Here is a 71,851-nt window from a genome sequence, read left to right as displayed (position 1 = left end):
TTGGATAAAAGCGTCTGCAAAATGACTAAATGTAAATGTAAATGCCATCAACACAAACCTTGACAATAACTTTCCTTGTGGACTTGACTAATTAAATGGTTCTGTTGTGACAGGCAAAAAATGTCTTTTTGTAACTTTTGTGAAGCTGTTTAAGTGAGCGAAACACTCACGTTTTCTTGTTTCATCTTTGAGACACACATGCAGGAGTACACAGAGAAGCAGATGTGGAGCTCAGGCTTCTGAAGAAATTCATTAATTGTTTTTGTTCATTTACATGTTTATACATCTGTTTTCTTATGTCATCACAACAAAACTTTGGTCAACAGATTACTTTGCAGTTATAGAATTTGGTTAGCTGTGTAATTATTAATGTCTGAGATTCATTTCAGTGATCCAAAGAGTCATGAGACAGAATAACAACCATGATTTTAATTGAAAAACAAAAAATGTAATGTTTATGACACACCTGATGTTGTGCAATAGTTGAATAGACTTTCACATTGCTGAATATGTTGCCATTGTTTAAGATGTACTGCCGAATATTTCTGACTCAAACCATATTGACTACAGCCTGTTCTTGTTAGTTAGTCAGAATTTTGCTTCTGCCTCTCTTATTTGACCTACTCTCTATTTTGCAGGAAGAAATTCAAAGTAAGAAAAAAAATTTCCGAAATAACATCACACTCTGTGGTACACACTGGATGCTCCCTTCATCCTCTCCAGTGCAGTTGATTAGCCTTTAATTACCCCCGATTACTGGCTCCAAGGTGAAGGCCACCTCCACCTTCTGGAAGGCCTCCTCCACCTTCTGGAAGGCCTCCTCTGCTGTGAGCGTCCACTGAACCTTCTACAGTTGCCCTTTCTTGATCAGGTCTGTCAGGAGGCAGCTAAAGAGATGAAGCGGCGACATTACCTCACCAACCTTAAAAAGGCTCATACCTGAGTTTTGGTTATGGGTCTCGGGGTGGTCTGAACTGCCTCCACCTTCTTCTCGGCCGAATGAGACCCGTTCCCACCTGAAAACCCAGGTACCGGGGTTGGTGGTGAGTCCAGCCCCCTGGAGCTCTGAAAGCACCCAATGCAGCTGTTGGAGTTGTGTATTAGTTGTGTATCCACCGGTACCAGGCTTTACATCATGTCCGCCTGGTGGACACGGAATGTTGGAATTGTGTATTGACATATATGCACCTGCGGCCCTTCAGTCTCAGTTCGGTTCACATAACATGACCTCCATATAATATGTTAGACTGGTATGGGCACCAGAAGAATCTGAAGGAGTGAAGATTCTGACGCACAAAAGATATGTAGTTGATGATAATTTATGTGACGAACATGTTTGAAGTCCTTGTTTGTTCATTTCCTTTTACTTATCTCACCCTGTCCTTTCCTATATAAATAAAGCAACTTGTGATCTGAGCTTCGGAGGCAAAAGAGAGAAACCTGCTTTTCTCCCTCTTGCAACCGACAGCGCAATCCTTGTAAGCTAAAAATCCAAAGAACCTGTCTTGTGTTTTACTTCGCCTTGAGTTGATCCTTCCTGGTAAAGAGCCGTTTGAGTGAAATAGTCTCAACAGCAGCTGTTCAAGATGTTCTTCCCATGCCTCAGAGTGGATGACCACGTCATCCAGGTAGGCCAGAGAGTAATGCCTGTTGGGGCCACAACAAGATGTCCATCATGACTCATGGTTCCAATGGTTGGGCTGCCCAGTTGTAGTGCCATTGTTGGGCCTGCTGCGATTTGCTGAGGTGTTCCTGGACCTTGATGAGTTCAACCACGGTATGATGGGCTGCCACTCCCAAGCTTCCTTCACCATGTCCAGGAGGTTCTGGGGCTGCCAGCCAAAGAGGAGCTTGAATGGGGTGAAGCCAGTTTAGGCCTGAGGGATTTCACAAATTCCGAATAGTACATATGGCAGCATGAGGTTCCAGCTGCGTTTGTCCATTTTGTCTGTCTCAGCATCTGCTTCAAGGTTTGGTTGAAATGTTCAACCAGACCATCGGCCTAGGGATGGTAGACTGTGGTTCACAACTGTTTGTGGTTCACAATCTGCTTTTCAGCTAGGCTCGGCTACTGTATCCTCGTCTAGGTCAGCTAGGAACCTTGGAGTGATCATTGACGACCAGCTAACTTTCACTGAGCACATTTCAAAAACTGCTCGATCTTGTAGGTTTGTGCTGTACAACATCAGGAAAATCAGACCGTACTTATCAGAACACGCTACACAGATCCTCGTCCAGGCACTAGTCCTGAGTAGACTTGATTACTGCAACGCCCTCCTTGCTGGCCTCCCAGCCTCTACAACCAGACCTCTTCAGATGGTCCAGAATGCAGCGGCAAGGGTGGTCTTCAACAAACCAAGGAGGGCCCACGTCACACCCCTCTTCATTAGTTTACACTGGCTTCCTATAGATGCCCGCATCAAATTCAAATCCCTGATGCTGGCCTACAGGACAATCACAGGCTCCGCTCCCTCGTACTTACACTCACTAATTGAATCATATGTTCCCTCCAGGTGCCTACGCTCTGCAAACGAAAGGCGTCTTGCAGTGCCTTCACAAAAAGGTGCAAAATCACTCTTGCGCACCTTCACCTGGTCTGTTCCTCGCTGGTGGAACGATCTGCCCGTTGCCACTAGGGCAGCAGAGTCACTAGCAATCTTCAAAAACCAACTCAAAACTCATCTTTTTCGTTTGCACTTGACCCAACATTGATAGCACTCTCTTCTTCTTCTCCTGCTCCTTCCTATCCTTTTCTTGTTTAAAAAAAAAAAAAAAAAAAAGCCTTGTGTCTGCGTTAGGTAAGACAAGAACCCACTCAAGAGCACTTATGCACTACTGCCCTTTTGCTGATATTAATTTGCTTCTGTATGCCTACCTCATTTGTACGTCGCTTTGGATAAAGGCGTCTGCTAAATGACTAAATGTAAATGTAAACTGTTTCACCCATAGCAGCCAGCAGAGGTCGGCCATTAGCCAGGACATGAAGGGGGTACCCTGATCGGTTAGGATCTCCGCTGGGATGCAGACTTGGCTAGTGAGCAGGAAGAGCTCTTTTGTGATGGCTTTGGCAGTGACTTTTTTGGAGGGGACGTGCCTTTGGATACTGGTTGGCATAGTTGACAAAAAACACCTTAAAATTTAATCATTTTATGTTCTTAAAAAGTATGCATAAAAATACTTAGCAGGGTTGCAGAGGGGATCGAATATGGATCGGGACGAATGGAGACTTTGAGTCTTGGGGGGAAGTCTGTCTCCTGAACGCTCTAGGTGTTGCTGTATTGGGCACTCACTTGCATAGACTGGCCATTTAAAACAGTGAATCTAAGTAATGCATTTTGTCCACCTTATTTCAATAAGTCGTTGAAGTGGTGGATTTTGCGGATGCAGCCCAACATCAAAAGCCAGGGAAGAGAGCGTCGCTGTTTACACAGAAGGTGGTCCAAGAGCATCACATACCAGAGGGGACCTATTGACCAGTAAGCAGGCCCTCTGCCCGCGATGAGCCCATGCCCACTGAGGATCCAACGCTTCCGGCAAAGACTTTGCTGGCAGGCTGCATAGTACACCGTGCCCCGGAGGCCGACGAACAGATCAACAGCAAACCTTTCTGTCCCCTACTTGACTCTGGAAGTGCTGTGAGCCTGGTGTGGCCCAACATACTTGCACCCCGTAGAGAAATAAAGTTTCATCCCAATCACGTGTGTACATGGGACACACGACAAGTGCCTGCCCAGAGGTTGAACATCTCAGCGGTATCCCGGTCTCCAGTTCCAGGTTGCCGCTCTTGCTTCCACCGATCCTGTGGTTGTAAACGTAAACCCCCATCTCTCGGCTGCCCAGAAGGGGAAGCTCCAGCACCTGTGTTCATCCCTCTCCCCGGGTGGACCAACATCATCGAACATGACATCAAGACGGCACCTGGAATCATTGTGCGGCAGCCACCCTACCGGGTCCCAGAGGCTCGTTGGCAGGCTATCGAGGACGAGATCCAGCAGATGCTGAGGTTGGGAGTAATAGAGCCATCATGCAGCCCGTGGTCCAGCCTAATCGTGATGGTCCCCAAAACGAAGGGCACCCTCCGCTTCTGTAATTACTCTAGACGTCTCAATGAAGTCTCCGAATTCGATGGGTATCCCATGCCCTGAGTGGATGAGTTGCTGGGATCAGCTGGGAAGGGCCCGGTACATCTCAACTTTGGACCTCACAAAAGGGTATTGGGACCATTATCTGAATATGCAAAACCTAAAACCTGTGTTTTCTATCCAGTCAGGACACTAGCAGTACTGGACCCTTCCCTTTGGCCTACATGGGGCACCAGCTACGTTCCAGCTCATGACGGACATTATTCTCTGTCCCCACCATTCATATGCCGCAGCCTACTTGAATGATGTGGTGATTCACTCTGAGGCATGGGAAGACCATCTTGAGCATCTGCAGTGAGGCAGTGGGGGAGGCCTTCCAGAGGATCAAGCCCTCACATTGGAACCGGTATTTCTAGCCTCAGACTTTACATTTACATTTACATTACATTTAGTCATTTAGCAGACGCCTTTATCCAAAGCGACGTACAAATGAGGTAGGCATATAGAAGCAAATTAATATCAGCAAAAGGGCAGTAGTGCATAAGTGCTCTTGAGTGGGGTCTTGTCTTACCTAACGCAGACACAAGGCTTTTTTTTTTTTTTTTTTTTTTTTTTTTTTTTTATTAAACAAAAAAAAGGATAGGAAGGAACAGGAGAAGAAGAAGAGAGTGCTATCAATGTTGGGTCAAGTGCAAACGAAAAGATGAGTTTTGAGTTGGTTTTTGAAGATTGCTAGTGACTCTGCTGCCCTAGTGGTAACGGGCAGATCGTTCCACCAGCGAGGAACAGACCAGGTGAAGGTGCGCAAGAGTGATTTTGCACCTTTTTGTGAAGGCACTGCAAGACGCCTTTCGTTTGCAGAGCGTAGGCACCTGGAGGGAACATATGATTCAATTAGTGAGTGTAAGTACGAGGGAGCGGAGCCTGTGATTGTCCTGTAGGCCAGCATCAGGGATTTGAATTTGATGCTGGCATCTATAGGAAGCCAGTGTAAACTAATGAAGAGGGGTGTGACGTGGGCCCTCCTTGGTTCGTTGAAGACCACCCTTGCCGCTGCATTCTGGACCATCTGAAGAGGTCTGGTTGTAGAGGCTGGGAGGCCAGCAAGGAGGGCGTTGCAGTAGTCAGGAGGGCGTTGCAGTAGTCAGGAGGGCGTTGCAGTAGTCAGACTTTAACTGTAGACTTTAGTAGACTTTAACTGCCTCTTCCAGTTACAGACGGATGCCTCCAACACGGGGCTGTGAGCTGTCCTGTCCCAGGTCCAGGAGGGAGAGGAGCATCTGATCTTGTATATCAGCCGAAAGCTGACCCCGACCGAGAGAAATTATGCAGCGGTGGAGGAGGAGGACTTGGCCCTCAAGTCGGCAGTCCAATCGTCCCGGTGCCTAAGAAGTCTGTGGTTTCGTGCCTCAATGACTATCGTCCCGTCGCACTCACACCAATTGTGATGAAATGCTTCGAGAGGCTTGTCATGAGGCACATCAAGTCACAGCTACCACCTTCACTTGACCCATTACAGTTTGCGTATCGTCCAAATGGCTCTACAGACGATACTATCACCACAACCCTCCATCTCGCCCTCTCCCATCTGGACTCAAAGGGAAACTACGTCCGAATGCTGTTCATTGACTTAGCTCAGCTCAGCATTCAACACCATCATCCCTCAGCAACTGATAGAGAAGCTAAGCCTGCTGGGCCTGAACACCTCTCTCTGCAACTGGATCCTGGACTTTCTGACAGGCAGATCTCAGTCAGTCCGGATAGGGAACAGCATCTCCAGCACCACCACACTGAACATTGGAGCTCATTGGCGTCTCTCTGCCCTCTATCACGGACATCTACACCACGCGCTGCATCCGCAAAGCTCACAATATAGTACAGGACCCCACACATCCCTCACACACATTATTCACCCTCCTTCCATCTGGAAACAGGTACCGGAGCAGTCGGGCCCTCACAACCAGACTGCTGAACAGTTTCTTCCCACAAGCCATCAGACTCCTCAATAACCACACCTGAATGGCCTTCCTGTCCCATAAGCATTCTTGCACGTCATATTTATTGTTGTGCACCTCATATTTATTGTTGTTTGTATTTTGTGTACTTGCACTAATTATGTTTTTGCCTTTCACTAATTTTTGTCTTTGCACTGTTTGCACTAGTTTGCACACTGGGTTTGCACTCTACTCCCTTGTTGTTTGCACTAGTCCACACACTTTGCACTTTATGTGGCTAAGACACTGCCTTAGCTCAATATGTGAAGTTCTTTTGTATTGTGTTGTAAGTGTGACTCCATGTAGCACCAGGTCCTGGAGAAACGTTGTCTCATTTCACTATGTACTGCACAGCTATATGTAGTTGAAATGACAATAAAAGCCACTTGACTTGACTTGACTCGAACTGCGTTACTACCTCTTGGGCCAGAAATTCACCCTGGTCACCAATCATGCACCTTTATAGTGGAAGGCCAGGGCCAAAGACACCAAGGCCAGGGTGACCCGATGGTTCCTCGTGCTCCAGGACTTCCCCTTTGTTGTGCATCACTGAGCTAGAGCAGCGAACGCCAATGCCAACGGCCTCTCTCGGATCTGGGTGGCTTTCACAGGTCTGTCAGGGATCACTCCCCACCCACCCCCTATTTCTCCCCTACTCTCACATCTCGTAAGCAGCGTGTGACCGATTAGCTCGACTCACATTAGCACAGATTCACTGCACTGCACACAAGGACATCACAGAGACACTGCACAAGCACTGGGGTACTTATTTCAATAAATCCACCCTCCGGGGACTTTTCACTGAGCTCTCCTTGTCATGTGATTCTTCACCCCGTTACAGTACATTTTAGTGCAAAAAAACTGTACTTTTACTTTGTTACTGTGGGTGACAATCCTCTGAAGCAGTTCTTACTCAAATAATTGTAACAAGGACACTGAGGCAGAGTTGAAAAGTATGAGCATGTACAGCACTCAATACTTATTTGGGGTCTTGAATTACTGCAGCAATGCAGTAATGCATGAAGTCGATCAGTCTGTGGCGCTGCTCAGGTGTTATGATAGTGGCCCCAGGTTGCTCTGATAGAGGCCTTCAGCTCTTCTGCATTGTTGGGTCTGGCATATTGAATCTTCCTCTTCACAATACCCCATACATTTTCAGTGGGGTTAAGGTCAGGCGAGTTTGCTCTCTGTACCATTGATTCGTCTGCTTACCATCACTACAATGGGTGAAAGCCATATGGAATTAACAATGATCCCATTATTCACTCCTTTGATCAGTTTGTCAATCATTTCTCTGAGGTTTTCAGCACAGCTACAGGCTACAGCCCCTAAATCCCGCTCCTCAGCTCGCCTCGGTGGCAGCTAGGCCTCCAGTACCAGAACCAATGCAAGTGGATTCTAACCATCTCTCTCTCACTGAATGCAATCAACGACTCACTTCAGGCAATCCAGGTCATCTCATTCACAACTGTCCTATTTGACCTCCACACCCGGGGGGAGTACTATAAGATACTGCTGAACTCTCTCTATCTGTCTCTGCCCTGACCGATTCAGGTTCGTCAAGAAACTTCATCTCCTCAGACTGTTTAAAGCAATTACATCTCATTACAACATTTGCACTGAATATGCTGTGACCACCATCCATGCAAAGCCATTGGGGCGTGGAAAAATCATAATAAATCACCATCCATCACCCTACAGATTGGCCTATTTCATAAGGAGGAAATTAAGTGTCTTGTACTGGAGGATTTCACCGTCCGCATCATCCTGAGACACCTGTGGCTCCAACTAAATCACACGAAATTCCGCTGGGACCCCTGTGACATCAGTTGGAGTGAGTATTGTTGTCTAATCTCCTCAGGTTGAAAGTCCAGAACCAGAAATCAAGTGGAAGTCCCAGCAGAATATTTGGGGTTTTCAGCAAACAAGCTGCCACCCAACTTCCACCCTATTAGCCATTGGACTGTGCCATCAATCTGCTGCCCATTGCTCAACTTCCTAAGGGATGCGTTTACCCCTTGTCCATCCCAGAGTGCCAGATGATGGAGGAGTATGTAGTGGAATAACAAGGATTAATCCGTCCATCTACCTCACCGGCCAAACTCTCTGATAATCCAAGAACCTTATCCAATCCCCTTGGTCCCTGCCACCCTCAAAGACCTTTGTGGATTCCAGGTCTTCACGAAGCTGGACCTGCAGAGTGCATACAACCTTGTTAGTATTCATAAGGGAGACGAGAGGAAGACTGACTTTATTAACCAGCTGGGCACCTAAATGAATACTTAGTCATGCCATATGGGTTATCCATCAGTCCATCGGTCTTCTAAACATTTATGAACGAGGTGCTCTGGGAGTTTCTCCATAAATTTGGCATGGTCTATATCGATGAAATCTTCATCTACTCCCGAAATCAGGCCGAGCATCATCAGCACATCCAGCAGTTTCCTAGGCTTTGCAAACTTTTACCGTCGTTTCATCAAGAACTACAGTTCCATCACGGCTCCGTTGACTTCACTCCTGAGAGGCAAACCCAAACACCTGACCCAGTGTTCCTCTGCCCATGAAGCATTCTACTAGCTGAAGGAGATCTTTAACAGCGGCCCTTTACTGAACCACCCTGATCCTGAATGCCCTTTCTTTGTGTAAGTGGACGCCTCCACCATTGGAGTAGGGGCGGTGCTTGCTCAAGCTATCGGCGATTCCTCACTCCCTAAGCTGTCTCTGGCAAAGCAAAAATATGATCAATCAATCAATTAATCATTTTTATTTATATAGCGCTTTTAACAACACAGATTGCATCAAAGCACTGAACAGTATAAAATAGAAGAAAACAATGATAGGGATGTATAATTATGAGATTGAACTATTTGTTATTAAATGCAGAGACGATCTCTGTAATCAATTTGACAATGATCACTAGAAATTAAGTGTCCCCAACAAAGCAAGCCAGAGCCGTCAGCAGCAAGGAACCAAAACCCCACCCATACAGAATGGAGAAAAAAAAACCTTGGCAGAAACCAGGCTCAGTTGGGGCCAGTTCTTCTCTGGCCAGATGCCCAACACTTAAAGTCCAGTTAAATTTTAAACGCAGCTGTGTCAGATAGTGTAAATGACTTTTTGTGTGTATGTGTGTGTGTGTGTGTGTGTGTGTGTGTGTGTGTGTGTGTGTGTGTGTGTGTGCTTTAGGATCTGGTGATCTGTCCATGGGCGCATCTAGGTGTTCTGGTCTCTGATGAACATAATCTCTGGGTGCTGATCTACCATCTAATCTGGAAACAGAATAATATTAACTATTAAATAATATTAACTAATAATAATAGACTAATATTAGCGTAGATGCCATTCTTTTTACAATGTCAGGAATACATCATGTTTTATGAGGAGTGTTCCCGGTTCCAGCTGATCTAATTATTCAGCCTAGCAATTCTGTAATGGATTTGAATAATAAAAGTCTATTAGTGTGTTATGTATAGAGTAGGTTAAAAAGATGTGTCTTTAATCTAGATTTAAACTTACAGCATGTGTCTGCTTCCCGAACAGTGTTAGGGAGCTTGTTCCAGAGTTTTGGTGCCAGATAAGAAAAGGATTTACTGCCCGTTTCTCCTGGACCTGGTGCTACATGAAGTCACACTTACAACAAAAGACACAATACAAAAGAACTCACATACTGAGCTAAGACTTAGCCACATAAACCTCTTTCCAGATGGCAGAAGGGTGAATAATGTGTGCGAAGGGATGTGTGGGGTCTTGCTGATGAGACCCACCACGGTTGTGTCATCAGCGAACTTGATTATATGATTGGAGCTGTGCATCGCTGCACAGTCGTGAGTCAGCAAAGTATACAGCAGTGGACTGAGCACACAGCTTTAAGAAGCTCCAGTGTTCAATGTAGTGGTTCTGGAGATGCTGTTCCCGATCCAGAGTCACTGAGGTCTGCCTGTCAGTCCAGGATTCAGTTGCAGAGAGAAGTGTTCAGGCCCAGCAGGCTTAGCTTCTCTATAAGTTGCTGAGGGATGATGGTGTTGAATGCTGAGCTGAAGTCAATGACCAGCATTCGGACATAGTTTCCCTTTGAGTCCAGATGTAAAAGAGCGAGATGGAGGGTTGTGGTGATAGCATCGTCTATCGGTTTGGACAATATGCAAACTGTAATGAGTCAAGTGAAGGTAGTAGCTGTGACTTGATGTGCCTCGTGACAAGCCTCTCGAAGCATTTCATCACAATTGGTGTGAGTGCAACGGGACAATAGTCATTGAGGCACGAAACCACAGACTTCTTAGGCACTGGGACAATCGTTGCTTTGAGGCACGTCGGAATGACAGAGCTGCTCAGAGAGATATTGAAGATATCAGTGAGGATATCTTCCTCTGCCTGGAATGTTGTCCGGTCCAGCAGACTTCCGTGGGTTAACTTTATAAAGTGTTTTCCTCACATCAGCTGTGGTGACGCAGAGTTCCTTGTCGTTGGTATGAGGGGTGGACTGAGGTAGATAAAAGGGTCTGCATTTGACAATAACGAACTCCACTAACGATGAGCAATAATTAGATATAAGCACAGAGTCCTTACACCATTCCGTGTTCCAAGAGATCCAAGATCCAAGAGCTTGAACGATACCTTCGGTCATACTGCTCCGACGACCAACACAGCTGAAGCAGGTTCCTCCCATGGGCCGAGTACACACTCACTACACCAAGACACCACCAGACTAACACCTTTCCAGTGCATACTCGGGTTTCAGCCTCCATTGTTTTCCTGGACAGAGGAACCCTTGAATATTCCAGCTGTTGACCATTGGTTTTCGAGAAAGTGAGAAAGTGTGGGACTCAGCTCATTATCATCTCCAGCCTGCAGTCCGCCGTCACAAGAACTTTGCCGATGCTAGGACGATGCCCTTGTATCAACCAGAGGATAAGGTATGGCTTTGCACCTGTGACATACACCTACGACAGCCCAGCCTCAAGCTGAATCCCCGCTACATTGGTCCCTTCAAGATCCTGAGGCAGATCAACAATGTGACCTACCAGCTTTAGCTCCCACCCAGGTACCGCATTCATCCCATGTTCCACGTTTCCCGTCTTAAACCTTTCTCTCCCTCTGCAACAGACACAGCCAGAGCTGAAGCTTAACCCCCTCCTCCAGAAGTCAACCATACACAGTCCACGACTATGGGGCCACCTGGAATACCTCGTGGACTTGTGGGTACAAACCAGAAGATCGATCCTAGGATATTCTAGATCCCACGCTCATGCTGGAATTCCACCACAGCCATCCAGATGGTTTGGCCCCTCGTTGTCACTTGCCGCCGTAATAGGGTGTCAGGAGCTGCCCTTGGAGGAGGGGGTCAGGCATCCACCACAGCCACCTCCCTCTGTCAACTTTACCATGAGGGCACAGTAAATAATAATGGAAGAGTCTGTTCTAGCAAAATGGTTTGCAGTGGACAGTGTTACGTCTTTTATAAGTTAATGTCTCCATTATATTTTTTCCAGAGCTTCTCTTTTTACTTTTTATTTTCATATCCTTCACATTGGTCTACACTGCTCTCCAGGCCATTCCCATGAACCAGTGATGACACTGATCAGCCTTCCAATCTGTTCGATGCTCCTGTAGCATAAGTGGAGGGAAGACACCACTCAAGAGGCTATATACAGTACATTTAAAAACATGTTGTGTGTGTCATCCTTTGTTATTGTGAATCTGAGTAGCCTGTGTTTTGTATTTTACATATCTCGCCTGTCTTTTGTCATAACTCCAATCTCTTGTTTATGCACTCTTGTCATATCTCAAGGTTAGAGAAAGGGGCAGGTAAGAAGGTCGTGCAACATAAATTGAACACACATAGGTAATTCATTATTGTATTCGAAATTATGATAATGAAATTAAGAGTGTACCACTTTGTGGTTGTCATGAATATTACGAATTGATTACTTATCTGGGACATTCTTGGTTATATTGTTATGTAAGTAGGACGTACTAACGACGTTGTTAGTTGGTAACAGGATGGTAATGGAATTATGTGCATACTACGTTGTGGTTACATTGCTTATTGGTAAGTCATGAAATTGCCAAAAATGACCAATACTTTACGTAACTGTTACATTGTGTGTTAGCTGGGTACACACATACTGCATACTGTATTTGCCTGCTGTTCTTAAATATGGCACTCAGGTTTAAAATTACTTTTGGTTCCAGAGGGACACTATGAATTTTGAAAGTGTTAAACACAGAAAGTCGTGCCTTCAGTTGAAAGTGTAACTGAAAAAATATATATTTATTTTAGATTTTTATTATTCTTTTATATTATATTTATGTGGAAAGATTAGCTTTATTGGCTTTCAAGGTCAAACCATTAGCTTTACTGAAAGGTGGACTGCATCTAATCTGCAAACAGTAAATATTTTGGTTCAATTTACATTAACATACAAATAAATACATCATAAATTGTTTTTGCAGAGCAGATTCTTTTCAAAAATTTACTTTTTTAAAATTAAAATAATGACAAAAAAACCTCTTTCTGTGCAAAATGTAAATTACTGTGATGCTTAGTGGATGTTTTTGTAACGGTATGTTACATATTTGAAGGAAAACTGAATTTTGGTTTTATCTGTCAACATCAAAAGTCTAAATAGTCCTATAGTTTGCTTAAACACTGCATAGGTGTGACTTTACTCAAAGAATCTCATTTAAAATCAACTGATGTTCCTCATATGCGAAATACATTTTATAAATTTGCCATTTCAGTGCACAAAAACAAAGGTATCACTTATACACGCTAAACAGATTTTGCCTATTGTTAATTAAAAAAAAATATTGAAACATTAAATAGGCTAGATTGAGCTATTTCTGTACAAGTATTCAAGGTATGAAAATAGTATGTCTCTGTCTATGCCCCAGGAAATTTTGATGCAAATGTTTTTTTGTGGTTAACAAATCAGTTGTTGATCTTAAATGCACTTATTAAGCACTTTCAGATTTGATAAATCCACTACTCACTACTAATATCATAGAATTTTAGAATTCTTCAATTAGAGATAATACTTTTTTTTCTGCGAGGCATCAGACTCATGTTATAATTGATTATATTCTATGTTCTTATGAATTCAGGATGTGTTTTGAGAGCATTACAATCCTGCGTGCCTGTAATATCTGACCACAATCCACTGCTGACAAAACTTATTTATTGCTCACATGATAGATTTCCAAGATGGCAATTTAATATACATGTTCTGCAAGATTCTAGGTTTCTAATAGATTTTAGAAATAAGTTGAAAGACTTTTTGAACATTAATCTGAATAGTGTAGATAATCATGTAATATTATGGATGGTTACAAAATGCTTTATTAGAGTTTTGGTTGTTTTCCTTCCTTCTTGTTTAAATAAAGTGAGAAAAGCATAAATTGAAGAATTAGAACAAATTTGCATCTCCCAAGAAAAAGTTCCCAAGACAATTCTCAAAATCAGTTGAAAATGCATTAAAGAGTTCAAGTTAAATGATCTGCTTCAAAGAAAGGCTGAATTTATTATGCATAGTTCGACAGAGCTATTATTTCAATGAGCTAAGATCTAACAAGTTATTGGCTTTACAACTCAGACAATAAGACAAAAAAGGACACCTACAAAAGCAACCAATCCGAGAGAGATAACACTTTTGCTGAACATTTTAAAGATCTATACCAGCCTAAAGATATAAGAGATATGGTTGAGTGTTATACATTTCTACAGAAACACATTTCTTTTATTTTATCTACCACAATTAATGCAGCTCAACAAATGAGCCAACCTATAACACTTGAAGAGCTTCATGCAGCATTGGAAACAGCAAAGAAGGGTTAAATAACCTGGGCTAGATGGGATCCCTCTGGAAATAATTGTGGGATATTTGGGATATATTAGGACCAGGATGCATTCAATTTGGCTTTATTCCACATTGCTCAGCTACAGAATATATGCGTTGGTTACTACATTAATAAAATTAATGAAAGTAAAGATAAAAAGTCCCCCAAGCAGTTTTATCCTAAGACACGAATAAGGCATTTGATAGATTAAACTGTGATTATTTATGGAAGGTGCTAGATAAATTTGGGTTTGGCAAGAATTGTATTAATATGGTTCAAATAATTTTGTAATAATCCATCAGCAATTAAAACAACATTCCCAACCATTTGATATCTTGAGAGGAACAAAGCAAGGGTGCTCCTCTCACTAATGTTATTTGCATTATCCCTTGAGCCTTTAGCTCAAAAAATAATACAAGATCAAATATGTTCCATCTCAATTAAGGGTACCCAACATGCAATATCTCTTTCAGATTTTGGCACAATCCAGAACATACTGAAAACAGTTAATTGTGGATACAAGTTTAATTGGTCCAATATTTTTTTTTACCATTTAACAAAAAAGTTGAGAATATCCAGATAACAACATATATTCCAATCACAAACCAGATAACTTATCTAGAAATTCTTATTCAGTCTTGCTTAAAAGAAATTGCACATATAAATTATAAATCCTTCAAAAGCTTGAAACAGATGAAGAACACTCTCTGCATCACTGCAAACCAGTGTTTCAACTGTGAAGATGAATATATTACCTAAGGTTAACTTGATTAAACTGATTCCATTCACTCTACCTCTGAAAATAAATAAATTGTTAGATTTGAACACACTCTCCCCCCTTAGACTCTTTCTGTTTAATCTTTTTCCCTCCTCCTAGACGTGATTTTCTTTTTATCTCCTCCTAGTGTTCTGTAGTATATATGATCTATACATCGTTCTACATGTTAGAAGGGTTCAGTCGGTCATGTGTGCGCTACTCTGAGTCGTGGGGTGAAGAAGTTTGCTCACTTTTGATACTTGACAAGAAGAAGTGTTTTTCTGTGTACAAAAGTATTCCATATATGTTCATAATTTTCTTTATCTTATACAAGTACATATCTTTTGGCACAGATACAACATATGTCATCTTTTGTTTCATTGGCTAGAGAGGTAAAACTCCCCTCTGAAAACGCCTATATAAATCATTGTATTCTGGAATAAACTTTGGAGTAAGGAAATATATGTCTCTGTGTGTCTTCTTGCTCCTTGGTTGTTACACCCTATGAGATCGAGAATTCATCTAGAGTTATTCTACGAGAACAGCGGGACCTTAAACAAACAATGTTAATTATTTAACATAAATGAATTCATTTTACATACATACATACATATTTAATCAGAAGGTTTTTTGTATCTGAGATCTTAACATGTATTTCAGCATATCACTGAATTGCAGTTATGTAGTATCTGTACTTCATTATACTGATCTGCAGTTGCATATAATTGTACTGCACTTTTACTGCTGTTGAACTTTAAAGAACTGCAGTATATACTTCAGTATGCTGCATTTATACTGCTTTGTATTGCAGTTTTATTTCAATGTACTGCAGGTTTTTTTGTAAGAGGGAAAACAACTGCGCCCGACTGTTTAATCTGACACAGCCACCTCCCGTCGCGACTTTTTTTTTTTTTTTTTTTGGCACACGTAAGCATGACATAAGAGCAAGGCGGACGTAACAAGGACACTTTTTTAGGAGATTTGTCCTTTATTCACTTCCTCTCGAAACGTAAGACGTTATGCCCATAGACATATAAATGACTAGACGCTTCTTTTTTGTTTTTATTATTTCCAAAATATGGATACAGAATATAGGGGAAAACGATTTTTAAATAAAAACAGTGCCAGGAGTACAGGGATTACCAAGATTATTAACATAACAATTGATTTCAAAAACGTAACTCGGTCACGTTTGTGGCCTTAAGGTTGTGCTTGGTGACGCAATTTCACTGCGACGGTAGCGGAAGAGACGTGGCAAAAATGCTAACTATTAGACGCTATAATAATATTGAGGAAAGTACTGGGCAGTTGTGTACAGTTTCATGTTGATGTTTGCACCGGTTTGTTTTTGACTCGTATTTTCTTCTTCTTTTAAGGTAAATATAGTAGTGTATAACTAATAATATCTTATTTGCGCAGTTAAGTTAACCATTCGTGTACAATCACTGTCAGCTTACCTGCATTTACATTCTTTCAGGCTAAATAATGGCGCAGTGTTGTATATGTGTTAACTACCGGAGTTGGCAGACTATTATTAAGCTATACGTTAAATTTAAGTGGCAAGAACGGATACATTTGCTATAATGCATGTTTTAGGAGTACATTAGAATTCACCATCGCATGAAGGCGGATTTTGTGTACTTTTGGAGTTTATATATTATTGATTATAATTTTTTTTTGTACTTTACAGGAAGAACATGGGTTTGTGCAAGTGTCCTAAGAAGAAGGTAACGAACTTGTTCTGTTTTGAACATCGTGTCAACGTTTGTGAGCACTGTCTTGTATCCAATCACAATAAGGTTAGTGCTCTAATGTTTGTTTTAAATTCATTACTGAAAGGGACAGTTCACCCTGAAATGAAAATTCTTTACTCAGCCTTTTGTATTTCCATACCTTTATTTCTTTCTGGATTCATTTATTTGATACAATGTAAAAATAATATTTTTTGAACAATATAACTAATACCCACACAGTTTTGTTTCTCATTGACCTACATTGTATGGACAAAATACAATGGAAATCTATAGGATAATAAACTATTTTAAACTATCATCTTTTGTGTGTACAAAAATGCATCACAAATGATTTGTAATGACATGAAGGCGAGTAAACAATGACAGGATTTTCACTTCTGGATGGACTATCACTTTATGGAGAAAATATGTTTTGAGGATTTATAAACACTTTTGTTTTGTCATTTTTATTTGTACAGTGTATTGTACAGTCATACCTACAGTGGCTACAAGACAGCGATTACAACCCAAACTGCAGCCTGTGCAGTCAGCCCTTAGATTCCCAGGACACTGTTCGGCTAGTTTGTTATGGTGAGAACAACAGATATAATGTTTGAACTCATTCTGAGAATTTAAAAAAAAAGAAAAGGCAAATTTTACGTAGCGTATGAAGGCCTGCATTAGTGTGATTTTTAGGAGTGTAGCAGTGCACAAAATTAATACGTACGTAACATGTTTTTCAGTATATTTATTTGTTAGTGCTTTGATGCAACCTGTGTTGTTAAAAGCGCTATATAAATAAAAATGATTGATTGATTGACTTGTAATTCCAATATACTGTGTACTGAAGCTCCTATTCAAAACCATTAATTTCATTAACCATTAATAAAGTCATAACCACCTTTTTCCTACGCCCCATGACACTTTGGAAATTATTAGTTTACCCTGTGTTAGTTTCACTATATGAGTGCAATAATATTTATTTTCCAATCTATGTACAGTGAGGTGACATTATTTTACTCACCCTTCAATCCTCAACCATTAAAAGTCTAAAAATAATTAAAGGAATAATTCACCCTAAAATTAAAATTCTGTCATTATTTACTCGCATCTCATGTAGTTCCAAACCTGTATGAATTTCTTTGCTCTGCCAAACACAAAGGAAAGGATTTTGAGGAAAGTTTGTAACCATTCTGTTTTGGGTCACCATTGACTAAAATAGTAATATTTTCACAACCAACCAGCCAGTCAGAATGTTTTGCTCTTATAAACAAAGATGTCAAAAATGTCCATATACAAGCTACACAATATTGTGTTCAGTAACACAAATGAATCGCCTGTGATATTGAACATAATATTGCATAGCTTGTCACAGCGACTGTGTATTAACCGCTGGTCCTTTTTCAATATTATAATATATATGAACTAGGCCTGGCACAAAACATGTATTTGTGCTAAAACGTCACGATACAGACATCTCGGTTCGATAAGCCTGTCATGATAGTCAATATCGCAGAGCACAATCATTTTTCATTATTAAATTTAATGAAATTTAACTTGTTTAATTTTTTTTTTTAAGTGTGTTCCTTTTAAAAGTAGTTTCATTTAATTTTTTACTAAATACATTCTGCACGCAAACACAGAATTTCTTCACATGCAGTGGTTCAAACAACACTGTTACCCAGTGCTGTACTAAATATACCAAATATATTTAGTAAAATTGTGTTTAACTTTACACCTCTAGCAGATTTGTGTGTATGCATTTATCATTACATTTCATTTCTTTACTATATCAGATTTATTCCACTGGTCATGTCTGAATGAGCTCGCCTCCCGTCAGCCCCTCTACACAGCACCTGCTGGGTACCAGTGCCCAACATGCCAAGGTCCTGTTTTCCCACCTTCAAACCTGGCCAGTCCTGTTGCAGACATGCTGAGAGAGCAACTGTCCTCTGTCAACTGGGCCAGAGCAGGACTAGGCCTTCCACTGGTGAGGGAGAATATGTTCCTCTTTTATCAATACCATTTTCCATATCTGGGTTAAATAGTAGTACATTAGTAAATTAGTAGGTATGAGTGATATTGCATGGGATAATCTTGCACATTTCATCAGTAAAGACGGTTCCTTGATTAGCAGTAAATCGCCTTCACTTGTTTTCAAATGAATCGACAGGTAAAAAACAGCCGTAGATCACTGACAGGTTGCGTAAAATTGTTTCACAGCCAATTTATTTGCGACATTGCATAGCATGTCAGTCATCTACGGCTCTGTTAACTGTCGCTTGTTTCAGTTTAAAGGTGATGTAAACTTATATGAGAATAATACAATAATATATTTTGTATACAGAACAAAAAAGTAATAATTTTATTTCAACAAATTTACTGTCAATACAGAAGCTGCATATTTATTGCCTCTGGTTGCGTCCATTGCATCTGACACGTTTCCTCCTTGTTAAACCCCTAACTTGCAAGGAAAATGTCAAGTTTCCTACTCATAACAACGACCTTGTGGTGGCATTCATGTGCATTCAGCTCGTAAATATCTATCCAACATGACTTAAACACGCATCATTATCCCATGCGACATATAACCCAGCCCTATAAACTAGCTATAAACTAGATATAGCTACCTGAATTTGGCATTTGTAACTTGAAAGCTCCAGAATAAGATAAATGTAAACATTTTGTTTCAGAAGAAGTAGCTTAAAGAAATGGTTGACCCAGAAATTAAAATCGTCATCATTTACACAAAGGAAGATATTTTGTTTTGGGCCAGGCTTTTTTGGGTTACAATTGAGTTCCATAGTAGGGAAAAAAAATACTATGGAAGTCAGTGGTGACCCAAAACAGCCTGGTCACAACTTTCTTCAAAATATCTTCCATAGTGTTCAGCAGAACATAGAAATTCATACAGATTTGGAATGATTCAAAGGTGAATAAATGATTTTCATTTCAATTTCAATTTTCTTTTTTGGGTGAACTATTTCTTTGAATAGTAGATCAGTAAGTTGGCTTTTTCAAGCCGATTTGATAATCACAGACGTAAGACATCAACAAAAAATAATAATGTATATTCTATATATTGTAGACTCCTTGGAGTGTGGATGGTTTTTCTAGAGGTCAAAACGGCACTTTTATTGTAGGACACTGAGGACTGCCTTGTATATAAACATTTTAAAACTTGGAAATTTTAATTGAATTAGTAAAATGTAATTAAAATCAGTTCGATAGAATTCAGGGTTCTCTCAAAATAATTAGATGAAAAAGGCCTATTGACGCTGAATGGGAGATGAAAAAGAGATTAAATAAAATCTGATACAAAAATATTGACATCAAACTTTTAAGCATATATAATTGCATGTTCAAGACTTTTGTCTTTGAAAATGAATTAACACTTATTTAGCCATTAATTTGCATTGATCTATTATTACCTTTTTTTGTCTAGATTGAAGATCCACCAAAGAGTGAGGAAAGTACAACACATGAGGATACGAGTTACTCTGAATGGTCATCTTTTGAGAGTGAGTATGACATTTTTAAATTCATAATTTACAGTTTTAGAAGAGTTCATAAGTGTCTTGGACAAAATTTAAATCTTTATCCACTTTTCCACCCAACTGGCCTCCTGCAACTGAGTCTGTTTTCTCCCAAGGTATTTTTTTTCTGTCATGGATGGCGCTGTTTCTTTGGCTCTGTGGTTACTTGGTTCCTTCCTTAATTTCTAGCAATTATTGTCGATTTGATTACAGAATCATTTTTCCTTTTTGATACTGTTCAGTGCTTTGACACAATCTGTATTGTTAAAATCTCAATATAAGTTGATTGATTTTGTGTGTGTGTGTGTGTGTCTGATTCCCATGATCTGTCCATGGGGCTCATCTAGCTGTTCTGGTGTCCGATGAAAGTCATCTCTTGGTGCTGATCCACCGACTGATCTGGATACAAACTGAGAAAGAGAATGAGAAAGAAACAGACAAATATTAGCGTACATGACACTTCTTTTTACAATTTAAATTTAATTAAAAGTACATTTTGTGTTATGGGTTGAGTGTTCCTGGTTTCTGCCGATCTAATTAATGTAGCCAATTAATTCCAGAGGTTGGGTATTGAAAATGATCTATCAATATTATAGGTATTATCAAACGTTCAGAGTTTTGAGAATGTATGAGATGTGGAGGACTATAATGTGACAAGACCTCGCTCAAGTATTGAGGAGGTAAGCCATTCAAATTCAAATTTTATTTGTCACATACACATACATACATGGTACGACATGCAGTGAAATGTTTTTTACAACCGTCCAGCATCAAAATAGAAAACAGAAAAACAGAATTTAAATATATATAAATATAAAATAATGTATAAAAATATGTATAAAAAAGTGTGCAAAGTTTAAAAAGTAAAATGTAAATAAGCGTAGAATATAAAATATAAGTGTAAAATGTAAAGTGGCTGTGCGAATGTCCAGTGCAAAGTGGCTAGTGCAATTGTCCAAAGTAAGTGGCGAGTATCTGGGAAAGAGGGGTGAACATGGGAATCCTGGTAATTAGGTGCTGGGTGTTCTCTGGTTCAGACTCCGAATGGCCTGCATGGAAAGAAGCTCCTCCTCATTCTCTCTGTGTTTGCCTTCAGGGAACAAAAGCGCTTTCCTGAACGCAGCAGAGAAAAGAGTCCATTGTTGGGATGGCTGAGGTCTTCCACGATCTTCCTGGCCCTGGTACAGCACCGCTTGTTGTAGATGTGCTGCAGCACAGGGAGCTCAGTGCGGATGGTGCGCTCAGCTGACCGCACCACCTTCTGAAGGGCTCGCCTGTCCTGCATGGTGCTGTTTCCAAACCAGGAGGTGATGTTTCCCGTCAGGACACTCTCGATGGTGCAGGTGTAAAAGTTCCTGAGCACCTGAGATGGGAGTCTGAAGTCCCTTAAGCGCCTCAGATGGTATAGACGCTGCCGGGCCTTCTTCACCAGGGTGTTGATGTGACAGGACCAAGACAGGTCCTGCGTGATGTGAACACCCAGGTACCGGAAACTGTCCACTCTCTCCACTGGGGTCCGTCGATCTTGATGGGATGGTAAGAGCGCACCTGCTTCGTGCTGAAGTCCACTATTAACTCCTTTGTTTTGCTGACGTTCAGGAGCAGATTGTTCTCCTGACACCATCTCTCCAGGTTGTTGATCTCCTGAAGGTAGGCCATCTCATCGTTGTTGGAGATCAGGCCCACCACGACAGTGTCGTCAGCAAATTTAATGATGGTGGTGGAGTTTGTAGTGGCCACACAGTCATGTGTGTACAGCGAGTACAGCAGGGGCTCAGAACACAACCCTGAGGGGGCTCCAGTGCTGAGAGTGAGGGAGGATGAGGTGTGTTTTCCCATCCGTGCGGCTTGTGGTCTGTCAGTTAGGAAGTTGGTGATCCAGTGACGCAGGGATGGGCTGAGTCCCAGGACCTCCAACCGAGGTGAGCGTGGAGGAACTATGGTGTTGAACGCTGAACTATAGTCCACGAACAGCATTTTCACATAGTTCCCTTTCCTAAAATCCAGGTGGCTTGTGGTTGTGTGGAGGAGGTGTGTGATGGCATCCTCCGTAGACCGGTTTTGGCAGTAAGCAAACTGAAGTGGGTCCAGTGTGTCCGGTAGTGATGCGGTGATGAAGTCTCTGACGAGTCTCTCGAAGCACTTCATCACTACAGACGTCAGAGCTACAGGGCGGTAATCATTTAGGCAAGATGGTTGAGGTTTCTTCGGCACAGGAACAATGATGGACTCTTTGAAACATGAGGGGACTATAGACTGTTTCAGGGAGAGATTAAATATCTCAGTGAACACCGGTGCTAGCTGGTCAGCACAGGCTCTCAGAACCCGACCTGTGATGCCGTCAGGTCCTGCTGCCTTCCTGGTGTTCACTCTCCTGAATGCTCCTTAAACCAATCAACGACCTGGAATAGTGAACGCATAGTAACAGTTTATTGTTATTTAATTAATTATGATATTTAATTATTACTACACATTTTTACGTACATTAGCAATATTATTATTTCTATTGATAATAACTGGCGGCCCCCCCTGCAATACCGTTGCGGCCCACTGGGGGGCCACGGCCCACAGGTTGAAAACCACTGGTTTAGATGATTTAACAAGTATGTACAATTCTTGGAATTTTTCCCCACAGGTGATCTATAATCTAATGTGATATTTTAGCTGATGGCTGTAAAGTTAAATTTTTATCTCTGATAGTATCGATCATTAAAGTAAAGTAGTTCTTAAAGTCAATAATGCTGTGATCTTGAGAAATGTCAGCACCTGTTGATGCTTTATTTTTCACTGTATTGAATAAATACCTGGGGTTATGTTTGTTTTCTTCTAAAAGAGAGGAAAAATAATCAGATCTAGCCATTTTCTCCAGCTGTGCTCCATTTTCTAGACTGCTTTCTTTAGGTTTGCAAATATGCTCCTTATATACCAGAGTCTGATTGTTTTCTTTTGTCTTTCTTAAGTGTAAAGGAGCAACTGTATCTAAAGTGCTAGAAAAGAGAGAGTACATAGTTTCTGTTACGTCATAAAGTTTTCTTCAGTATTGGATGTGCTAAGGAATTAAGATAAATCAGGAAGATTACTTACAAACCACTCACTTGTGGTGAAAGTGATGGTTCTACCATACTTGTAACAAGGTGCAAAATTAACGGTTTTAGCTATATGAAGAACAGATACAGAACTAGATAAGGATTTGAAATATCATCACTTTGCTGCAGAATTTCAACATCATTATGATTAAGACTAGTGCTGACCCCTTTTTCGAACAAATTTTTATTATTCATTTACTCGCAGAAAAAAAAAATCTACAGGCAGAGTCTGTGACTAACAGATCGTTGGTGGCTAATCTAGTATACATCAGGTGTGTCCAGTGCTTGCCAATCACTCATCGACCTCAAATATGACTTATCATCTGAATTATATATTATATAAGTATTAGCAACTTTAGATGACTACTCAATCTAATGTTAACTCAGAGTGTGTGTGGTTGAAGTGTCTGTGTGGAGGGTGAAGAGCACACGCTCACTTCAGGACAGAGCTTAAAATACTCAAACAAATAAGTCAAACAAATAAGAATAGTGCTTTCTAATCTGTAAAAGCTACGTTTATTTGCATGCACTCAAGAAATGAGATATGACTTGTGTGAAATAATGAAAGCTTTCTTGATTCAGGATGTGCTTTCTGCCGTCTCGGTCTGAGAAACACAGTCTTGGCTCGAAACACCATATATCTTTGCTTTACAGACATAAAAATATATCTATCGAGTGTGAAATGTGTCATTTTAAATGAATCAATTCAAATGGAAAACAAATATTCTCAGATTGTGTAATCCATACGAAACATGAATACATCTCTACTGAAGCGATGACAAAGCTATGTCGCCGACGTCAAAGAAAACATTACAAAAAAATTATAACGGTAATGCAGTCTCCTTAATGTTTTTCACTGACATATTCATAACCATAATTTCTGCTGGTGCACTGTGGCAAGCTTTGTGTGTGCTTTTGAGTGCTTATTATGCTATATTATTATGCTTTTTGAAACCGAGGGCTACTTCCTGGGTGCTGATAAAGACAAAGGGCTACCAGTTTGATACATACTTCTGAAAATAGCCAATTTGCTCAATTTAGCTTAAATTATATGTTATTATTAATAATTAATGGTGTTTAGCTATGTGAAGACACTGTTGATATTTTTATGAGAAATCATTAACATGATCAATGTAAAAAGATAGGAAATAAATTAATATCAATATGCAACACTTCTATATTTTCAAGTTCCATTGTTTTTCAAATTGAACATTTTCAAATGATCACTTTTACAACAGTTCTAGGCAATCACAATGTACCACAGCAGAATTTTTAAACATTTTTAACAAACACCATTTTTAAAAATGCACTTAACAGTGCTATCAAATGTTAGGACAAACATTTTACAAACACATTTAACAAATCATGAATGACATATTTTGAACTGGACACCAAATCTAGTATCTGTTTGTTTGTCTGTTAGTGGGAAGCCTGACATTGTATGCTCTCACCAGTGTGTTGTACTCTGGTGTGTAATTTGACACTGCAACTCTGAGTAAGTCTTGCAGATGTGCATCAGTGAGACGTGTTCTGTGTTTGTTCTTGATGAAGTTCATGTCAGAAAAGGCTGATTCACAAAGATCCCCTGCTGAGCCATCGGATTTCTGTGTGTAGTAGCAGGTCACTATATTCAGCTGACAGCTCCTCCAATAGTACCTTGAATGTTCTGTGCTGTTTAGCTTTGGAACGGGTGCTGTTTATGATATTTACAACGGGAATCATCACTTGATCAAGGCCAATCACTTTTGCACATAAGGACTGCTGGTGGATGATGCAGTGGTAATGCAGAAAGTTTGGGAACTCTGTGTCACCTTTACAGTGAGCAATGAATCCTGCGTGTTGGCAGATCATAGCAGGAGCCCCATCCATAATCACTGATACCAGCTTCTCCAGTGGCACCTTTTTCTCCACCAACTCCTTCACCACGTTATAGATGTCAACTCCTCTAGTAGTTGTCTTTAAGTGCAGTAGTGTCATAAGTTCTTCTTTTGTGGAGAAATCATCAAACGCCATCCTGATAAAGACTGTACTGCTGCTGTCCACCGACTCATCACACTGGATACTGAACCACCTGCACCTCACCAGATCACGGTCCAACTGGTTGGCCAAGTTCGCAGACATCGCCGACACTCTTCTTACCATTGTAGATGCACTCAGTTGAACATCAGAGAGAGTGGAGATTACATCGGTTCCGTACTTCTCGTCTTCAAGCACAGTTTTAGCAATTAACAGCATTGCTTCTTTGACAACTGCCCCATCAGAAAATGCCTTCTTTTTTTTAATCAAGTATTGCATAGCTCTTAATGAGGCTTCGGTTGCTTTTTGGGAGCTTTTTACCGGTCTCGTGAAAAAAGATTGCTGTTTGCTGAGAGCTGCCTTTAAATCACGAGCTTTTTCTGCTCGTAGTGCGCTGCCCGGTGGGTAGTTAGCATGGTAGCTTGTGTGACAAGTTGTAAAATGTCTCTCCACATTGTGCCGCTTTGCTGTCGCCACATATGCCCTGCAAATGAGACACTTGCAGGCTCCTTTCACAATGGTAAACAAAAAACTCCCATTCATTGTGAAAGCGCTACGTTTTGGCTACGCTACGTATTATTCAATCGTTAGAATGATAATATATTATCATTTCCAGTTCTCACGTAAGTGTGATTTTTAAACGAGAATAGCAAAAAAGTAAAAATAAAATAAATAGATGCAGCTCACTGTATAAGTGCGTTATTTGAGCTAATTTTAGAACAGGCGTAAGGGCGACTCACATGGTCCTTACGGGCGACCTGGTGCTCGCGGGCACTGTGTTGGTGACCCCTGCTATAGGCAATTAAAGGCTCATAATAATGATTTGAATGGTTTAATAATAATTATATGATTTATCGACTAATGCTTAAAAGGATCAACTGTTGGTCAACCAGAAAAATCCTTAGTCTGGGACAGGCACAGACACATGTTGTCTAACTCCAGTTCAGAATGTCTAAGGATGCTGATCCTGATGCGTCTTTTTCATTATCAACATGGATGTTAAAATTGGCAACAATTAAGACTGCAGATCTGCAGCCAGTACTAACTCAGTTGAAGATCAGCAAATTCTTTAATAAAATTTGCGTGGTGCCCTGGTGGCCTGTATGCAGTAGCCAGTACAAACATCATGATTATTTAGCATGTATTTCTCTAGATAATAGTACATGCAGTATAAATTCGTAGAAAGGGACCTGATATTCAGTAAGCCAAGTTTTATCATTTGCTTCTCTGTATTATAAACAGTTTTTATTTGTTGAACATCAAATCAATTGTTGCTTTTAATTTGGTATCTAGGTGAAATTCTTTGTATGCTGAGAATTAACTGCCTTCTGTGAAGTAGACCAGAACATATATTACAGTGTCTGATATACTTGCAAGTTCACACACCTCTTTAATGTTATTTTTTGTCATCTCCAACTTGCAAAGTTGAACATCATTAGCACCGATGTAAATATCAATCTTATAAAATTTAAGCTTAGCATTAGCCAGCAGTATTAAATTTGCAAAGATGTCAGGCGCTTTGACTTCTGGTAAACATTGGGCTATGGTGGCTGTTATTTCTATTTCCAGGTTCCACACAATAGAATCACCAAATACTAGAGCACTTTTATCAGGTTTCGCAGTGGGTGCATCAATGAGTGGGATGAACCTGTTTAATGTTGTGATCAGAACGGAAGAGTGGTGATTTTACCCGTGACTAGAGCACATCACATTCACCCAACTGCCCTGCTGCATGAACTCTAATGCCAGAACCAAACAATGTTCATGATTCACTGAAATAGTCGCATCCATAACAGTATCTACATCTCTCACATTCTTGCTGTCCTCAATTCAAGTTTGGATGTGTGTCTCTAATTCTGAAACCTTCTGTCAGCCTAACAATTTCCCTGCATTTATCATATCCCTGGTCGCACTCAGAGAGAGAAACTATACATGTGGCAAGCAATGCAGGTGACAATGCTGACATGCTAATGAATGCTAATGTACTGCACCTACATTGCATGTTTTTTAGTTTGATAGATAATATCAGAAATATGGAAAGAATTACGTTACGTTTGATCACTTTAAACAACAGAGAGAGATCAACAGAAAAGCGAAGCTAAACAGTACTACAAAGCACAAACCTATTACTGCATTAGTTCACTTTTACATGCCACTGGGGAGTCCTGGAGTGTGACGTATGAAAGCACAGCGTCACACAAGCCATGACACAAAGTAAAGGAAACTAAGTGACTGAATATGTGTCTTCCTCAGACGTAATGTTTGTTCTGTACATCGGAGTTGGATAAAACCGCATTATAACCCCCTTTGCTGTAATTAAAGCTGCTCCATGGAGAAACAAGTAACAGCGAAGATGATAAACTAAAGTACAATCAGCTTTTCTGCATTACAGCCAGAGAACAACAGACAGGGTTTTGGTTTCTTTCCTCTGTCGCCTCTGGCTTGATTAGTTAATATCTAGTGAATATTGTTGATTTGATTATACAGACCATCTCTGCGTTTTACTACGATTACACAGAGCAACATTTTTGGCGTGCTATCTATAAACACGTAAAATACAACTCATTACAATCAAGGCATTTGTTATATCCAGTGGGGTCATGCCAGGCTCTCATAAGGATAATAAAGATAATGAACAAGACCGGTGACAAAGGGCCACCCTGCCAGAGTCCAGCACTTCCTGGGAACAAATCATACTTACTGCCAGCAATGCACCCAAGCACCTGCTCCGGTCACACAGGGTCCGGATAGCCATTAGCAAAGGTCCCTGGACCCCATACTCCCAGAGCAACCCCCACAGGACAACCCAAGCAACACGGTCGAATGCCTTCTCCAAATCGACAAAGCACATGTGGACTGGTTGAGGTTGAGAGCTGGCCCAGTGTTCCCTGAAGAGGGATTTGCAGAGATACAACACTGGAAAATAGATCGGGTCTGTCCCCTTAACTTAATTTAGCTCCTCATTTAAACCCCAAAAAGTTACCACCTCTTCCTCTAGACACACATCTCATGCATTTTATTCCCTCATTTGCATGTTCCAAAAACACTTAGCATAAAACTTAGACATAGTCAAATAATGTTTTTTCGTAGCTGCTCGGTGCTCTGCAAAAGGTGTTAGACATGACTAAATTCACCTTCCAAATCAGTCTGAACTGGTTCCTGTGGTCAGCTCTGTTTGTGCTAAGCTTGCTTCCTGAGCACAATGTTTACTTTTGCAGTTTAAACCTTACTAAGTACCTAATAAAACAAAAAAAACAAATAATGATACAGATAATAAACAATGATAAATGACAGCAATGGAATTCAACCACATTCACCCCATCGGAAACTTTGTTTTCTTCTTCTTCTTCTTCTTCTTTTTCTTCCGCTTATCCGGGGCCGGGTCGCGGGGGCAACAGTCTAAGCAGGGACGCCCAGACTTCCCTCTCCCCAGACACTTCCTCCAGCTCTTCCGGGGGGACACCGAGGCGCTCCCAGGCCAGCCGAGAGACATAGTCCCTCCAGCGTGTCCTAGGTCTTCCCCGGGGCCTCTTCCCGGTGGGACATGCCCGGAACACCTCCCTTGGGAGGCGTCCGGGAGGCATCCGGAACAGATGCCCGAGCCACCTCAGCTGGCCTCTCTCGATGTGGAGGAGCAGCGGGTCTACTCCGAGCTCCTCCCGAGTGACTGAACTCCTCACCCTATCTCTAAGGGAGCGCCCAGCCACCCTCTGAAGGAAACTCATTTCGACCGCTTGTATCCGGGATCTCATTCTTTCGGTCATGACCCAAAGCTCATGACCATAGGTGAGAGTAGGAACGAAGATCGACCGGTAAATTGAGAGCTTCGCCTTGCGGCTCAACTCTTTCTTCACCATGACAGACCAGTACAGCGACTGCATTACTGCAGAAGCTGCACCGATCCGCCTGTCAATCTCTCGTTCCATCCTTCCCTCACTCGTGAACGAGACCCCAAGATACTTAAACTCCTCCACCTGGGGCAGGAGCTCCCCACCAACCTGGAGGGGGCAAGCCACCCTTGTCCGACTGAGGACCAAGGCCTCAGACTTGGAGGTGCTGATTTTCATCCCTGCCGCTTCACACTCAGCTGCAAACCGCCCCAGCACACACTGTAGGTCTTGGCCAGATGCAGCCAACAGAACAACATCATCAGCAAAAAGCAGAGAAGCTATCCTGTGGTCACCAAACCAGACCCCCTCCGGCCCCTGACTGCGCCTAGAAATCCTGTCCATAAAAATAATGAACAGGACCGGTGACAAAGGGCAGCCCTGTCGGAGTCCAACATGCACTGGAAACAAAGTCTGACTTAATGCCGGCAATGCGAACCAAGCTCCTGCTCTGATCATACAGGGATCGGACAGCCCTTAGCAAAGGGCCCCTTACCCCATATTCTCAGAGCACCCCCCACAGGACACCACGAGGAACCCGGTTGAATGCCTTCTCCAAATCCACAAAACACATGTAGACTGGTTGGGCAAACTCCCAGGAACCCTCCAGCATCCTGGAGAGGGTATAGAGCTGGTCCAGTGTTCCACGTCCAGGGCGAAACCCGCATTGTTCCTCTTGAAGCCGAGGTTCAACTATCGGGCGGATTCTCCTCTCCAGTACCCTGGCATAGACTTTCCCAGGGAGGCTGAGAAGTGTGATTTCCCCCTATAGTTGGAGCACACCCTCCGGTCCCCCTTCTTAAAAAGAGGAACCACCACCCCCATCTGCCAGTCCACTTTGTTTTCGATACCTTAATCACACTCTTAAGTTGGTACTCATAATATAGGGTTATCACTCAGCAAGCAAAAATGAATACTTTCTCTCTGTCAGGTTATGCAACTTGCGTCTCTTAAACTATTATAGTTTACTCAATAATATGGAATTCTGTTGAACAGAGAACATTTTCATGGTTTGCTCCCTCAGGTGCTCTGCCCGGATACTTCCTCTAAACATCTGATTGCCCTATATGTGTAAGTGTAAAAGTGCAGTTTCGACATCATCTTCAGGTCTTCAGCCCAGTGACGTCACGTAGAGAGCCATGCACGGGAAGGGTTACTAGCACCCTGTGGTTGATCCCATTACACACTGCTCACATCCAGTCGCTTGTAGGTCTCACAATTATATACCTCATTATTTATTTCACTCCTTACAGTGTTGTTTACATTGTCCCAAGTCAGGTCCCCCCCTTGGCTTCTTTATTCTTATTCTTTATTCATAGCTGTCATCTTTGGTTCTTCAGTGTCCCCCTGGTCTAATCATTTCAACCTTGTCATTAGAAATATCCTTGATGTTTTACAGTTCACAAATATATATATATTTTTTTCCCCAACTCTTTCTGTTAACTTGTAATGTTATTATGTGTTCAGCAAAGTCCATGCACAAGGTTATATAAGGCTATATATCAATTTCACTTAAGTCATCAAGTTTCTCTACATGAAATTCTCTTTCATTTGCCTTGAACAATGGTCTTCCAGTTATCCATGCTTGGATATAGGCGCATTGGGTGTACTGATGATTTAGTATTCCTAGTCCTGCACACCTCGCATTCAGATAAAAACTGATCCACCTTAGTCTGCATGCTGCTGAACCAAAACCCCTGCTGTCTCAGGATTCTGTCTCCCTCATGTTGAGGTTTTCTTTTAAGACCTGGGTGATATTGCTGAGGAATTCTCGAATAGCTGTACTTTCTTCCTTCAAAAGTAAACTCAAACAGATCCCTACCCTTTTCACTCAATGGAATGGTGAAAAATGCTGAAGTCAAATCAATTGTGCTGAACCACTTTTTCTTTGGGTCTGTGTCATTTAAAATAACATACAGATTTGACACCACTGCCTCAATTGGTTTGAGAATCTAATTACCAGCTCTCAGGTCATGTAGTAGTCTCCACTTGCCATTAGATTTTCTTACAGGCAAAATGGCATGTTACAGGTAGATTTGCTCACTACCAAAACTTGCACTGGTCTTATCCCTTCCGTAACTTCATCATTTATTCTGTATTGTTTCCTGAAGGGCTCTACTATTGGCTGCACATTAGCCGTGTGACCAACATCAAAGTCTCCCTTGACCCATATCTCTTCAGGTAGTTCCCTCACCATCTGTTCTTTTGTCTTCATCTCCTGACAAAATGATTTGCTTGTGTTTCATCCCTACTTCTGTTTTCTCATATGGAAGTAAGTACCAGCCATACTCACGGTTTACTAACATTCCTTCCTCATCTTTTTCCCACTGTATAAAATATCTCTACGAGTTAGTGTAATGTGTACCTAGGGGTGCTATTAAGGATTGATTTCTAATCATTTTCCCTTCAGTTTCCACAGATAGCTCTTTTGACAGCCACATTTCCATTGGTTTTCCAGAGAATCCCATAGCTCTAAGAGATGTTTGTGATTACTACTAGCGGAACCAATTTTGGGTCAGTTGAACTGCATGTTTCTCCAGTGTCAATTAAACAATTAAGCTTTATCCCATTGATTGTGCATATTAATTTAGGTTCTTCCCAATTGGTTTTACAGATTTATGGAACTCTCCGCGTACCCCTATTCTCTCCACAGGTTTTTTAAAAAAATTCATTCTGCTTCTCCCTCTATTTCCTCCCTGCCTACCTCTAACATTCTGATATCCTCTTTCTCTCCTAGTGAATCAGAATCACTTTATTGCCAAGTATGTTTACACATACAAGGAATTTGTTGTAGTGACAGAAACTCTACAGTGCAACACGATAACAAGACAAGACAGATAATAATAAAGAGAATTATATACACTATACAAGATACAGAATATGAAATGTGCAAAACAGCAAAAAAAAAAAAAAATATATATATATATATATATATATATATATATATATATATATATATATATATATATATATATATATATATATATATATACTGTAAACATTAAATTGTAAACAAGAATTATGTTTGTGCAGTGTTATGTGCAAATCTGTATGTTAAATAAGTGTCCTCAAGTGTTCATGACATGGACTGCCTGGGGGAAGAAACTGTTCCTGTGTCTGGCTGTCCTGGTACTCAGTGCTCTGTAACGTCGACCAGACGGCAACAGTTCGAAGATGGAGTGTGCTGGATGTGAGGGGTCCAGAGTGATTTTCTTAACCCTTTTGTTTAATCTGGATTGGTACAGTTCATGGAGAGTGGGGAGGGTTGTACCAATGATTCTTTCAGCAGTCCTGACTACCCTCTGTAGTCTTCTGAGGTCAGAGTTGGTAGCTGAGCTGAACCAGACAGTTATGGAAGTGCAGAGAATGGATTGTATGATGGCCGAGTAGAACCGTTTCAGCAGCTCCTGTGGCAGGTTGAACTTCCTCAGCTGACGAAGGAAGTACAGTCTCTGCTGGGCCTTTTTAACAATGGAGTCAATGTGTGTGTCCCACTTCAGGTCCTGGGAGATTGTGGTGCCCAGGAACCTGAATGACTCCACTGTTACCACAGTGCTGTCCATGATGGTGAGTGGGGGGAATGCAGGGGGGTTCCTCCTGAAGTCCACTATCATCTCCACTGTTTTGAGCGTGTTGAGCTCCAAGTTGTTCAGACTGCACCATTCGGCCAGCTCTTTGACCTTCTGTCTGTAAGCAGACTCGTCACCGTCCTGTATGAGGCTGATGACTGTGGTGTCGTCTGCAAACTTCAGGAGTTTGACAGAGGCGTCTTTAGAGGTGCAGTCATTCGTGTAAAGGGAGAAGAGCAGTGCGGAGAGGACACAACCCTGAGGGGCTCCAGTGCTGCTTGTGCGTGTGCTGGATGAGATTTTTCCCAGCCTCACTAACTGCTGTCTGTCTGTCAGGAAGCTGCTGATCCACTGACAGACGGAGGTGGGCACCAAGAGCTGGGTTAGTTTGGGGTGGAGGAGGTTTGGTATGGTGGTGTTGAAGGCTGAACTAAAGTCCACAAACAGGATCCTCACATAAGTCCCTGGTCTGTCTAGGTGTTGCAGAACATAATGCAGTCCCATATTGACTGCATCGTCCACTGACCTGTTTGCTCTGTAGGCAAACTGCAGGGGGTCCAGTAAGGGTCCTGTAAAGTCCTTCAGATTTTCCTGAAGACCTGGCACACGTCATCTTCGCTGAGTTGAAGGGCAGGTGTGGGGGAGAGGGGGATTACAGGAGGTGAGAATGGTTCCTTTTCAAACCTGCAGTAGAACTCGTTCAGGTCATCTGCCAGTTGTTGATTTGCCACAGTGCTGGGGGATGGTGCCTTGTAATTGATGATGTCTTTCAGACCTTTCCACACAGAAGCTGTGTCACTAGAGTAGAACTGAGTGCAAAGCTTTTCAGAATAATTCCTCTTCGCCACTCTGATCTCTGTGATACGCATCTTTTATTACGGTGTAGCAGTGATCCAGTATGTTACTGTCTCTGGTTGGACAGGTAACGTGCTGTCTGAATTTTGGCAGTTCGCGTGAGAGGTTGGCTTTATTAAAGTCCCAGAGAATGATTAAAACAGAGTCTGGGTGTTGTTGCTCAGTCTCTGTGATCAGATCGGCGAGTTTTTGTAAAGCCAGGCTCACTTGCGCTTGTGGAGGGATGTAAACACACACCAGAATAAACGAGCAAAACTCCCGCGGCAAGTAGAAAGGCTTGCAGTTAATGAAGAGTGCTTCTACATCGGCACAACACATCTTCTTTAACACAGTTACATCTGTACACCACCTTTCGTTGATGTAAAAGCACATCCGGCCGCCGCGCGATTTCCCCGTTAATTCTGCGACGCAATCCGCTCTAAACAGCTGAAAGCCCGGCCGACTTAATGCGCTGTCTGAAATGGCAACGTTTTGCCAGGTTTCCGTGAAACACAGAGCAGCAGAGTTTGAAAAATCCCTATTAGTCCGGGTAAGCAGAAGAAGTTCGTCCATTTTGTTGGGTAGAGAGCGGAGGTTCGCCAGGTGAATGCTGGGCAACGGCGTTCGGAGTCCGCGTTGTCTGAGTTTCACAAGCGCGCCGGCCCGTTTCCCCCGTCTGCACGGCCTTAGGCTTTTGACCAGCGCCGCTGCTCCACTAACTACAATGTTCAACAAAACGTCAGAATAATCAAAAACCGGTGAAATATTTTGTGGAGTGGTCTGCCAAATGTTCAGCAGATCCTCCCAGGTAAAAACGATGAAAAATTAACAAAAACAATACGAGCACTTGAGAGCTAAGCACTGAGGCTGCCATTCGCGGCGCCATCTTGGATTAGTGGTGGGATATGGTATGTTAATTTGAATTATTTGAGGGGTAGGTGCAGGATGGGATGTTTGGCTACCTATTCCTTAAATTGGTTCCCCAAAATTGCTTGATGCCTGGTTGTTCCCCAGCAGTACAAGAGTTTCTCTGGACCTCATCTGCCTGTTTCTTTAGAGCTTTCTCGCTCTGTTGGTGCCTTTGACAGTGGTGCTTTAGTATCTCTTCCTACTCATAGTGATCTTTCTGAATCAGTCCTGGAATGCCTAGTAACTTTGCTTTGACTAGAGCTGGCAGTGCATTTATGAGCCCATTCCTGAACAGTTGAGTCTCCAAGCATATGGGACTTACTGTAGGGTCATCAGCCCCCTCTTGCCTCCACGTTTTGGCATGCTGCCGTATCCAGCTTATACAGTCCTGCTCCCCTAGTGGCGAAGGAATAAGTTTTGTCTGACCAATTTTCATTGGGTATAAGGCCCTTAAGGAGTTCCAGAGTACTCCTCGATATTGATTAAACTTTGGCCAGCAAAGTCAGGCTTTCCCACAGCCTTGCTCAACCGTGCATCTAGCCATACATCCTCAGCCTCTCTTAGGCTTAAGCATTTGGTCAGAAGAACTTATAGGTCTCCTACGGCTAACTTCTGACCCTGCATTTCTGTTTCTATAGCCTCTATCCATGGCCCTGCACCTTCCTTGAAATCAGGAAATTTATCATGGTTTTCGACATCTCTGTGCTGCCTAGGAACATAGTTAGCGTGTCTTCCTTTATTCACGAAGGCATTTGATATATGCTCTTTTTGCTTGGATTTGGCTTTTTTTCTTCCCTGATATTGCTGTCCTGACCTGGTCCAGCTTACAGGACTACTCATACTAGTCTGGGTGGCTCTTTCATCTACACTGTATGGTTGTGTCTGATCTGATTTGTTATATTGGCTGCATGCATTTTCCCTCTTCAACTTTATATTCTTACCCTTCAATGATGTCATATTCTGCTTTTTGTCTTACATTGTGTTCCTTATAACGTTTCATAGCATCCAGTCTGCAAGGATGCAGCATGTCTAAATCATCAGCTGACTGTTCTGGTTATTTTCTCCTTAATTCTCTTTCTAATTCTTCTTCTCTGTCAGTTCCCTCTTTTTTCCCCTGCTGCTTCAAACTCCACTGTCAGTTTTTCCGCTTCCTGTCTAATATCCTTTAATGACTTCCTGTAGAATGCATTGCATTTCCTTTTGCTGCCACAGTAATAGTAATAAGCTAAGGAATTCCTTTAAAGTACTTGTGTATCAGAAAACCTGTCAGGTCTAACATAGATTTCAGCACTGAAGTTAAATAATCAAAGTATACAGTGTTAAATAATAAAATAATCTGTTAAAATCTTGTGAACTTAGGTTCCTAACTGATGAAGAAGAAGAGCAGCCATCAAGTGTTAGACAATGTTCCAAATTATTACATGTGGGGTTTTTAGATCTAATAATTAGCATCTCATTTTTTCAGAATTTAATCGGAGGTTAATCATCAGGTTTTTTTTTTATATTGACTATTCATCCTGTTAGTTTCTCAATTTGGTGTGTATCACTGGGCCTCGAAGAAATGTAGAGCTTAGTTTCATCACCATAACAGTAAAAGCTAACACCATGTCTTCTGATAATATCTCCCAGAGGTAACATGTAAAGTGTGATAAGTGATGGCCCTAATACTGAGCCTTGAGGTACTCCATATTTCACTTGATAGCGGTCAGATAAATACGATTTGAACCATACTAAGGTACTTCCACTAATGCCAACATGGTTTTCTAGACTGTTCAAGTTGTGCTGTTGTCTATATTGTTGAACGCTGCGCTAAGATCTAATAGCACTAATAACGAGATATAATAGAAGCAGGTCATTTGTAACTCTAATGAGAGTAGTCTCAGTACTATGGTACGATCTGAATAATGATTGGAAATCTTCACAGATACCATTTTTCTCATATCTCGTATCTCATTTTCTAGTATCTTTGACAGAAAAGAAAAAAGAATAAAAAATATATATATTTATATGGAACGTCACCTCTCTGGGAGCCTGAGTTGTTGCAGGAGGTAGAGAGATACCGGCTAGAGATAGTCGGGCTCACCTCCACGTGCGGCTTGGGCTCTGAAACCCATCTCCTTGAAAGGGGCTGGACTCTTCACTACTCTGGTGTTCCTCGCAAGTGAGCTGCGGGCTGGTGTGGGCTTGCTCATAGCCCCCCAGCTTCGCCGCCGTGTGTTGGAGTTTAACCCGGTGGACGAGAGGATCACCTCCCTGCGACTTCGGGTTGGGGGGAGGACTCTTACTGTCATTTGTGCCTATGGACTGAATGGCAGTGTAGAGTACCCGGCATTCTTGGAGTCCTTGGGAGGAGTGCTGGAAAGTGCTCCAACGCAGGACTCTATCGTCCTGCTGGGGGACTTCAACTCTCACGTTGCTGATTCTAGCGACACCTGGAGGGGCGTGATTGGGAGGAATGGCCCCCCGATCTAAACCAGAGTGGTGTTCTGTTGTTGGAATTCTGTGCTAGTCACGGTCTGTCCATAACAAACAATGTTCAAGCATAAGGGTGTCCACCAGTACTGTGGCATCAGGACACCCTAGGGCGGAGGTCGATGGTCGACTTTGTGGATGTATCATCTGTTCTATCATCTGTTGTAAAGTCCCCGGTGCATGTCGTGGCGGCAACCCCTGAACCCGATGATGGACAGTGGAAGTAAGGGATGCCGTCAAGCTGAAGAAGGAGTCCTATCGTGCTGGTTGGCTCGTGGGACTCCTGAGGCAGCTGACAGGTACCGGTGGGCCAAGCGGACCGCTGCCCGGGTTGTTGTGCAGGCAAAAACTCGGGTCTGGGAGGAGTTTGGGAAGGCCAAGGAAAAGGATTATCAGACGGCCTCAAAGAGGTTCTGGCAAATCATCCAACGCCTCAGAAAGGGGAAGCAGTGCCCTGCCAACACCGTATACAGTGCTGGTGGGAACCCGCTAACCTCGACTGGGGATATTGTCGGGCGGTGAATCTCCTCAATCCCGCCAATCCCTTCCATTGAGGGAGCAGAGGCTGGGGACCTGGGGGGGGACTCGACCATCACCCTGGATGAGGAGGGTTTTTGAGAAGCTCCTCGGTGGCAAGGCCTCTGGATGTTGTGGGGCTGTCTTGGCTGACACGCCTCTGCAGCATCGCATGGACGCAGGGGACAGTGCCTCTGGACTGGCAGACCCAGGGTGGTGGTTCCTCTTTTTAAGAAGGGGGACCAGAGAGTGTGCTCCGGGATCACACTCCTCAGCCTCCCTGGGAAAGTCTATGCCAGGGTACTGGAGAGGAGAGGGCCGGAGGGGGTCTGGTTTGGTGACCACAGGATAGCGTCTTTGCTTTTTGCGGATGATGTTGTCCTGATGGCTGCATCTGGCCAAGACCTACAGTGTGCCCTGGGACGGTTTGCAGCTGAGTGTGAAGTGGCTGGGATGAGAATCAGCACCTCTAAGTCTGAGGCCATGGTTCTCAGTCGGACAATGGTGGCTTGCCCCCTTCAGGTTGGTGGAGAGCTCCTGTCTCAGGTGAAGGAGATTAAGTATCTTGGGGTCTGGGCGTCCCTGCTTAGACTGTTGCCCCCGCGACCCGGCCCCGGATATAGGCGGAAGAAGAAGAAGATATTTATTTATTATTTCAATTATTTATTTTTTTATTTTTTTAAATAAAGTTCAAAGTTTAAAGCCCTGACTAAAATGATTGTACTATAACTTTGCAACAGTACCATCCAGTAATAATATACTTAATGCATGTGTTTGTTATTTAAATTAAGGCATTGAAAAGAGTGAAAAACTTTTTTAGTAATTACAATTTTTATTTACTCAGTTTTTATACAACCATATTTATAAAAGAAGATACATTTGATATATTAATATACACTTCTCTGCTCCAGCTCCTACAGTGGATATAATTTTGTCAAACCCCACACCCACAAGTCTTCCACCTCATCAGGATGTGGAGCACATGCACAAAAATGGAGAAGTGAGTGGCCAAAATCTCTCTGTCATCAATATGAGCACCACCTCTACCTCCACAGATACAATCACCATTAACACAGGTATTTACCAGGACTGATATATTGTTTTGTCAATGTTTTATATATATGTAAATACAGACGTGGACAAAATTGTTGGTACCCTTTGGTCAATGAAAGAAAAAGTCACAATGGTCACAGAAATAACTGTTATCTGACAAAAGTAATAATAAATAAAAATTCTATAAATGTTAACCAATGAAAGTCAGACATTGTTTTTCAACCATGCTTCAACAGAATTATTTAAAAAAATAAACTCACGAAACAGGCATGGACAAAAATGATGGTACCCCTAGAAAACACTGAAAATAATGTGACCAAAGGGACATGTTAATTCAAGGTGTGTCCACTAATTAGCATCACAGGTGTCTACAACCTTGTAATCAGCCATTGGGCCTATATATATGGCTCCAGGTAATCACTGTGTTGTTTGGTGATATGGTGTGTACCACACTCGACATGGACCAGAGGAAGCAAAGGAAAGAGTTGTCTCAAGAGATCAGAAAGAAAATTATAGACAAGCAAGCATGTTAAAGGTAAAGGCTATAAGACCATCTCCAAGCAACTAGATGTTCCTGTGACTACAGTTGCATATATTATTCAGAAGTTTAAGATCCATGGGACTGTAGCCAACCTCCCTGGACGTGGCCGCAGGAGGAAAATTGATGACAAATCTAAGAGACGGATAATCCGAATGGTAACAAAAGAGCCTAGAAAGACTTCTAAAGAGATTCAAGGTGAACTTCATGCTCAAGGAACATCAGTGTCAGATCGCACCATCCGTCGTTGTTTGAGCCAAAGTGGACTACATGGGAGACGACCAAGGAGGACACCATTGTTGAAAACGAATCATAAAAAAGCAAGACTGGAATATGCCAAACTACATGTTGACAAGCCACAAAGCTTCTGGGAGAATGTCCTGTGGACAGATGAGACAAAAATCAAAGTTTTTGCCAAGGCACATCAGCTGTATGTTCACAGACGAAAAAATGAAGCATATCAAGAAAAGAACACTGTCCCTACTGTGAAACATGGAGGAGGCTCTGTTATGTTCTGGGGCTGCTTTGCTGCGTCTGGCACAGGGTGTCTTGAATCTGTGCAGGGTACAATGAAATCTCAAGACTATCAAGGAATTCTAGAGAGAAATGTACTAGCCAGTGTCAGAAAGCTTGGTCTCAGTCGCAGGTCATGGGTCTTGCAACAGGACAATGACCCAAAACACACCGCTAAAAACACCCAAGAATGGCTAAGAGGAAAAAATTGGACTATTGTAAAGTGGCCTTCTATGAGCCCTGACCTCAATCCTATTGAGCATCTTTGGAAGGAGCTGAAACATGCAGTCTGGAAAAGGCACCCTTCAAACCGGACACAACTGGAGCAGTTTGCTCATGAGGAGTGGGCCAAAATACCTGCTGAGAGGTGCAGAAGTCTCATTGACAGTTACAGGAAGCGTTTGATTGCAGTGATTGCCTCAAAAGGTTGCGCAACAAAATATTAAGTTAGGGGTACCATCATTTTTGTCCAGGTCTGTTTCATGAGTTTATTTTTTTTTAATAATTCTGTTGAAGCATGGTTGAAAAACAATGTCTGACTTTCATTGGTTAACATTTATAGAATTTTTATTTATTATTACTTTTGTCAGATTAAAGTTATTTCTGTGACCATTGTGAGTTTTTCTTTCATTGACCAAAGGGTACCAACAATTTTGTCCACGTCTGTAAATAATTTGGTTCCATCGCAATGACTCCCTTAACACTTACTGCCACCTACTGGTGATTTAAATTTTACATTTTATAGTATATTTTCATTTTTTTGTATTATATAAAATATCAGTAATCAATATGCAATGTTTAGAATATCAAAACATGATTTATGCAGTTGTAAAGCAACAAACTTTGTTGATACTGATTTAATTGTAGTAACAGCCTAAATGTATTATCACAATTTACTGATTAAATGTAAGAATTTGACTCAAAAGATGATGCACACTTAAAAAAGAAAAATTTCTGCTGTGAACTGAACACACACAATATTAACAATATCAAAAAATGTAGGAGTTAGCTGACCATAGTACTCTTTAAGCACAATATTCAATATCAGCACAATAAGACATTCAGCAAAAAGTACTGACACAAATGATTGTCAGTTGCTTTGTCAAGCCCAGTCTACAAAGCATTAAGCTATTTTTTAATTTTTTTCTGCCTAGTAGAAATTATGAATGGCTGGTAACTTAAATTTAGTAGCCAAATTGGCTGGTGAGTAAACAAGTTCATTTCAATCCCTGTATATATCTGTGTGTGTGTGTATGTGTGTGTATACATACATTTGTTAATTTCTTTTCTTCTCAATTGTCTTTTCAGCTATATCCCCAAGAAAGGTATATGACACACGGGATTCAGGACAAAGTGCAGTGATGCAGATTGACTTTGATGACGATAAATACCGCAGACGACCTGCCCTTAGCTGGTTTTCACAGGTTCTAAAGTGAGTGTCCTTAGTCTGTAACTCAAATTCATTTATTGCAAAACGAATCCTACAATCCCAATTCCTGAAAAGATGTGATAGTGCCATAAAATCAAGACTATCTGTTCATTCTCTTTACCTTTTAACCCTCTGGGGTCTGAAGTGATTTTGGGCCCCTTGAGATGTTTTGACATGTCCTGACATTTGTGCTTATTTCAGCTACTTATAACACATTATTGGTTAACATATAAACTAGTATTAATATTAATTAATATTAGTAATAAATTAGTATTTTGTATTCAGCACAAACTGTGCTACAGTAATATGTGAAAAAAGATGGATGTACATCTCTACATTTTTTGTTAAAGAACATTATGCATGGTTTGTACATTTTTGGGAAAAATAGTCAGTAAAGCTGAAATAAAGTCTTAAAACTCTTCATCACAGATATCAATCGTATAATATTTTCCTAGATAAATACATTTAGATATATCCTGGAAATCTCATACTTTCAATTCTCTGTTAATTAAATTCATGTCGATACAAAACAAAATTCCCAAAGATCAATCTAAGATTGAGAGATGCATACCTGACCTTTAGAAAATACATAGAAGTATGGAGACCCACTACAGGCTAATCTGGGTACAGAAGCGCCCTGACCCATTTGCAACATTTTCTTAAGTACCTTGGACCAAGACAGTCATCCCCCGAAAAGCAGACCGAAACTAACACTTTGCCTTTTTGAGACAAATGGTAATTTGCAAGGAATGCCCTGGGGCGAGGCACGCCTATTGAAGTAATCAGACCTTAATTAGCTTTTAGTTTACTTCTGTAGATATAAGACCATTGTACCAATCACATTTACATATTTCAAGTGACACAGGACGTGTTCACTTGATCACTGTTAGTTGTGGTATTTTCATATAATCAGTTTGAGCAACCTGAGTTAGAAGGGAAGATGGGTGTCTTAAAACAACAAGGAGAGAGGGGTATTGTTCGCCTTTGCATTCGTTGAAGATCCCATTCCAGATTAGTTTTGCTGCATGGCAGATTTTGGTTTCAACAAGGAATAAGTTTCAGAAATAAATATATTCACTCCTTACCATCAAAACTAAAAGTGTAATTTAAATACTTTTCAGCGTTATTAGGAGAAGATGCCCCAAAACTTATGCTTAATTGAACACTGCATAGCATGTGTGTTGGAGCAGGGTTGGAACTCTGCAGGTCTCTGGCACTCCAAGTTTAACACCACTGGCGTCACTCACACTAATTCCGCACTTTGATGTCACAGAATTTCTCCATACAGAATGGAGAAAAAAAAACCTTGGGAGAAACCAGACTCAGTTGGGGTCAGTTCTCCTCTGACCGGACGCCCAACACTTAACTTCCAGTTCAATTTTAAACGCAGCTATGTCAGATAGTGAAATGACTTAGTGTGTGTGTGTACATCAGGATCTGGTGATCTGTCCACAGAGCGCATCTAGGTGTTCTGGTCTCTGATGAACATAATCTCTAGGTGCTGATCCACCATCTAATCTGGATACGAACTGTGAAAACAGATTGAGAAAGAGACAGAAATAATATTAGCGCAGATGCCATTCTTTGTACGATGTCACAAATACATCGTATTTTAGGAGTAGTGTTCCCGGTTCCAGCAAATCTAAGTAATGCAGTCTAAAAATACTTTAACGTATTTGAATAACAAAAAGTGTGTTGGTGTGTTACGTGTAGGCTAGGTTAAAAAGATGTGTATTTAATCTAGATTTAAACTGACAGAGTGTGTCTGCTTCCCGAACAGAGTTAGGGAGGTTGTTCCAGAGTTTAGGTACTAGATAGGAAAATGATCTGCCGCCCGCAGTTGATTTTGATATTCTAGGTATTATCAAATGGCCAGAGTTTGGCCAGAGAACTCAGCGGACGTGCAGGACTATAATGTGATAAGAGCTTGCTCAAGTATTGAGGAGCTAAACCATTCAGGGCTTTGTAGGTAATTAATAAGATTTTAAAATGTATCTTTGTATGTTTGATAGGGAGCCAGTGCAGTGTTGACAGAACCGGGTTAATATGATCATACTTCCTAGTTCTAGTAAGGACTCTGGCTGCTGCCTTTTGGACTAGCTGAAGATTGTTTATCAAGCATGCAGAACAACCACCCAATAAAGCATTACAATAATCTAACCTCGAAGTCATAAACGCATGAATTAATATTTCTACATTAGAGGTTGAAAGCATAGGTCGTAATTTAGATATATTTTTAAGATGGAAAAACGTAGTTTTACAGATGCTAGAAAAATGGTTGCAAGATTGCTGTCAAGCAGCACACCTAGGTTTTTAACTGATGATGAAGAATTAATGAAGTGAGCAGCCATGAAGTGTTAGACTGTGTTCTAGATTATTATATGTGGGGTTTTTAGGTCCAATTATTAGCACCTCTGTTTTTTCAGAATTTATCATTAAGAACTTACTCATCATCCAGTTTTTTATATCGACTATGCATTCTGTTAGATTCTCAATTTGGTGTGTATCACCAGGCTGCGCTGAAATATAGAGCTGAGTATCATCAGCATAGCAGTGAAAGCTAACACCATGACTCCTGATAATATCTCCCAGAGGTAACATGTATAGATTGAAAAGTAACGGTCCTAGCACTGAGCCTTGAGGAACTCCATATTTCACTTTTGAGCGATATGATACCTCCTCATTTATTGCTACAAACTGATAGCGGTCATATAGATATGATTTAAATATTTATATATTTATATTTATATATTTAAAATATAAATATAATGTGTGTGATATTACACAGGCATAAGGTACTTAAAATAAAGTGTACCAAGGTTGTATTTAGTTGTAACAAATTAAGTAGCTGCCTATTACATCTACATAATTGCAAATTGTAGGCTATTATAGGCTGCTCCGTAACTTAATTACATGGTAAGTACATTTTATTTCATGTAAGTACAATGGCTACTACTAAGTACTTAAATAGGCAATTACTCTGTATTTTGACACCTTAAAATGAAGTGTTAACATATGTTTTTATTCCTTTTTTAGGAATCGTACTGGCACTAAGAAAAAGGCCCTCACTCTGAAACAGCGCATCTTCATGTTGCTTTTGGTTGGAGTGATTGGTTTCTTTACCCTCATCATAATTATGGCTAAACTGGGAAGGGCCTCAGCTGAGACGGATCCAAACCTGGATCCTATGCTGAATCCCAACATCAGGGTAGGAAACATGTGATGGATCCCCTTCCTGCTAAAACTCTATATGGATTCAGCCTGCAGTTCAACTTTTGCTTATAAAATGTTATTTGAAAAAGTTGAAGAAAGCATGTTCCTCAGGAATCTGGGACCAGTGTGAAAATTCAATTGTTTGGACTGTGGGAGAATTGTGTGACGTGGTGGTCAACAATAAAGAAGATAAAGATAGAAGTTGCACAACAAATCTTAAATTTCGCTTGGGTGATATTATTATAGGCTCTATAAGTGTGCAACTGTGTATTATTTAGCTCTGTAATTCTCCCTTGCATACCTTTACAATTGTTGTATGAAAATTGGGATAAAAATATGCCATTGTATTGAAATCTATCTGTCTATTGTTTCTCTGAGGTGTCAAACTTTTGATTGCATTTATTAATTGCTGATCAATTAGCAACCCCTGCCTGCGAGATTAATTTTAACATATGTAAAGTTTCTTTGCTGTTGACTGTAAAAATGCAAAACTGATTTACTAAAGCATCTGAAAATGTTTTGGTTGGCATGCTTTAGTGGCACTATTTTAGTCATTATATTTTAGTAAATACAACCTTTACAAAAGGCAGGTGATAACTGTACTCTTTTGTTTTGTAGTTCATAAAGAGTGCACAACTGTCTTTTGTCTGGGTTGTATTCCATCCCAAAAATTATTTAAAACATTAAGCCTGTTTTAAAGCTAGTTTTTGTGATATTATAATTGTGCCAATTCACCCTACGCTAAAAAAATGCCATAAACTGACAACTTGCTGACAGACAAAGCAAGTTACTTCTGGTATGAAACACAGTCTCAGCTTTCAAGTTTTGTTATTTAAGAAATGTAAAACAATAAACAGTTTTGTGACTTTCTAATGTTTAAAACTTGCAGAACTCCCCACTGCAATCCAAAACGTCAAACATATCTATGTACTGCAACATTTCGCATATTTCAGCTCCTGTTGCATTTTAAGAAAGCGATCATCTGGGTTAACCTTACAGAGATTGCTTAACTGTAGTATATACCATAATATTCACATTATCTCTGATTGTAGTTTACATGTTTTCTCTTTTTTTTTCTCCTCTGTAAGTGGTTTTCCTAATTTGTCAGTCTACTGTGATTATAGTACTATTGGGTCAGTCCATATCAAGTGGTCCAGTTGATCTTGCTTGACAATTTTTCTTTTTTTTTTTTTTTTTTTTTTCCTTTTGAGTGATTACCCTATGTACTGTGTTAGTATTTGATATATGGTCAGTTTATAATACCATTTTTTCAACTCCCCTAGAGTTAAGATATTGAGTTTTACCATTTTTGAATCCATTAAGCCTATCTCTGAGTCTGTAGCACTTTTAGCTGTAGATTAGCAGGGATCATTAAAAAACAAAAGTTGTTTATAAATGTGCTATATAATTAAACATTACACACACACATATATATAAATAATAGATATGCACGCGAATACAAATACACCTTTGAATTTTTGTAAAAATTTTGTAATTTACATATTCAGATTTTTCATTATGTGATTTTTATTTTTATTACTTTTTATTTAGAAAACAAAAAGTTTCTATCCACAAAATTTGGTATTTTGAGGTTCTACTTGTGATTCATCCAGTCAGCGCTTCAAATGCACGCAAAAGGACCAATCGGGATCAACTTTCTTTGTTATGTTGCCCGACTTCTCCTTAACAGCAGGAAAGATTAAACATTAAACAACAATAATTACATATCTGCATAATCAGTAAATGCAATGCACCATTGTGAACAAGTTCCACAAAATGGCACTTTTTAAAAACATGATGTGATTTTTTTTTTTCACTCATTATTAGCATGTGCATAAAAAAGATGTTCATCTGCAAAAACTGAATGGGCTTGAATGGTTTTACTGCAAAATGTCCTCTGGCGGTGGTAGCGATGGTAAAATCATCTGCTCAGATCAAACCCTTCTAAAGCCCTATTTAGCGTCCAGGGCGACGCTGTTGATCAATCGGGACACTTGTCACTATTTAATACTAATCCCGTGCAAATAGGCCTTATGTTACGAAAGGTAAGGATGTATGCTTTATTCTTTATTTTATTTATTTTTTAAATTGTTAAATATCAGGGGAACAATTGTATAATAATTCCATCCATGTTAAATATAAATCTATAGATGTGAGAATTGTGGTATTACAAATTTATAAAATGTTAAATGTGGGTTTCAATATAACCATTTGAATGGAAAAGTTATGTATATTGTGACTTACATTATAAGAGCAGGAAGCCCAGGCCCTGATCAGTTCCTGAACATCTGGTAGGTTTCCCAAGTTAAGTGTTTATGCTAATCTCAAGATACACTGTTTCAGGGTTTTTCTAACGCCTATGCATTTGAATGACACTTGTATGCTAAACAGATCAAGGCTTGAAAAGTTCCTGTTTCTGTATGTACATGGTAGAAAGAATACCATGTCCTTTGTGTCAAACAATGAGATTTATGTTCGGTCATAAAAATTCCCTCCCACCCCATAACCGGACACCTGTTCATGTACACCTGTTCAATTTTATGAAAAAAGACTGAAACATTTCAATCAAAAATATCATCTACCTTTGTTAAAATATACCAATATATATGACCGGTACGTTAGTTTGTTATGGATAAAAGTTAAATAAAGCCAAAAATCTACAACAAAAAGTATAGTACAAGATACATGTTTGAGCATAAGTGTAAGAGACTACCTTTTAAAATTGGTGTGTTAGACTCTGTTGCAGATACAAAGTTAAATAAAATAGAACTGACCAGTTTACCGCAATCTGAAAAAAAATAAGAAAAAGCATCAGACGTTAGTTAAAACAACAAGATAGAAGTCGAAATCTATGTTGCCATTAAAAAAAAAAAAAGTTACAAATTAGAAAAATAAGAGAGAGAATCTCACTGTGATCTACAAAACATTTGATTATTGTTAAAACAGCATACACCACTAATCCAAAATCTTATAACGTTACAATTTAGGAAAAACTAACTTTTGTCACAAGTTAGAAAAGTTAAACAAAGAGAAATCCTGCAGAGGGATTGTCAGATTCAAACTGGGTTGTCAAAAAAAAAAGCATCCGCTCCCAAACCACACCCAGGCCCCACTCCAGCCTCCCTAACACCTAACCCTGTTAGGAGAGACCCGCACGAAGACAGATTTTAAACAAACAGATGTTTTAACGTTAGAACAAATAATAAATCTTTTCTTTCTAAACATTTCTTAACTTATTAGGCCATTGTTGGTGTTTTAACATAGTTAGAGCTTTTTACACAACACATCCAAACCACAAGAAAATGGTTATTCAGATCTTAAAACTTGTTTAGTAGTTAAAACATACAAATGGTGTGCACAAATATAAAGCCACACGTGGCAGAACTGCAGTTGAGTTTTGACTCAATGCTGAAAGGAACTAATGCTGTCTCTTTCACTTCCAGATAGCAGCTTGTGACCGATCAACCCAAAGAGTTGTATTTATGAACTCACTGCACCTAAGAGATTGGATGACCGAGCACTACCAAGCACTGGAACACCTACCCATCGCCCTTTCATCTTACCCCTGTATTGTTTGTTAATAAAGCCTCCCTCCCGGGTCTTTATTTTGAGCTCTCCTTGTCGTGTGATTCTTCACCCCGTCACAATAAGTTATTCTTTTAAACCAGCAGATTTTTATTAGTCTGAAATTTGTTGTCACACATTGTTTGCAACAAAAGTAATCTTTAAACAAGGTAGTACAAGTGTCTCTCAGAGTCTTTGCAAACAGATTACACTTTCTTTCTCACTTTGAAAAACAGTATTATTAACCATGGTGTTTAAAATGCAACATTTGTTTTATTTATTAAAATACAAGCAACTTAACTATGCATTTATTTTTCAAATAATAAGATTTTATCAAATAATTGACAGAAGAAATTATTCAAATTATTGATGTCTATCTTAACACCATCTGTTGTGTCTGGTTCGAAACAAATATCTTATTACTACAGAAGCTTTAAGATGTAAAAAAAAAAAAAAAAAAAAAAAAACATTTATCTGCAATATGTATACAGTAACCAGTGAGGACATAAACCAGTAATTACATAAACTCAAAATTCAGAGTGATTCTAGATATTAATAATTGACTAAAGAAATAAGTCTCTTCAAAACGCAGTAAACTTTTTAAATGTATTGAACAACCGTATTGGTTTGTTAGCATTTGTTATGCTTGTAGTTTGTAGTTAATCCCATCTTTAAACTAAATCTTAGGTCTAAGGCCTTCTCAGATCCCACAAATTGCCAGCAACATTCTTCAATTTGTTATCATTTAGCTAGCTGAAATCCGGTAATGGAATTATTTTATACATGATTACAACTGTGGATGGTAAAAGAGGTCATTCACCTGCTTAACCCTCATTTAACATTTACATTTACATTTACATTTACATTGACATTTAGTCATTTTGCAGACGCTTTTATCCAAAGCGACTTACAATTGAGAGTACAACAGCGATTTAACCCTCACACTTCCACAGTTCAGTTCAATGAATCGTTTCAAAGAATCAGTTTATCATCACCTTAAATCATCTCACTCTGATGTCACGGTACATTTCTTTTCTAACAACTTAGAGTCATTTTATGTCGCTGAAACATTCAAATAAAGTTAACAGTGTGAACTTCTTTTTGTTCACATAACCTGGTAATGCAGTCGCGGTTTCATCTGCTGATCCTTCATTTTGGAGACAAGTCACAATGACCCAGTATTGAATATGAGTCAACATAAACATGTTAAGTTATTTTTTAAATCAATGTTTTTATTCTATCCACAGCAACACTTTTATGCCACTGTTTTAGTGGACCTGTATTTTAGGGCTGATTGGGAAAACAGTTTGCTAAATATTTAATTTTTCATTACCTTATGCTCTGAAAACCAAAACCATTTAATTTTTAAAAAGTTTCATTTAGCGCAGTTTTACCATCCTTTACCATACTTTTACAAGTATTTGTAATTGTTAGGCCTTATGTTTATGAAACATTGTTGTATCCTATACGTCATACAGTATAATAATATGCAAATGTCTCAACAAAAAAATATTTTATTAAATCATCAAAATTAAAAAAACTAAACAATTTTTAACAGGAAAACTAGAGACAGCATAAAAAGCTTTTTCTTCACTTTCTTCATTTCTGCTCATAGAAGTCAAGAACAAATCTAATTGTGCAATTTGAGTTCTGAAAAGAAGTTCTGTATAAAAAACTAAAAACAGACTGAAAAGGCTTGTTTTGATTTAAAAGTGCATATAAAAGCTTTTTCTCCAAAACTAGAAACTTTTAAAGCATTTTTTGGCTTGTTTTGAAAGTGCATAAAAACTTTTAAAGCATTTCTAAGCATTACTAAGCAAATTGTGCATTTTGAGATCTGTTGCTTAGTTCTTGATTTCTATAAGCAGAAATGCATGTTTTAGTGCTTCTAAGCGAATGAACTCAAACAAAGAAATGCTTTAAAAGTTGTTTCTGAGTAAAAAAAAAAGCTTTTTCTTGCAGTTTCAAAACAGAACAAGCCTTTATTGTCTTTTTCTAGTTTTGGACACAGAAATTCATTTCAGAGCTCAAAATGTACAATTTGCTTAGCTCTTGACTTCTGTGACCTAAAATGCTGTTTTAGTGCTTCTGAGCAAATAAACTCAAATTAAGGAAAGAGATACATTAAAAGTTGTTTCTGTTTCAGTCTCTTCAGTCTGTTTCTAGTTTTGGACACAGAAAGTCATTTCAGAGCTCAAAATGCACAACTTGCTTAGTTCTTGACCCTCATGAGCAGAAATGCTGTTTTAGTGCTTCTGGGGAACTTAACTCAAAATAAGTCAAGAAATACTTTAAAAGTTATTTCTCAGTGAGAAACAACTACTTTTTCATGCAGTTTTAAAACAGATCAAGCCCTTTCCGTCTCTTTTTGGTTTTGAACGCAAAAAGTCATTTCAGAGCTCGAAACGCACAATTTGCTTAGTTCTTGACTTATATGAGCAGAAATGCTATTTTAGTGTTTCTGAGCAAATGAACTCAAAATAAGTCAAGAGATACTTCAAAAATTGTTTGTCAGTGAGAAAAGGCTTTTTCATGCAAAATCAAAGCAGACCATGCCTTTTCAGTCTGTTTCTAGTTTTGGACACAGAAAGTCATTTCAGAGTTCAAAATGCACAATTTGATTAGTTCTTGACTTCTATGAGCAGAAATCATATTTTAGTGCTTCTGAGCAAACTAACTCAAAACAAGCAAAGAAATGCTTTAAATGTTGTTTCTCAGTGAGAAAAGGCTTTTTCATGCAGTTGCAAAGCAGAACAAGCCTTTTCAGTCTGTTTCTAGTTTTGGACACAGAAAGTCATTTCAGAGTTCAAAATGCACAATTTGCTTAGTTCTTGACTTCTATGAGCAGAAATCATGTTTTAGTGCTTCTGATCAAATTAATTCAAAACATGCAAAGAAATTCTTTAAAAGTTGTTTCTAGATGAGAAGGCTTTTTCATGCAGTTTCAAAGCAGAACAAGCCTTTTCAGTCTGTTTCTAGTTTTGGACACAGAAAGTCATTTCAGAGCTCAAAATGCACAATTTGCTAAGTTCTTGACTTCTTTGAGCAGAAATGATGTTTTTTAGTGCTTCAAAGCAAATGAACTAAAAACAAGCAAAGAAATGCTTTAAAAGTTGTTTCTCAGTGCGAAAAGGCTTTATCAAGCAGTTTCAAAGCAGAACAAGCCTTTTCAGACTGTTTCCAGTTATGAACACAAAAAGTCATTTCAGAGCTCAAAATGCACAATTTGCTTAGTTTTTGACTTCTATGAGCAGAAATTATGTTTTAGTGCTTCTGAGCAAATGAACTGAAAACAAGCAAAGAAATGCTTTAAATGTTGTTTCTCAGTGAGAAAAGGCTTTTTCATGCAGTTGCAAAGCAGAACAAGCCTTTTCAGTCTGTTTCTAGTTTTGGACACAGAAAGTCATTTCAGAGTTCAAAATGCACAATATGCTTTTTTTTTACTCTATGAGCAGAAATGATGTTTTAGTGCTTCTGAGCAAATTAACTCAAAACAAGCAAAGAAATGCTTTAAAAGTTGTTTCTCAGTGAGAAAAGGCTTTTTCATGCAGTTTCAAAGCAGAACAAGCCTTTTCAGTCTGTTTCTAGTTTTGGACACAGAAAGTCATTTCAGAGTTCAAAATGCACAATTTGATTAGTTTTTGACTTCTATGAGCAGAAATGATGTTTTAGTGCTTCTGAGCAAACTAACTCAAAACAAGCAAAGAAATGCTTTAAATGTTGTTTCTCAGTGAGAAAAGGCTTTTTCATGCAGTTGCAAAGCAGAACAAGCCTTTTCAGTCTGTTTCTAGTTTTGGACACAAAAAGTCATTTCAGAGCTCAAAATGCACAATTTGCTTAGTTTTGACTTCTATGAGCAGAAATCATGTTTTAGTGCTTCTGAGCAAATTAACTCAAAACAAGCAAAGAAATGCTTTAAATGTTGTTTCTCAGTGAGAAAAGGCTTTTTCATGCAGTTTCAAAGCAGAACAAGCCTTTTCAGTCTGTTTCTAGTTTTGGACACAAAAAGTCATTTCAGAGCTCAAAATGCACAATTTGCTTAGTTTTTGACTTCTATGAGCAGAAATGATGTTTTAGTGCTTCTGAGCAAATTAACTCAAAACAAGCAAAGAAATGCTTTAAAAGTTGTTTCTCAGTGAGAAAAGCTTTTTCATGCAGTTGCAAAGCAGAACAAGCCTTTTCAGTCTGTTTCTAGTTTTGGACACAGAAAGTCATTTCAGAGCTCAAAATGCACAATTTGCTTAGTTTTTGACTTCTATGAGCAGAAATGATGTTTTAGTGCTTCTGAGCAAATGAACTCAAAACAAGCAAAGAAATGCTTTAAATGTTGTTTCTCAGTGAGAAAAGGCTTTTTCATGCAGTTTCAAAGCAGAACAAGCTTTTCCAGTCTGTTTCTAGTTTTGATCACAGAAAGTCATTTCAGAGCTCAAAATGCACAATTTGCTTAGTTTTTGACTTCTATGAGCAGAAATGATGTTTTAGTGCTTCTGAGCAAAAGAACTCAAAACAAGCAAAGAAATGCTTTAAATGTTGTTTCTCAGTGAGAAAAGGCTTTTTCATGCAGTTGCAAAGCAGAACAAGCCTTTTCAGTCTGTTTCTAGTTTTGGACACAGAAAGTCATTTCAGAGCTCAAAATGCACAATTTGATTAGTTTTTTGACTTCTATGAGCAGAAATGATGTTTTAGTGCTTCTGAGCAAATAAGTCAAAACAAGCAAAGAAATGCTTTAAAAGTTGTTTCTCAGTGAGAAAAGGCTTTTTCATGCAGTTTCAAAGCAGAACAAGCTTTTCCAGTCTGTTTCTAGTTTTGGACACAGAAAGTCATTTCAGAGCTCAAAATGCACAATTTGCTTAGTTTTTGACTTCTATGAGCAGAAATGCTGTTTTAGTGCTTTTGAGCAAAAGAACTGAAAACAAGCAAAGAAATGCTTTAAAAGTTGTTTCTCAGTGAGAAAAGGCTTTTTCATGCAGTTTCAAAGCAGAACAAGCCTTTTCAGTCTGTTTCTAGTTTTGACACAAAAAGTCATTTCAGAGCTCAAAATGCACAATTTGCTTAGTTTTTGACTTCTATGAGCAGAAATGATGTTTTAGTGCTTCTGAGCAAATTAACTCAAAACAAGCAAAGAAATGCTTTAAATGTTGTTTCTCAGTGAGAAAAGGCTTTTTCATGCAGTTGCAAAGCAGAACAAGCCTTTTCAGTCTGTTTCTAGTTTTGGACACAAAAAGTCATTTCAGAGCTCAAAATGCACAATTTGCTTAGTTTTTGACTTCTATGAGCAAAAATGATGTTTTAGTGCTTCTGAGCAAATGAACTCAAAACAAGCAAAGAAATGCTTTAAAAGTTTGTTCTCAGTGAGAAAAGGCTTTTTCATGCAGTTGCAAAGCAGAACAAGCCTTTTCAGTGTATTTCTAGTTTTTGACACAAAGAGTCTTTTCAGAGCTCAAAATGCACATTTTGCTTAGTTTTTGACTTCTATGAGCAGAAATTATGTTTTAGTGCTTCTGCGCAAATGAACTCAAAAACAAGCAAAGAAGTGCTTTAAAGGTTGTTTCTCAGTGAGAAAAAGCTTTTTCATGCAGTTGCAAAGCAGAAAAAGCTTTTTCAGTCTGTTTCAAGTCTTTGGTCACAAAGAAAGTCATTTCAGAGCTCAAAATGCACAATTTGCTTAGTTTTTGACTTCTATGAGCAGAAATGCTGTTTTAGTGCATCTGAGCAAATGAACTCAAAACAAGCAAAGAAATGCTTTAAAGGTTGTTTCTCAGTGAGAAAAAGCTTTTTCATGCAGTTTCAAAGCAGAAAAGCTTTTTCAGTCTGTTTCAAGTTTTGGACACAGAAAGTCATTTTAGAGCTCAAAATGCACAATTTGCTTAGTTTTGACTTCTATGAGCAGAAATGCTGTTTTAGTGCATCTGAGCAAATGAACTCAAAACAAGCAAAGAAATGCTTTAAAGGTTGTTTCTCAGTGAGAAAAAGCTTTTTCATGCAGTTGCAAAGCAGAAAAGCCTTTTCAGTGTTTTCTAGTTTTGGACACAGAAAGTCATTTCAGAGCTCAAAATGCACTTTTTGCTTAGTTTTTGACTTCTATGAGCAGAAATGCTGTTTTAGTGCATCTGAGCAAATGAAGTCAAAACAAGCAAAGAAGTGCTTTAAAGGTTGTTTCTCAGTGAGAAAAGGCTTTTTCATGCAGTTTCAAAGCAGAAAAAGCTTTTTCAGTGTTTTTCTAGTCTTTGACACAGAAAGTCATTTTAGAGCTCAAAATGCACTTTTTGCTTAGTTTTTGACTTCTATGAGCAGAAATGCTGTTTTAGTGCATCTGAGCAAATGACTCAAAACAAGCAAAGAAATGCTTTAAAGGTTGTTTCTCAGTGAGAGAAAGCTTTTCATGCAGTTGCAAAGCAGAAAAGCTTTTTCAGTCTTTTCAAGTTTTTGACACAGAAAGTCATTTTAGAGCTCAAAATGCACAATTTGCTTAGTTTTTGACTTCTATGAGCAGAAATGCTGTTTTAGTGCATCTGAGCAAATGAAGTCAAAACAAGCAAAGAAGTGCTTTAAAGGTTGTTTCTCAGTGAGAAAAAGCTTTTTCATGCAGTAACAAAGCAGAAAAGCTTTTCAGTGTTTTTCAAGTCTTTGACACAGAAAGTCATTTTAGAGCTCAAAATGCACTTTTTGCTTAGTTTTTGACTTCTATGAGCAGAAATGCTGTTTTAGTGCATCTGAGCAAATGAAGTCAAAACAAGCCTAGAAGTGCTTTAAAGGTTGTTTCTCAGTGAGAAAAAGCTTTTTCATGCAGTAACAAAGCAGAAAAAGCTTTTTTTCAGTGTTGTTTCAAGTCTTTGACAGAAAGTCATTTTAGAGCTCAAAATGCACTTTTGCTTAGTTTTTTGACTTCTATGAGCAGAAATGCTGTTTTAGTGCATCTGAGCAAATGAAGTCAAAACAAGCAAAGAAGTGCTTTAAAGGTTGTTTCTCAGTGAGAGAAAGCTTTTTCATGCAGTAACAAAGCAGAAAAAGCTTTTTCAGTGTGTTTCAAGTTTTGGACACAGAAAGTCATTTTAGAGCTCAAAATGCACTTTTTGCTTAGTTTTTGACTTCTATGAGCAGAAATGCTGTTTTAGTGCATCTGAGCAAATGAAGTCAAAACAAGCCTAGAAGTGCTTTAAAAGGTTGTTTCTCAGTGAGAAAAGCTTTTTCATGCAGTAACAAAGCAGAAAAAGCTTTTTCAGTGTTTTCAAGTCTTTGACACAGAAAGTCATTTTAGAGCTCAAAATGCACTTTTTGCTTAGTTTTTGACTTCTATGAGCAGAAATGCTGTTTTAGTGCATCTGAGCAAATGAAGTCAAAACAAGCCTAGAAGTGCTTTAAAGGTTGTTTCTCAGTGAGAGAAAAAGCTTTTTCATGCAGTAACAAAGCAGAAAAGCTTTTTCAGTGTTTTTCAAGTCTTTGACACAGAAAGTCATTTTAGAGCTCAAAATGCACTTTTTGCTTAGTTTTTGACTTCTTATGAGCAGAAATGCAGTTTTAGTGCATCTGAGCAAATGAAGTCAAAACAAGCCTAGAAGTGCTTTAAAGGTTGTTTCTCAGCGAGAGAAAGCTTTTTCATGCAGTAACAAAGCAGAAAAAGCTTTTTCAGTGTTTTCTCAAGTTTTTGACACAGAAAGTCATTTTAGAGCTCAAAATGCACTTTTTGCTTAGTTTTTGACTTCTATGAGCAGAAATGCTGTTTTAGTGCATCTCTGAGCAAATGAAGTCAAAACAAGCCTAGAAGTGCTTTAAAGGTTGTTTCTCAGTGAGAGAAAGCTTTTTCATGCAGTAACAAAGCAGAAAAAGCTTTTCAGTGTTTTTCAAGTCTTTGACACAGAAAGTCATTTTAGAGCTCAAAATGCACTTTTTGCTTAGTTTTTGACTTCTTATGAGCAGAAATGCTGTTTTAGTGCATCTGAGCAAATGAAGTCAAAACAAGCCTAGAAGTGCTTTAAAGGTTGTTTCTCAGTGAGAAAAAGCTTTTTCATGCAGTAACAAAGCAGAAAAAGCTTTTCCAGTGTTTTTCAAGTTTTTGTCACAGAAAGTCATTTTAGAGCTCAAAATGCACTTTGCTTAGTTTTTGACTTCTATGAGCAGAAATGCTGTTTTAGTGCATCTGAGCAAATGAAGTCAAAACAAGCCTAGAAGTGCTTTAAAGGTTGTTTCTCAGTGAGAGAAAGCTTTTTCATGCAGTAACAAAGCAGAAAAAGCTTTTTCAGTGTTTTTCAAGTCTTTGACACAGAAAGTCATTTTAGAGCTCAAAATGCACTTTTTGCTTAGTTTTTGACTTCTATGAGCAGAAATGCTGTTTTAGTGCATCTGAGCAAATGAAGTCAAAACAAGCCTAGAAGTGCTTTAAAAATGCTGTTTTAGTGCATCTGAGCAAATGAAAGTCAAAACAAGCCTAGAAGTGCTTTTTAAAGGTTGTTTCTCAGCGAGAAAAAGCTTTTTCATGCAGTAACAAAGCAGAAAAAGCTTTTTCAGTGTTTTTCAAGTCTTTGATACAGAAAGTCATTTTAGAGCTCAAAATGCACTTTTTGCTTAGTTTTGACTTCTTATGAGCAGAAATGCTGTTTTAGTGCATCTGAGCAAATGAAGTCAAAACAAGCCTAGAAGTGCTTTAAAGGTTGTTTCTCAGCGAGAGAAAGCTTTTTCATGCAGTAACAAAGCAGAAAAAGCTTTTTCAGTGTTATTCAAGTCTTTGACACAGAAAGTCATTTTAGAGCTCAAAATGCACTTTTTGCTTAGTTTTTGACTTCTTATGAGCAGAAATGCTGTTTTAGTGCATCTGAGCAAATGAAGTCAAAACAAGCCTAGAAGTGCTTTAAAGGTTGTTTCTCAGCGAGAGAAAGCTTTTTCATGCAGTAACAAAGCAGAAAAAGCTTTTTCAGTGTTTTTCAAGTCTTTGACACAGAAAGTCATTTTAGAGCTCAAAATGCACTTTTTGCTTAGTTTTTGACTTCTTATGAGCAGAAATGCTGTTTTAGTGCATCTGAGCAAATGAAGTCAAAACAAGCCTAGAAGTGCTTTAAAGGTTGTTTCTCAGCGAGAGAAAGCTTTTTCATGCAGTAACAAAGCAGAAAAAGCTTTTTCAGTGTTTTTCAAGTCTTTGACACAGAAAGTCATTTTAGAGCTCAAAATGCACTTTTTGCTTAGTTTTTGACTTCTTATGAGCAGAAATGCTGTTTTAGTGCATCTGAGCAAATGAAGTCAAAACAAGCCTAGAAGTGCTTTAAAGGTTGTTTCTCAGCGAGAGAAAAGCTTTTTCATGCAGTAACAAAGCAGAAAAAGCTTTTTCAGTGTTTTTCAAGTCTTTGACACAGAAAGTCATTTTAGAGCTCAAAATGCACTTTTTGCTTAGTTTTTGACTTCTTATGAGCAGAAATGCTGTTTTAGTGCATCTGAGCAAATGAAGTCAAAACAAGCCTAGAAGTGCTTTAAAGGTTGTTTCTCAGCAAGAAAAAAGCTTTTTCATGCAGTAACAAAGCAGAAAAAGCTTTTTCAGTGTTTTTCAAGTCTTTGACACAGAAAGTCATTTTAGAGCTCAAAATGCACTTTTTGCTTAGTTTTTGACTTCTTATGAGCAGAAATGCTGTTTTAGTGCATCTGAGCAAATGAAGTCAAAACAAGCCTAGAAGTGCTTTAAAGGTTGTTTCTCAGCGAGAAAGCTTTTTCATGCAGTAACAAAGCAGAAAAAGCTTTTTCAGTGTTTTTCAAGTCTTTGACACAGAGAAAGTCATTTTAGAGCTCAAAATGCACTTTTTGCTTAGTTTTGACTTCTTATGAGCAGAAATGCTGTTTTAGTGCATCTGAGCAAATGAAGTCAAAACAAGCCTAGAAGTGCTTTAAAGGTTGTTTCTCAGCGAGAGAAAGCTTTTTCATGCAGTAACAAAGCAGAAAAAGCTTTTTCAGTGTTATTCAAGTCTTTGACACAGAAAGTCATTTTAGAGCTCAAAATGCACTTTTTGCTTAGTTTTGACTTCTTATGAGCAGAAATGCTGTTTTAGTGCATCTGAGCAAATGAAGTCAAAACAAGCCTAGAAGTGCTTTAAAGGTTGTTTCTCAGCGAGAGAAAGCTTTTTCATGCAGTAACAAAGCAGAAAAAGCTTTTTCAGTGTTTTTCAAGTCTTTGACACAGAAAGTCATTTTAGAGCTCAAAATGCACTTTTTGCTTAGTTTTTGACTTCTTATGAGCAGAAATGCTGTTTTAGTGCATCTGAGCAAATGAAGTCAAAACAAGCCTAGAAGTGCTTTAAAGGTTGTTTCTCAGCGAGAGAAAGCTTTTTCATGCAGTAACAAAGCAGAAAAAGCTTTTTCAGTGTTATTCAAGTCTTTGACACAGAAAGTCATTTTAGAGCTCAAAATGCACTTTTTGCTTAGTTTTTGACTTCTTATGAGCAGAAATGCTGTTTTAGTGCATCTGAGCAAATGAAGTCAAAACAAGCCTAGAAGTGCTTTAAAGGTTGTTTCTCAGCGAGAGAAAGCTTTTTCATGCAGTAACAAAGCAGAAAAAGCTTTTTCAGTGTTTTCAAGTCTTTGACACAGAAAGTCATTTTAGAGCTCAAAATGCACTTTTTGCTTAGTTTTTGACTTCTTATGAGCAGAAAATGCTGTTTTAGTGCATCTGAGCAAATGAAGTCAAAACAAGCCTAGAAGTGCTTTAAAGGTTGTTTCTCAGCGAGAGAAAGCTTTTTCATGCAGTAACAAAGCAGAAAAAGCTTTTTCAGTGTTATTCAAGTCTTTGACACAGAAAGTCATTTTAGAGCTCAAAATGCACTTTTTGCTTAGTTTTTGACTTCTTATGAGCAGAAATGCTGTTTTAGTGCATCTGAGCAAATGAAGTCAAAACAAGCCTAGAAGTGCTTTAAAGGTTGTTTCTCAGCGAGAGAAAGCTTTTTCATGCAGTAACAAAGCAGAAAAAGCTTTTTCAGTGTTTTTCAAGTCTTTGACACAGAAAGTCATTTTAGAGCTCAAAATGCACTTTTTGCTTAGTTTTTGACTTCTTATGAGCAGAAATGCTGTTTTAGTGCATCTGAGCAAATGAAGTCAAAACAAGCCTAGAAGTGCTTTAAAGGTTGTTTCTCAGCGAGAGAAAGCTTTTTCATGCAGTAACAAAGCAGAAAAAGCTTTTTCAGTGTTATTCAAGTCTTTGACACAGAAAGTCATTTTAGAGCTCAAAATGCACTTTTTGCTTAGTTTTTGACTTCTTATGAGCAGAAATGCTGTTTTAGTGCATCTGAGCAAATGAAGTCAAAACAAGCCTAGAAGTGCTTTAAAGGTTGTTTCTCAGCGAGAGAAAGCTTTTTCATGCAGTAACAAAGCAGAAAAAGCTTTTTCAGTGTTTTTCAAGTCTTTGACACAGAAAGTCATTTTAGAGAGCTCAAAATGCACTTTTTGCTTAGTTTTTGACTTCTTATGAGCAGAAATGCTGTTTTAGTGCATCTGAGCAAATGAAGTCAAAACAAGCCTAGAAGTGCTTTAAAGGTTGTTTCTCAGCGAGAAAAGCTTTTTCATGCAGTAACAAAGCAGAAAAAGCTTTTTCAGTGTTTTCAAGTCTTTGACACAGAAAGTCATTTTAGAGCTCAAAATGCACTTTTTGCTTAGTTTTTGACTTCTTATGAGCAGAAATGCTGTTTTAGTGCATCTGAGCAAATGAAGTCAAAACAAGCCTAGAAGTGCTTTAAAGGTTGTTTCTCAGCGAGAGAAAGCTTTTTCATGCAGTAACAAAGCAGAAAAAGCTTTTTCAGTGTTTTCAAGTCTTTGACACAGAAAGTCATTTTAGAGCTCAAAATGCACTTTTTGCTTAGTTTTTGACTTCTTATGAGCAGAAATGCTGTTTTAGTGCATCTGAGCAAATGAAGTCAAAACAAGCCTAGAAGTGCTTTAAAGGTTGTTTCTCAGCGAGAGAAAGCTTTTTCATGCAGTAACAAAGCAGAAAAAGCTTTTTCAGTGTTTTTCAAGTCTTTGACACAGAAAGTCATTTTAGAGCTCAAAATGCACTTTTTGCTTAGTTTTTGACTTCTTATGAGCAGAAATGCTGTTTTAGTGCATCTGAGCAAATGAAGTCAAAACAAGCCTAGAAGTGCTTTAAAGGTTGTTTCTCAGCGAGAAAAGCTTTTTCATGCAGTAACAAAGCAGAAAAAGCTTTTTCAGTGTTTTTCAAGTCTTTGACACAGAAAGTCATTTTAGAGCTCAAAATGCACTTTTTGCTTAGTTTTTGACTTCTTATGAGCAGAAATGCTGTTTTAGTGCATTGAGCAAAATGAAGTCAAAACAAGCCTAGAAGTGCTTTAAAGGTTGTTTCTCAGCGAGAGAAAGCTTTTTCATGCAGTAACAAAGCAGAAAAAGCTTTTTCAGTGTTTTCAAGTCTTTGACACAGAAAGTCATTTTAGAGCTCAAAATGCACTTTTTGCTTAGTTTTTGACTTCTTATGAGCAGAAATGCTGTTTTAGTGCATCTGAGCAAATGAAGTCAAAACAAGCCTAGAAGTGCTTTAAAGGTTGTTTCTCAGCGAGAGAAAGCTTTTTCATGCAGTAACAAAGCAGAAAAAGCTTTTTCAGTGTTTTTCAAGTCTTTGACACAGAAAGTCATTTTAGAGCTCAAAATGCACTTTTTGCTTAGTTTTTGACTTCTTATGAGCAGAAATGCTGTTTTAGTGCATCTGAGCAAATGAAGTCAAAACAAGCCTAGAAGTGCTTTAAAGGTTGTTTCTCAGCGAGAGAAAGCTTTTTCATGCAGTAACAAAGCAGAAAAAGCTTTTTCAGTGTTTTCAAGTCTTTGACACAGAAAGTCATTTTAGAGCTCAAAATGCACTTTTTGCTTAGTTTTTGACTTCTTATGAGCAGAAATGCTGTTTTAGTGCATCTGAGCAAATGAAGTCAAAACAAGCCTAGAAGTGCTTTAAAGGTTGTTTCTCAGCGAGAGAAAGCTTTTTCATGCAGTAACAAAGCAGAAAAAGCTTTTTCAGTGTTTTCAAGTCTTTGACACAGAAAGTCATTTTAGAGCTCAAAATGCACTTTTTGCTTAGTTTTTGACTTCTTATGAGCAGAAATGCTGTTTTAGTGCATCTGAGCAAATGAAGTCAAAACAAGCCTAGAAGTGCTTTAAAGGTTGTTTCTCAGCGAGAAAAGCTTTTTCATGCAGTAACAAAGCAGAAAAAGCTTTTTCAGTGTTTTTCAAGTCTTTGACACAGAAAGTCATTTTAGAGCTCAAAATGCACTTTTTGCTTAGTTTTTGACTTCTTATGAGCAGAAATGCTGTTTTAGTGCATCTGAGCAAATGAAGTCAAAACAAGCCTAGAAGTGCTTTAAAGGTTGTTTCTCAGCGAGAGAAAGCTTTTTCATGCAGTAACAAAGCAGAAAAAGCTTTTTCAGTGTTTTTCAAGTCTTTGACACAGAAAGTCATTTTAGAGCTCAAAATGCACTTTTTGCTTAGTTTTTGACTTCTTATGAGCAGAAATGCTGTTTTAGTGCATCTGAGCAAATGAAGTCAAAACAAGCCTAGAAGTGCTTTAAAGGTTGTTTTCAGCGAGAGAAAGCTTTTTCATGCAGTAACAAAGCAGAAAAAGCTTTTTCAGTGTTTTCAAGTCTTTGACACAGAAAGTCATTTTAGAGCTCAAAATGCACTTTTTGCTTAGTTTTTGACTTCTTATGAGCAGAAATGCTGTTTTAGTGCATCTGAGCAAATGAAGTCAAAACAAGCCTAGAAGTGCTTTAAAGGTTGTTTCTCAGCGAGAGAAAGCTTTTCATGCAGTAACAAAGCAGAAAAAGCTTTTTTAGTGTTGTTCAAGTCTTTGACACAGAAAGTCATTTTAGAGCTCAAAATGCACTTTTTGTTTAGTTTTTGACTTTTTATGAGCAGAAATGCTGTTTTAGTGCATCTGAGCAAATGAAGTCAAAACAAGCCTAGAAGTGCTTTAAAGGTTGTTTCTCAGCGAGAAAAGCTTTTTTCATGCAGTAACAAAGCAGAAAAAGCTTTTTCAGTGTTTTTCAAGTCTTTGACACAGAAAGTCATTTTAGAGCTCAAAATGCACTTTTTGCTTAGTTTTTGACTTCTTATGAGCAGAAAAGCTGTTTTAGTGCATCTGAGCAAATGAAGTCAAAACAAGCCTAGAAGTTTTTAAAGGTTGTTTCTCAGCGAGAGAAAGCTTTTTCATGCAGTAACAAAGCAGAAAAAGCTTTTTCAGTGTTTTCAAGTCTTTGACACAGAAAGTCATTTTAGAGCTCAAAATGCACTTTTTGCTTAGTTTTTGACTTCTTATGAGCAGAAATGCTGTTTTAGTAGTGCATCTGAGCAAATGAAGTCAAAACAAGCCTAGAAGTGCTTTAAAGGTTGTTTCTCAGCGAGAGAAAGCTTTTTCATGCAGTAACAAAGCAGAAAAAGCTTTTTCAGTGTTTTCAAGTCTTTGACACAGAAAGTCATTTTAGAGCTCAAAATGCACTTTTTGCTTAGTTTTTGACTTCTTATGAGCAGAAATGCTGTTTTAGTGCATCTGAGCAAATGAAGTCAAAACAAGCCTAGAAGTGCTTTAAAGGTTGTTTCTCAGCGAGAAAGCTTTTTTTGCAGTAACAAAGCAGAAAAAGCTTTTTCAGTGTTTTTCAAGTCTTTGACACAGAAAGTCATTTTAGAGCTCAAAATGCACTTTTTGCTTAGTTTTTTGACTTCTTATGAGCAGAAATGCTGTTTTAGTGCATCTGAGCAAATGAAGTCAAAACAAGCCTAGAAGTGCTTTAAAGGTTGTTTCTCAGCGAGAAAGCTTTTTCATGCAGTAACAAAGCAGAAAAAGCTTTTTCAGTGTTTTCAAGTCTTTGACACAGAAAGTCATTTTAGAGCTCAAAATGCACTTTTTGCTTAGTTTTTGACTTCTTATGAGCAGAAATGCTGTTTTAGTGCATCTGAGCAAATGAAGTCAAAACAAGCCTAGAAGTGCTTTAAAGGTTGTTTCTCAGCGAGAAAAAGCTTTTCATGCAGTAACAAAGCAGAAAAAGCTTTTTCAGTGTTATTCAAGTCTTTGACACAGAAAGTCATTTTAGAGCTCAAAATGCACTTTTTGCTTAGTTTTTGACTTCTTATGAGCAGAAATGCTGTTTTAGTGCATCTGAGCAAATGAAGTCAAAACAAGCCTAGAAGTGCTTTAAAGGTTGTTTCTCAGCGAGAGAAAGCTTTTTCATGCAGTAACAAAGCAGAAAAAGCTTTTTCAGTGTTTTCAAGTCTTTGACACAGAAAGTCATTTTAGAGCTCAAAATGCACTTTTTGCTTAGTTTTTGACTTCTTATGAGCAGAAATGCTGGTTTAGTGCATCTGAGCAAAATGAAGTCAAAACAAGCCTAGAAGTGCTTTAAAGGTTGTTTCTCAGCGAGAGAAAGCTTTTTCATGCAGTAACAAAGCAGAAAAAGCTTTTTCAGTGTTTTTCAAGTCTTTGACACAGAAAGTCATTTTAGAGCTCAAAATGCACTTTTTGCTTAGTTTTTGACTTCTTATGAGCAGAAATGCTGTTTTAGTGCATCTGAGCAAATGAAGTCAAAACAAGCCTAGAAGTGCTTTAAAGGTTGTTTCTCAGCGAGAGAAAGCTTTTTCATGCAGTAACAAAGCAGAAAAAGCTTTTTCAGTGTTTTTCAAGTCTTTGACACAGAAAGTCATTTTAGAGCTCAAAATGCACTTTTTGCTTAGTTTTGACTTCTTATGAGCAGAAATGCTGTTTTAGTGCATCTGAGCAAATGAAGTCAAAACAAGCCTAGAAGTGCTTTAAAGGTTGTTTCTCAGCGAGAGAAAGCTTTTTCATGCAGTAACAAAGCAGAAAAAGCTTTTTCAGTGTTTTTCAAGTCTTTGACACAGAAAGTCATTTTAGAGCTCAAAATGCACTTTTTGCTTAGTTTTTGACTTCTTATGAGCAGAAATGCTGTTTTAGTGCATCTGAGCAAATGAAGTCAAAACAAGCCTAGAAGTGCTTTAAAGGTTGTTTCTCAGCGAGAGAAAGCTTTTTCATGCAGTAACAAAGCAGAAAAAGCTTTTTCAGTGTTTTTCAAGTCTTTGACACAGAAAGTCATTTTAGAGCTCAAAATGCACTTTTTGCTTAGTTTTTGACTTCTTATGAGCAGAAATGCTGTTTTAGTGCATCTGAGCAAATGAAGTCAAAACAAGCCTAGAAGTGCTTTAAAGGTTGTTTCTCAGCGAGAGAAAGCTTTTTTTTTTGCAGTAACAAAGCAGAAAAAGCTTTTTCAGTGTTTTTCAAGTCTTTGACACAGAAAGTCATTTTAGAGCTCAAAATGCACTTTTTGCTAGTTTTTGACTTCTTATGAGCAGAAATGCTGTTTTAGTGCATCTGAGCAAATGAAGTCAAAACAAGCCTAGAAGTGCTTTAAAGGTTGTTTCTCAGCGAGAAAAGCTTTTCATGCAGTAACAAAGCAGAAAAAGCTTTTTCAGTGTTTTTCAAGTCTTTGACACAGAAAGTCATTTTAGAGCTCAAAATGCACTTTTTGCTTAGTTTTTGACTTCTTATGAGCAGAAATGCTGTTTTAGTGCATCTGAGCAAATGAAGTCAAAACAAGCCTAGAAGTGCTTTAAAGGTTGTTTCTCAGCGAGAGAAAGCTTTTTCATGCAGTAACAAAGCAGAAAAAGCTTTTTCAGTGTTTTCAAGTCTTTGACACAGAAAGTCATTTTAGAGCTCAAAATGCACTTTTTGCTTAGTTTTTGACTTCTTATGAGCAGAAATGCTGTTTTAGTGCATCTGAGCAAATGAAGTCAAAACAAGCCTAGAAGTGCTTTAAAGGTTGTTTCTCAGCGAGAAAAGCTTTTTCATGCAGTAACAAAGCAGCAACAAAAAGCTTTTTTTCAGTGTTTTTCAAGTCTTTGACACAGAAAGTCATTTTAGAGCTCAAAATGCACTTTTTGCTTAGTTTTTTTGACTTCTTATGAGCAGAAATGCTGTTTTAGTGCATCTGAGCAAATGAAGTCAAAACAAGCCTAGAAGTGCTTTAAAGGTTGTTTCTCAGCGAGAGAAAGCTTTTTCATGCAGTAACAAAGCAGAAAAAGCTTTTTCAGTGTTTTTCAAGTCTTTGACACAGAAAGTCATTTTAGAGCTCAAAATGCACTTTTTGCTTAGTTTTTGACTTCTTATGAGCAGAAATGCTGTTTTAGTGCATCTGAGCAAATGAAGTCAAAACAAGCCTAGAAGTGCTTTAAAGGTTGTTTCTCAGCGAGAGAAAGCTTTTTCATGCAGTAACAAAGCAGAAAAAGCTTTTTCAGTGTTATTCAAGTCTTTGACACAGAAAGTCATTTTAGAGCTCAAAATGCACTTTTTGCTTAGTTTTGACTTCTTATGAGCAGAAAAGCTGTTTTAAGTGCATCTGAGCAAATGAAGTCAAAACAAGCCTAGAAGTGCATTAAAGGTTGTTTCTCAGCGAGAAAAGCTTTTTCATGCAGTAACAAAGCAGAAAAAGCTTTTTCAGTGTTTTTCAAGTCTTTGACACAGAAAGTCATTTTAGAGCTCAAAATGCACTTTTTGCTTAGTTTTGACTTCTTATGAGCAGAAATGCTGTTTTAGTGCATCTGAGCAAATGAAGTCAAAACAAGCCTAGAAGTGCTTTAAAGGTTGTTTCTCAGCGAGAGAAAGCTTTTTCATGCAGTAACAAAGCAGAAAAAGCTTTTTCAGTGTTTTTCAAGTCTTTGACACAGAAAGTCATTTTAGAGCTCAAAATGCACTTTTTGCTTAGTTTTTGACTTCTTATGAGCAGAAATGCTGTTTTAGTGCATCTGAGCAAATGAAGTCAAAACAAGCCTAGAAGTGCTTTAAAGGTTGTTTCTCAGCGAGAGAAAGCTTTTTTTCATGCAGTAACAAAGCAGAAAAAGCTTTTTCAGTGTTTTTCAAAGTCTTTGACACAGAAAGTCATTTTAGAGCTCAAAATGCACTTTTTGCTTAGTTTTTGACTTCTTATGAGCAGAAATGCTGTTTTAGTGCATCTGAGCAAATGAAGTCAAAACAAGCCTAGAAGTGCTTTAAAGGTTGTTTCTCAGCGAGAAAAAGCTTTTTCATGCAGTAACAAAGCAGAAAAAGCTTTTTCAGTGTTTTTCAAGTCTTTGACACAGAAAGTCATTTTAGAGCTCAAAATGCACTTTTTGCTTAGTTTTGACTTCTTATGAGCAGAAATGCTGTTTTAGTGCATCTGAGCAAATGAAGTCAAAACAAGCCTAGAAGTGCTTTAAAGGTTGTTTCTCAGCGAGAAAAGCTTTTCATGCAGTAACAAAGCAGAAAAAGCTTTTTCAGTGTTTTTCAAGTCTTTGACACAGAAAGTCATTTTAGAGCTCAAAATGCACTTTTTGCTTAGTTTTGACTTCTTATGAGCAGAAAATGCTGTTTTAGTGCATCTGAGCAAATGAAGTCAAAACAAGCCTAGAAGTGCTTTAAAGGTTGTTTCTCAGCGAGAGAAAGCTTTTTCATGCAGTAACAAAGCAGAAAAAGCTTTTTCAGTGTTTTCAAGTCTTTGACACAGAAAGTCATTTTAGAGCTCAAAATGCACTTTTTGCTTAGTTTTTGACTTCTTATGAGCAGAAATGCTGTTTTAGTGCATCTGAGCAAATGAAGTCAAAACAAGCCTAGAAGTGCTTTAAAGGTTGTTTCTCAGCGAGAGAAAGCTTTTTCATGCAGTAACAAAGCAGAAAAAGCTTTTTCAGTGTTTTTCAAGTCTTTGACACAGAAAGTCATTTTAGAGCTCAAAATGCACTTTTTGCTTAGTTTTTGACTTCTTATGAGCAGAAATGCTGTTTTAGTGCATCTGAGCAAATGAAGTCAAAACAAGCCTAGAAGTGCTTTAAAGGTTGTTTCTCAGCGAGAAAAGCTTTTTCATGCAGTAACAAAGCAGCAAAAAGCTTTTTCAGTGTTTTTCAAGTCTTTGACACAGAAAGTCATTTTAGAGCTCAAAATGCACTTTTTGCTTAGTTTTTGACTTCTTATGAGCAGAAATGCTGTTTTAGTGCATCTGAGCAAATGAAGTCAAAACAAGCCTAGAAGTGCTTTAAAGGTTTGTTTCTCAGCGAGAGAAAGCTTTTTCATGCAGTAACAAAGCAGAAAAAGCATTTTCAGTGTTTTTCAAGTCTTTGACACAGAAAGTCATTTTAGAGCTCAAAATGCACTTTTTGCTTAGTTTTTGACTTCTTATGAGCAGAAATGCTGTTTTAGTGCATCTGAGCAAATGAAGTCAAAACAAGCCTAGAAGTGCTTTAAAGGTTGTTTCTCAGCGAGAGAAAGCTTTTTCATGCAGTAACAAAGCAGAAAAAGCTTTTTCAGTGTTTTTCAAGTCTTTGACACAGAAAGTCATTTTGGAGCTCAAAATGCACTTTTTGCTTAGTTTTGACTTCTTATGAGCAGAAATCTGTTGTTTTAGTGCATCTGAGCAAATGAAGTCAAAACAAGCCTAGAAGTGCTTTAAAGGTTGTTTCTCAGCGAGAGAAAGCTTTTTCATGCAGTAACAAAGCAGAAAAAGCTTTTTCAGTGTTTTTCAAGTCTTTGACACAGAAAGTCATTTTAGAGCTCAAAATGCACTTTTTGCTTAGTTTTTGACTTCTTATGAGCAGAAATGCTGTTTTAGTGCATCTGAGCAAATGAAGTCAAAACAAGCCTAGAAGTGCTTTAAAGGTTGTTTCTCAGCGAGAGAAAGCTTTTTCATGCAGTAACAAAGCAGAAAAAGCTTTTTCAGTGTTTTTCAAGTCTTTGACACAGAAAGTCATTTTAGAGCTCAAAATGCACTTTTTGCTTAGTTTTTTTTGACTTCTTATGAGCAGAAATGCTGTTTTAGTGCATCTGAGCAAATGAAGTCAAAACAAGCCTAGAAGTGCTTTAAAGGTTGTTTCTCAGCGAGAGAAAGCTTTTTCATGCAGTAACAAAGCAGAAAAAGCTTTTTCAGTGTTTTTCAAGTCTTTGACACAGAAAGTCATTTTAGAGCTCAAAATGCACTTTTTGCTTAGTTTTGACTTCTTATGAGCAGAAATGCTGTTTTAGTGCATCTGAGCAAATGAAGTCAAAACAAGCCTAGAAGTGCTTTAAAGGTTGTTTCTCAGCGAGAGAAAGCTTTTTCATGCAGTAACAAAGCAGAAAAAGCTTTTTCAGTGTTTTTCAAGTCTTTGACACAGAAAGTCATTTTAGAGCTCAAAATGCACTTTTTGCTTAGTTTTTGACTTCTTATGAGCAGAAAGAAATGCTGTTTTAGTGCATCTGAGCAAATGAAGTCAAAACAAGCCTAGAAGTGCTTTAAAGGTTGTTTCTCAGCGAGAGAAAGCTTTTTCATGCAGTAACAAAGCAGAAAAAGCTTTTTCAGTGTTTTTCAAGTCTTTGACACAGAAAGTCATTTTAGAGCTCAAAATGCACTTTTTGCTTAGTTTTTGACTTCTTATGAGCAGAAATGCTGTTTTAGTGCATCTGAGCAAATGAAGTCAAAACAAGCCTAGAAGTGCTTTAAAGGTTGTTTCTCAGCGAGAGAAAGCTTTTCATGCAGTAACAAAGCAGAAAAAGCTTTTTCAGTGTTTTTCAAGTCTTTGACACAGAAAGTCATTTTAGAGCTCAAAATGCACTTTTTGCTTAGTTTTGACTTCTTATGAGCAGAAATGCTGTTTTAGTGCATCTGAGCAAATGAAGTCAAAACAAGCCTAGAAGTGCTTTAAAGGTTGTTTCTCAGCGAGAAAAGCTTTTTCATGCAGTAACAAAGCAGAAAAAGCTTTTTCAGTGTTTTCAAGTCTTTGACACAGAAAGTCATTTTAGAGCTCAAAATGCACTTTTTGCTTAGTTTTTGACTTCTTATGAGCAGAAATGCTGTTTTAGTGCATCTGAGCAAATGAAGTCAAAACAAGCCTAGAAGTGCTTTAAAGGTTGTTTCTCAGCGAGAGAAAGCTTTTTCATGCAGTAACAAAGCAGAAAAAGCTTTTTCAGTGTTTTTCAAGTCTTTGACACAGAAAGTCATTTTAGAGCTCAAAATGCACTTTTTGCTTAGTTTTTGACTTCTTATGAGCAGAAATGCTGTTTTAGTGCATCTGAGCAAATGAAGTCAAAACAAGCCTAGAAGTGCTTTTAAAGGTTGTTTCTCAGCGAGAGAAAGCTTTTTCATGCAGTAACAAAGCAGAAAAAGCTTTTTCAGTGTTTTCAAGTCTTTGACACAGAAAGTCATTTTAGAGCTCAAAATGCACTTTTTGCTTAGTTTTGACTTCTTATGAGCAGAAATGCTGTTTTAGTGCATCTGAGCAAATGAAGTCAAAACAAGCCTAGAAGTGCTTTAAAGGTTGTTTCTCAGCGAGAGAAAGCTTTTTCATGCAGTAACAAAGCAGAAAAAGCTTTTTTTCAGTGTTTTTCAAGTCTTTGACACAGAAAGTCATTTTAGAGCTCAAAATGCACTTTTTGCTTAGTTTTTGACTTCTTATGAGCAGAAATGCTGTTTTAGTGCATCTGAGCAAATGAAGTCAAAACAAGCCTAGAAGTGCTTTAAAGGTTTGTTTCTCAGCGAGAGAAAGCTTTTTCATGCAGTAACAAAGCAGAAAAAGCTTTTTCAGTGTTTTTCAAGTCTTTGACACAGAAAGTCATTTTAGAGCTCAAAATGCACTTTTTGCTTAGTTTTTGACTTCTTATGAGCAGAAATGCTGTTTTAGTGCATCTGAGCAAATGAAGTCAAAACAAGCCTAGAAGTGCTTTAAAGGTTGTTTCTCAGCGAGAGAAAGCTTTTTCATGCAGTAACAAAGCAGAAAAAGCTTTTTCAGTGTTTTTCAAGTCTTTGACACAGAAAGTCATTTTAGAGCTCAAAATGCACTTTTTGCTTAGTTTTTGACTTCTTATGAGCAGAAATGCTGTTTTAGTGCATCTGAGCAAATGAAGTCAAAACAAGCCTAGAAGTGCTTTAAAGGTTGTTTCTCAGCGAGAGAAAGCTTTTTCATGCAGTAACAAAGCAGAAAAAGCTTTTTCAGTGTTTTCAAGTCTTTGACACAGAAAGTCATTTTAGAGCTCAAAATGCACTTTTTGCTTAGTTTTTGACTTCTTATGAGCAGAAATGCTGTTTTAGTGCATCTGAGCAAATGAAGTCAAAACAAGCCTAGAAGTGCTTTAAAGGTTGTTTCTCAGCGAGAAAAGCTTTTCATGCAGTAACAAAGCAGAAAAAGCTTTTTCAGTGTTTTTCAAGTCTTTGACACAGAAAGTCATTTTAGAGCTCAAAATGCACTTTTTGCTTAGTTTTTGACTTCTTATGAGCAGAAATGCTGTTTTAGTGCATCTGAGCAAATGAAGTCAAAACAAGCCTAGAAGTGCTTTAAAGGTTGTTTCTCAGCGAGAGAAAGCTTTTTCATGCAGTAACAAAGCAGAAAAAGCTTTTTCAGTGTTTTCAAGTCTTTGACACAGAAAGTCATTTTAGAGCTCAAAATGCACTTTTTGCTTAGTTTTTTTGACTTCTTATGAGCAGAAATGCTGTTTTAGTGCATCTGAGCAAATGAAGTCAAAACAAAACAAGCCTAGAAGTGCTTTAAAGGTTGTTTCTCAGCGAGAGAAAGCTTTTTCATGCAGTAACAAAGCAGAAAATTTTTTTTCAGTGTTTTTCAAGTCTTTGACACAGAAAGTCATTTTAGAGCTCAAAATGCACTTTTTGCTTAGTTTTTGACTTCTTATGAGCAGAAATGCTGTTTTAGTGCATCTGAGCAAATGAAGTCAAAACAAGCCTAGAAGTGCTTTAAAGGTTGTTTCTCAGCGAGAGAAAGCTTTTTCATGCAGTAACAAAGCAGAAAAAGCTTTTCAGTGTTTTTCAAGTCTTTGACACAGAAAGTCATTTTAGAGCTCAAAATGCACTTTTTGCTTAGTTTTTGACTTCTTATGAGCAGAAATGCTGTTTTAGTGCATCTGAGCAAATGAAGTCAAAACAAGCCTAGAAGTGCTTTAAAGGTTGTTTCTCAGCGAGAGAAAGCTTTTCATGCAGTAACAAAGCAGAAAAAGCTTTTTCAGTGTTTTTCAAGTCTTTGACACAGAAAGTCATTTTAGAGCTCAAAATGCACTTTTTGCTTAGTTTTTGACTTCTTATGAGCAGAAATGCTGTTTTAGTGCATCTGAGCAAATGAAGTCAAAACAAGCCTAGAAGTGCTTTAAAGGTTGTTTCTCAGCAAGAAAAAAGCTTTTTCATGCAGTAACAAAGCAGAAAAAGCTTTTTCAGTGTTTTTCAAGTCTTTGACACAGAAAGTCATTTTAGAGCTCAAAATGCACTTTTTGCTTAGTTTTTGACTTCTTATGAGCAGAAATGCTGTTTTAGTGCATCTGAGCAAATGAAGTCAAAACAAGCCTAGAAGTGCTTTAAAGGTTGTTTCTCAGCGAGAGAAAGCTTTTTCATGCAGTAACAAAGCAGAAAAAGCTTTTTCAGTGTTTTTCAAGTCTTTGACACAGAAAGTCATTTTAGAGCTCAAAATGCACTTTTTGCTTAAGTTTTGACTTCTTATGAGCAGAAATGCTGTTTTAGTGCATCTGAGCAAATGAAGTCAAAACAAGCCTAGAAGTGCTTTAAAGGTTGTTTCTCAGCGAGAGAAAGCTTTTTCATGCAGTAACAAAGCAGAAAAAGCTTTTTCAGTGTTTTCAAGTCTTTGACACAGAAAGTCATTTTAGAGCTCAAAATGCACTTTTTGCTTAGTTTTTGACTTCTTATGAGCAGAAATGCTGTTTTAGTGCATCTGAGCAAATGAAGTCAAAACAAGCCTAGAAGTGCTTTAAAGGTTGTTTCTCAGCGAGAGAAAAGCTTTTTCATGCAGTAACAAAGCAGAAAAAGCTTTTTTTCAGTGTTTTTCAAGTCTTTGACACAGAAAGTCATTTTAGAGCTCAAAATGCACTTTTTGCTTAGTTTTTGACTTCTTATGAGCAGAAAAATGCTGTTTTAGTGCATCTGAGCAAATGAAGTCAAAACAAGCCTAGAAGTGCTTTAAAGGTTGTTTCTCAGCGAGAAAAGCTTTTTCATGCAGTAACAAAGCAGAAAAAGCTTTTTCAGTGTTTTCAAGTCTTTGACACAGAAAGTCATTTTAGAGCTCAAAATGCACTTTTTGCTTAGTTTTGACTTCTTATGAGCAGAAATGCTGTTTTAGTGCATCTGAGCAAATGAAGTCAAAACAAGCCTAGAAGTGCTTTAAAGGTTGTTTCTCAGCGAGAGAAAGCTTTTTCATGCAGTAACAAAGCAGAAAAAGCTTTTTCAGTGTTTTTCAAGTCTTTGACACAGAAAGTCATTTTAGAGCTCAAAATGCACTTTTTGCTTAGTTTTTGACTTCTTATGAGCAGAAATGCTGTTTTAGTGCATCTGAGC

The 71,851-nt window shown here is 38.7% G+C and overlaps 1 protein-coding gene across 2 annotated transcripts; it reads left to right on the top strand.

Moving 5' to 3' along the window:
- Positions 1-15,690: 15,690 nt before the first annotated feature.
- On the top strand, positions 15,691-47,584 carry zfpl1 (zinc finger protein-like 1). 2 transcript variants are annotated; one of them, XM_043239175.1, is made up of 8 exons: positions 15,695-16,045; positions 16,360-16,468; positions 16,882-16,993; positions 18,199-18,392; positions 19,848-19,923; positions 38,139-38,303; positions 40,640-40,763; positions 43,797-47,584. In XM_043239175.1, exons 2-8 carry the CDS (start codon positions 16,367-16,369, stop codon positions 43,981-43,983), a joined length of 960 nt encoding a protein of 319 aa, XP_043095110.1. In that variant the 5' UTR covers positions 15,695-16,045; positions 16,360-16,366; the 3' UTR covers positions 43,984-47,584. The 2 variants fall into 2 exon arrangements, with proteins under 2 accessions (XP_043095111.1, XP_043095110.1); XM_043239176.1 differs by lacking the exon at positions 38,139-38,303 and having other exon boundaries at positions 15,691-16,045.
- Positions 47,585-71,851: the final 24,267 nt, after the last annotated feature.

Source organism: Puntigrus tetrazona, chromosome 5, assembly GCF_018831695.1.
Source record: "Puntigrus tetrazona isolate hp1 chromosome 5, ASM1883169v1, whole genome shotgun sequence".
Classification (NCBI taxonomy): Eukaryota; Metazoa; Chordata; class Actinopteri; order Cypriniformes; family Cyprinidae; genus Puntigrus; species Puntigrus tetrazona.
The sequence above is the reverse complement of the archived record's forward strand: the minus strand, read 5'-3'. Positions and strand labels throughout refer to the sequence as shown.

Bases quoted from the DNA above. Each gene is read 5' to 3' on its own strand.
- zfpl1 (XM_043239175.1), top strand. From the start codon at position 16,367: ATGGGTTTGTGCAAGTGTCCTAAGAAGAAGGTAACGAACTTGTTCTGT. The intron at 38,304-40,639 runs GTATTTACCAGG...TTGTCTTTTCAG, and splicing joins TACAATCACCATTAACACAG to CTATATCCCCAAGAAAGGTA. The intron at 40,764-43,796 runs GTGAGTGTCCTT...TTCCTTTTTTAG, and splicing joins TGGTTTTCACAGGTTCTAAA to GAATCGTACTGGCACTAAGA.